Source organism: Chenopodium quinoa, unplaced genomic scaffold (assembly GCF_001683475.1).
Source record: "Chenopodium quinoa cultivar QQ74 unplaced genomic scaffold, ASM168347v1, whole genome shotgun sequence".
Taxonomy (NCBI): Eukaryota; Viridiplantae; Streptophyta; class Magnoliopsida; order Caryophyllales; family Amaranthaceae; genus Chenopodium; species Chenopodium quinoa.
This window is the reverse complement of record NW_018743593.1, coordinates 2,184,419-2,256,507: the sequence shown is the minus strand read 5'-3', so window position 1 is coordinate 2,256,507 and position 72,089 is coordinate 2,184,419. Positions and strand designations below refer to the sequence as shown.

General features: G+C 36.5%; 2 protein-coding genes across 2 annotated transcripts; one reads left to right on the top strand and one right to left on the bottom strand.

Annotated features, from left to right (window-relative positions):
• The first annotated feature begins 35,174 nt into the window (after positions 1–35,174).
• LOC110682782 lies at positions 35,175–39,257 on the top strand. The gene is made up of 3 exons (XM_021859118.1): positions 35,175–35,335; positions 35,627–35,903; positions 38,892–39,257. Exon 2 carries the CDS (start codon positions 35,629–35,631, stop codon positions 35,893–35,895), a length of 267 nt encoding a protein of 88 aa, XP_021714810.1. The 5' UTR covers positions 35,175–35,335; positions 35,627–35,628; the 3' UTR covers positions 35,896–35,903; positions 38,892–39,257.
• Positions 39,258–42,109: 2,852 nt separating this feature from the next.
• On the bottom strand, positions 42,110–63,584 carry LOC110682781 (protein phosphatase methylesterase 1-like). Its single transcript, XM_021859117.1, has 13 exons — positions 63,299–63,584; positions 62,509–62,593; positions 62,303–62,373; positions 61,585–61,699; positions 61,424–61,503; positions 56,954–57,038; positions 56,792–56,872; positions 52,742–52,836; positions 51,179–51,229; positions 44,790–44,870; positions 43,806–43,878; positions 43,650–43,727; positions 42,110–42,624 (listed from the first exon to the last, which is right to left on the bottom strand). Exons 1-13 carry the CDS (start codon positions 63,415–63,417, stop codon positions 42,595–42,597), a joined length of 1,044 nt encoding a protein of 347 aa, XP_021714809.1. The 5' UTR covers positions 63,418–63,584; the 3' UTR covers positions 42,110–42,594.
• Positions 63,585–72,089: the final 8,505 nt, after the last annotated feature.

Here is a 72,089-nt window from a genome sequence, read left to right as displayed (position 1 = left end):
CAATCTTGGAAAAATTGTCGTTGAAGAAGATGCACGACAATCCATTTTTGGAAATATTGTCAGTTTGGGATGACAATCCAATTTTTGGAAAAATTGTCGTTTAAGAAGAATCTGCGACAATCCATATTTGGAAATATTGTCGTTTAAGTGCTTGTTTTTGAACCGATGCCTTGGTGTTTGTAATGAGCCAATTCTTAGGCGCTTAAGCTAAGTGAGACGCTTTTTTGTCAAGTCAATCAATTACTACGATTGTAATCGAGCCGACTACTAACCATGTCAATTTGCTTATAGGGGCTAATTGGCGTACCAAGGAACGCGAAATTGTTGTATGAGGTCGAAATAACCATTCTGAGAGGCTTCTAGCTCTGTCGCTACTGAAATATCTCTAGCGTCAAGAATTGGCTCTGTCGCCAGACGCTGGGATCTATAGTCAGGCGCTGAACTCTATTGCCAGACGACAGATGTTATTGCCAGACGACAGCCTTGTCGTCTGGTGCTGGAGTCGGGTCTTTCCTATTCTGCTCTTGCTGCCGCTGGGATGCACCTGTATTTATCTTTGACTATAGGACTTTGCTAATCTCTTTATTTATTTTAGGGTTGACCTAAGGTTTAATGTCGCTTGACTCATTTACTTAACATGACTCAATGTATAAACTTGACTCGCTGTGATTGGCTCGAGGTTGACTCGACTCAAAGTGTTTGACACATGTGTTAGACTCAAATCAAGGTGATATCATGACATGACTCAACGTGTACATGACTCGTGTGTGTATTGTATTGTGATCGTGGGACTCGAATATGCAAAAAAGCAAAAATTTTCCGTCATTTTTGTGGAGGGTACCGACTTTCTCCCGAAAAAGAAAGACATGAAAAAGAATCGAAGTTTTTGAAGGCGCATGTTGAATGAGCTTAGTCAAATGTTGTCTCTCACAGTACAAGGATTGTAACATCTTAGACTATCCTAGTTGACTCGATAATGAAAGTATTTAGGTAACTTAGGCGCGGAGGCTAAGCACTTCATACTTCGATGCAATGATGATTATGATTGATGAGTGATTTTGATATGACAATACATGCTTCAACGTTGTGTTAAGATTTCATGACAAAGGGTTCCTAAGGGAAAGTATATTTGGTCATGTATCTGTGCAGTGTGTGAAAGTGACACTAAAGTTAGGCCGCAAGGGCTAAGTGTGTGGAAAGATATTATTTTTTAAAAGAGTCAAATGGTGGTGACTCTTAGGCTAGGTAAGCTAATGATGTAGGGATCAAGCCCCCAAGTCTAGCTCTAAGTGAATAGGGATGAGCACAGGGGATCTCTTGATATGATCAATTGTGAATGTAAATATGAATGCATGTTTATTACGGCCGCACCTCGATGTGAGGTTGCCTACGTATCCGTAAGGAATCAGGCCGAACGTAGCTCTAGCCGAACCTCACACAAGTGTGTATACCTCAAAAAGGTCTTTTTAAGGGTTGTAACGTGGTTAGGCTAAAGGTTATAGAAGAAGGGGATAAAGGCTCAAGACCCTCGATAAGCCCCCAAGGTGTGCAACCTTGCTTTTGAATCTTTACATTTTTATGCTTGAGGCTTTTAACTCTTTTTTAGCTTTTTCTTTTTCTTTAGCATTTATTTTATTTTTATAAGTGTGGGCAATCCCGATCATGCGGTCTATCACTCACTTGGCATTCATGTTTCTCAGGCACGGTACCGAGCACTCGATAAGAGACGCAATCTGAGACGTGTTCTTATCAAAGACATGTTCATGTCAAAGACATTGGAACACTTGCCCTTTTGTACACTTTTATATATTTATTTTTATTTTTTTTGCTTATTATTTTCTATTTTAATCTTTTGAAGTCACTCAAGCTTTGCATAAGTTACACACCATCCCATCCCAAGGTTAGGTAGATGTGGGTTGAAAAATGAAAGGTCTATCGTTAGACAAGGCACAAAGTGGTTTATGAAGAAAGGATTGTAAATTAGAAGGGTTAAAGGCAATATGATGTGGCTACAAGGGGTGCCTCAAATCATTGGTATACCTTGTGCTTAATTCGACAATGATTTTTTTTTAATGCAATGTAATGAAATGATCATATGCAAGAAAATAAATGCTCATTTTATTAAAGGAAAAGAAATAATGATCCTACAAAATTAATCTAAGGGAAAAGAAAGAAACTATGCAAGACTTATTGGAGAAAGGGTAAATAAAAAAATAAATAGAAAAAAAGAGGTCATGAAATCTCGTCGTTGAAGCTCGCCTCTGTCTTGTGTTGTTTTCTTCATCATCACCCAGTCTTCTCATTAGCTAGAGGCAATGGGATCTTATTTGCTTCTATGAGATCTTGAATGAGATTTTGAAACCTATAGCATTCATCAGTAGTATGACCGCGTCCTCGATGGTACTTGCAATAGGAGTTGGGATTCCATCTCGAAGATCGGTTTTCTGGCATTGGATCCTCGGTAGGGCCAATAGGTTTGATTAATCCTCGATCATAGAGACGGTCGAAAGCAGCATCGTAGGTCATTCCAATGGGTGTGAGTTCTCTCCTGGGTTTCTCTTTTATATCCTTGATTGTCCATGGCTAAGACACCATTATGGTCAAAGGTACTAACATTATTACTAGAGTGGGCGTTTTCGGAAGAAGAAGGATTGTCGTTCTTCTTTCCTTTCCATCCACCGTGGTTACTATTGTTAGTAGCTTTTTGCTTTGCGAGGTCATCTTTGATTTCAATTCCGATGTCATTAACGGCCTTGAAAGTATTCAGATTGTGTTGATATTTTAAATGCTTCGAATACTTCTCTTGGAGATTCTTGATAAACATCCTCACGGATTCTTTTTCAGTGGGCACCTCAATCATTTTAGCGAAAGTTTCCCTCCATTTATTAAAGAAAGAAGTAAAGCCTTCATTCTCTTTTTGTCTTAGCATCTCAAGTTGTCTATAATCGGTTTCAACTTGAATATTGCACTTGTACCTATCAATGAAAGTGTTTACTATCGATTCCTAGGTAGAGGTTTTCTCTTTGTCAAGGGAGAAGAACCATTGTTGGCAAACGGTTTCAAGATATAGAGAAAATATAGAGGGAAACACTTTCTTATCAATACCCTTAATACTCATTATTGTTTCAAAAGCTCTTAGATGAAAATAAGGGTTGTCACTTGCCTTGAATTTCGGGATGTCGTTGGCATTGAACTTCTGCAGAAGAAGATCTTTGTCCACCGAGACCCCTTGTGAGCTGATGCCTTGAAACTTGTAGTCACTAGACAACTTGCTCAAACTTTCTTGCATGAGGTCCATGTGTTGTTGCTTCATAGGGTCATTGATTTTGAGGGTTAAAACCTTCAATGCCTCAGTCACGGTAGTCAATTGATTCTTAAGTTCGTTGACTTCTTCTTGAGTTGCCATTATCTTTTTAGATTTCCTCTTTTGACGAATTGGTTTATCAAAAAGTAAGACTTGAACAAAGGTGTTGTCCTTGATTAATCGACCTTCTCTCCTTGACCAAGTACTGTGGAAAGGGAAATTAGGGATATTCATTGTTAATTATTTGACTCAACTCTATTCAACATGCATAGATGAAAGAAGGTAGGAAGAATGAAGTTTTTGATGTGAAGAAAAATGATGTAGATGGAGAGATATGAAGAAATTAGGAATAGAATGTACCCCCAACTCGAACGACGGAAAAAACCGACTCATGCATGAACCTAAGACATGGTCATGGTGATATATACTCAAAGTGTGTGCTAAGACTAATGAGTGTAATGAGTGTAAGTGACATATTAAGACTCTTGTGTAAGACCATGTAGTTAGACTATGTGACTAGACTCAAGCAAAGACTAAGTTAAAACCTCACGTGTATACATTAAACTGAACTGACTGTGGTATTTTAGTCATTACTTTTGATCTGTGACTTTAATTGGGATGAAACCAACGCCAAATTAAAGATAAAACTCAGGGCTACAGATCCATATGTTTCACGTCTCGTAGTTCTTCCTAGAACTCCGTATATGACCAAAACAAGTTAACGTTTGTGCAGTATACGGGAATAAAAATCCGGGTTGACTTAAAGGAACTATGACTCGATTTAAGGTATATTTATTAGATCAAATTAATTAATTAATTAATTAAGCAAAGTCTTTAGTCATTAATTAGTTTATTTAGGCTTAATCACATGTCAAACAAACGGTTAGGAAAAACACAGAGTATGCACAAGCAAAGAATGCACAAGTAGTCAAGTAGTCACAATATGAAGCATTAATGAGTTTGCAACCTAACCATGGCTCTAGTTCTCTAAAGTTCGGGATATGGGTTAGTCAAAGAGGGTCTATGGTTAATTTTCCGGATGCACCGCGCGGAAACCTAACTGTGAAGGGTTGGCGCGAGTGGATGGGACACCGCGAATTTTTTAAAAAAAATTTTGCTTCCATGGTTTGATGAATTCAACATTCTCGGATGTACCCTTTGTTGCTTAGAGCGTTCAATCAGGTAGATGGAGCATGAATTCCCAGAAGGTTATGTCCATATGTAGAACACATATGGGTTTAAGAAAAGTGAGAAAAACTCAATCAGGAAGTAGGATCGAGCAAACAATGCTAAAAACTGGTCGAAATTAGAACGCATATTTCTCGCTCGGTATTGGAAGAATTTAGCGCCAGCAAACAGAGGTGACCAGTTTTTAACTCATTACGAATGGTCTTTCCTATGAGATCTTTTTTATGCATATGACAATAATATTAATAAAAATTACGCACATGAAATACTTAGAACTTTTCGAGTCTCATCCACTCATTCTAAATCATTGCCGAAATAAATTTTAGGAATTAAAATAGAAATCCTCCCCAGCGGAGTCGCCAAAAACTGTAGGGAATATTTCAAGCATTATCCCTAGCTTGAACCCCACTGTGATCATACACTAAAGTACGGTGGCGTCTAAAGGGAAGGAAGATAGAGCAAAAGAGTCGCCAACAAGTTTTTAGGAACTTGTAAGCCGTTCACGAGGTGAAGGTTACACCCTTTAACGATCTAGGAGATAGCCAACTCCAATAGGTCTGGAACCATGACTGGTAGTTCGGGGATGAAGGTACAAATCCAACCTAAAAGAGATTGAACCTGCCCTAATAATAGGCCTCTACTTTATTCTGATCGTATTCATGTGCGCTTTCTGACTAACATGCAATCAATAGGTTTACCCTAAACCTGTTTATCTATGTTGGTTATATATTAATGCACAAATAAATCTATTATTGACGATCACTTGAGTTATAATCGAATTAACCCTAAACAAGATTATTAATTATCTTATTAAGCGTGATTACAAGTACAAATTCCCTTTAAGCATGCATAAAAGGTGTTATCAAGCAATAACAATAAAAATCAAGCAACATAATAAATAATCATCATAATAATAATTATAACAATTATAATCATAAAAAAATCATCATCATCATGTTAATAATAAAGCATAATAATAATAGCAAGATCCTAGGCATGATACTAACAAGATTAATTACAAACCCTAGCATGTCACTAAACAATAAAAATCAAATCTTTAACCCTAACATGATACTAACAATCATAAATATTGGGAAGAACATAAAAGGAATCATACTTGGTATTAAAGTTACCCTAGACATGATACTAGGAATTTATTGTTGTCACCCTAAACATCAAATTAAGGAAAACATCCTAACATGATACTAGGAGTCAAAATAACAATCTAAGCATGATTTCTATATCATAATATCAATTAAACCATTAAAGTACTTACTTGGATGCCTCGTACCTCTTTCTAATAACAAAATACACGCGTTAGTAACTTCAAGGAAAATAATAACTAAACAATTAAATTTAATTAAGTAATTGAAAGAGAGATTTGGGACCAAACCCTTAGAAATTAAACCTTTCACGTCTAGGGCGAAGGCAACTTCGAATATGGCTAGCTGTATCTAGGTCTTGCGAGTGCGGAATTTTGTATTTTGAGAAAAGGCTGGTTTAGAAAAGAGAGAGAGAAAGAGAAAGTAATCAAGAATTTCTTGTTGAGAGTTGGTGAAAATAGAGAGAATTGGTGAATGAAAACGGAGTTTTTAGAAGGCTATTTATAGAGAAAATCAGCCAAAAAGATAAAAAATCAAAACAGAGTTCTGACGCGTAAAACTAGGCTAGCGCCAGACGCTGACATTAGCGCCAGGTGCCAAGCTTAGCGTCAGGCGCTAATACTGGCGTTTAGCGCTAACTTAATTATTGACGCGTTTTCTTAAATCAGATAGAAATTGTCGTACAGGAGGATAAAATCGTTCCTCAAAAACATTCTTTTATTCTGATTAAAACTCTAAAAAGTCAAAAAAAAGTCAATTTATCAATGCTAATTGAATTAGGAATGAAAAGAACCCTCTAGAAGAATCTAGAAGACTTAAACCATTCCTAATTGCATTAGGAATGATAAATCCATATTAGGCCCTCCTCTAGATAATTGGGTCGCATATAAGGCTCAAACCAGGCCCAGTCCAGTAATTTGGCCATAACTTCCTCAATATTCATCAAAATTGGGCTTATAATATATCGTCGGAAAGGTCTTTTCAAACCCTACCCAACTACACTACTATTGGACCCATATCATGGACCAACCAAACTGGATTGGATGTTTTCTTAAAATAGGTTTTCAAAAACAGAGAGAAGAAAAAAGAAATTAAAAATATCCGCAACACTAGACTTTCCACACTTTCACTTCATTCGATTTACGATTCGACGTGAAAGATACTCATCACCGGGTTTGGTTTTGGGGAGACACAAATGGGTGTCTACAGCACTGCAACTTGGTATCACATACCTAAGTGAAAGTTAAAATATTTATAACATAATACCTAAGGTTGATGCTCCATTAATCTTGAGGAAGTCAAGGTATTTCTGGCAGTTGCGCTTCCAGTGCCATTTCTTCTTGCAGTAAAATCATTTGCTTTCACTTGTAGCCTTGGGTTTTGGAGTCACTTTTGGCTTTTTAAGAGCCTTAGCACCTGACTTGCCCTTTCTCTTAGCACTAGCCTTTTGCCCCTTCTTCTTGAACCTTTTTCCATTCTGAATCTTAAGAACTTCCTTCTTAGGTTCCTTAGGGATTTGTTTTTCATCACTAACCAGCATTGCATGCAGCTCATTCATAGTCTTTATAGCATCAGTTATGGTAAAGTTCATGATAAACTGGTTGAAACTTTCTAGGAGTGAGTGGAGAATGATGTTTGTTGCCATATCATCACTGTATGGGTGCCCTAATTTCTCCATAGTTTGAATAAGGCCGATCATTTTGAAAACATGATCATGAACTGTGGTACCCTTCTATATCTTATAGTCCAAAATTTCATGATGGAGCTCGTACCTTTCAACTCTTGCTTGTTTCTTAAACAAGGCTTTGAGTTCTTGCATGATTGTGTACGCATCTTGATCCTCAAAAAGCTTTTGATGATCAGGCTCCATGGAAGCAATCATTAAGCAAGTGATAGGTACAACTCTCTCATGAGTTTCCATGTGCTTCTTGATCTCTGCCACAGTTGGATTTTCTGGCAAAGGTCCTTATAATGGGGTGTCAATAACATCCTCTCTACCTTCAAATTTCAGAACAAGTCTCAGCATTCTTTCCTAGTTGGAAAAATTGTCCCTTGTTAATCTATCCTTCTCAAGGAATGGTCGAAGATTGTAAATGTTGTTGTCATTGTGATTACGGCTACCAAAATAAGACAAAGTTTAATAATTATGTTTAGTTAAAATTTAAAGTATCATAAACAAATTAATTAGGTAACTTTAAAAGCACGTTATTCAATATTAAATGATCCCAGTTGAATTTTAAGTGATTCCAAGACCTTTTATTCGTGCAATAGTTGACCGGACTTTAGCCCTACCATCAACCATTACAATTTCAAGGTGAGTAAACTCTTTATTGATTACAACTCTTGTAAATCTTGGTTGAATAATTAACCATCACATGTTTAATTATTTCCCTTTTGATTCAAGGTTCTAAACTTTTTAGGTAACCTAGTTGAGCATAACCAATTAAAATTGTAAAACTTGATTTACCACAAGTCTCCCAAGATATAAAATGACAACCAACTTTGGCATGACCTATCATTAATATCAAAGGTTTGTTGGGTTTTTAATTGGAAAAACAATCTCAATATTAATGGGACCTAGATTCATTATGTTTGTGATTATTTAGTGAACTCTAGAGCATCATGAAACAACATAAATAAAATCTAACATGCATAGTCTACTAATGCATAAAACAAAGCATGACATAGTATGACCCCTTAGTCCTAAGAAAACTAGAAATGAAAAAATGCTCCCACTTGAATCATCATGGATCTCCATCCACCTTGCTCCTTCAGGCCTTCACTTCATGGGTTTCTTTGGACTAATACTATTTAGGAAAATTTGCCAATAATAACATGACCTTTCAGCGGTCTTCCAATAATGAAACAACCTTTGGATTATCTCAAAATAACACGACCTTTGACACATATCTTCCAAAAATAGAACAAAAAACCGGTAGCTTGATTTACCGGTTTCATTTGACACGTGTCTTGTTGTAATTTGTTAAGAGTTTTTTTTTATTATAACATTTTTGTAATATGAATGATCTTAATTTTTTAAAAAAAAATGAAATTTTGAAAGGAAAAATAAAACACACCGCCCTTTTCACGAAAACTCCTCCCCTCTACCTCCACCTCCACCATGAATTCCCCGGTAACCACCACAACCTAGCCAGCCTTACCAGAAACAATCCCTTTCCCCACCACGGCTGCACCATCCTCGAAATTGCCTATCCTTTCACCCCCATACTTAAAACAAACCTATATATCCCCATCTATCACCTTCGAAACCGTCGTGAAATCACCACCCTCCCTCCCTCCCTCCCTCCCTGCCGCCACAAAACCGCCGCTCCACCTTTGAAACCCTAACCTGTGGGAAAAGAGAGAGCTTGCGATAAGGAGATAGGGTGCTAGCATCTTGAATGTAGTACGAGAATGGGACGAAATTGGGGACGGAGTAGGAAGTGGGTTGAAATTAGGGACAAAGATGGAAAAGGAGGACTGAAACGGGGCAAAAAGAAAGAGCGCCGGAAAAAGGGGTCGAGGAAGGCACCGACGGGTAGAAGTGACTGGATAGTGGAGGGGAAAGGGTGGTTGGGCCAAGTAAGCCTGGTATGGGTTTTTTTATGTTTTAAGGTTTTTTTTTTTAGTTTTAAGGTTCTTTTTTTTAAAAAAAATTGTAAAATAAAAGTTGACCAATGACACTGTGACACGTGTCACATGTAACCTATTAAATAGGTTACCAACTGGTCACGTTCTATTTACGGAAGATATGTGTCAAAGGTCGTGTTATTTTGAGATAATCCAAAAGTCGTTTCATTTTTGGAAGACTGCTGAAATGTCGTGTTATTTCTTGGCAAATTTTCCTACTATTTAAATAACTAATCAATTTACTTTAAATAAAAGTTACAAAAATACTTAACGGTACGTAAACCATATTTAGAATACATTAATACATCACGATGCGCAAATCGTATTTAGAATCTGTGGGCCACACTAGTCTATATATAGTAACATAACATCATATAATATAATAAGTGCCATATAATAAATCACTCAACATGGTTGTCTAAAATACAACATTGAATGTTCATAATTAAGTCAACACATTTCTTAAAATATCTTATATTTTAAATCATAGTTAGATAATATCATATATTATTCATGACCAATTATAAAATATCATATATTTTAATTTAGAAATGAGATAGAATAAAATCTTATTTTAATCTAGAAAGATAATCATATTTAATTTTCCATGATTATCCTAACAACTTTAGGAGATTTTATCCTAATTACTAGCCAATCAAATAATTTTAAAATCAATTATATCCTAATCTAATTATGGGATAATCACATTATTTAAATCAACTTTTATCCTTTTGGAATGTACTCAAAATATCCTAATCAATCTTATCCAAAATTTACCACTTAATTATAGATAATTACTAATTTAATAACTTTAAATATGGATAATATCAGATATAACAACTTTTGAAAGATTTGATTTTATCACAAACAAAAGATTTTATCCAAAATAAAACTGAAATTATCCTAAATTTGTAATTCTCTTAAAATATTTTTCAAAAATAGATTTTTTTTAAAACCGAGCCACCACCGCCGGCCACCGTGGTTGGCTAGCCAAAGCTAGCCACGGTGGTTGGATGCTTTTACACAACCCCTGTCGTAAGGCAGCAACGTGGCAGCTACTTGTGTTGCCACCAAAGCATGCAGCAGCAACAGCACAACACAACCATGACAACAGCTGTGCAACATTTGCACGTTGTTGTCCCGGCCTTGGACCACCTGCTGCCCTCCCCTTCCACTCCCTCTTGGACTGCCACCTGGTCGGCAGCCACCTTGGTTGCTCCACCCAGCCGCGGCTGCCGGCCATTTAATTTATTTTTTGGTTTTTAATTCAATTATAATAACATTTCTTAACATTAAATTAAATCATTCGCCTAATTAAAATTAAATCATCATTCAATTTTAAAATTAGGGTTCATCATAAATTAATACCAATTTAATTCTAACTTTTAAAATTAAATTGATGATCATACACAAAACACTTTTATGCATAAATCAATTCGATTAAAAGTATGAGACATAAAACAAATCGAATTAAATAAAAATCAAGCACAAATCATATTTTAGGGCTATCAAATTTCGAATAATTCAAAATTTAGGGTTAGGGTGTTCGAAAATTTTGAATATTCTACGGCTCAATTCGGTCCTCTTCATGGCTATTTTAAGCATAACTAAATCATATTCGAACAATTCCAAAAGTTTAATCACATTAAAATAATAATTGAACCATAATTAAATTAATTTCTCCCTCTTAATTGATTATAACATTCACATGAACTTCAAATAAATGTATCATTATAATCTAGCGCGTTCATGTATGAGGCTAACTGATACCATTGTAGGAGTTTATAGGTACTATAAAGCGGAAAATTATGAATCATATTCATAAAGCACCTAATCCCAAGATCACATGCATAACACACAAGACACATAATTATACCTTTGAAGCGTGAATTCCACAAAGCTATTTGACAGGCAAATCAGGATGAGAATAGAGCCCCAAGCGTTGCTCCTTTACTTAGTCTACAGGATTCAAACGAGCCATCCACCAATACTAGATTGGTCGAGTGAAGGGGAAGAACCGCGATCACCACCTTTAACGGACAAGACCGACCACCACGAACCACCTTGAGCGGCGTCGGGGAGGAGATAGAGTCGTGTGAGAGAGAGAGAATTTGAGAGGGGTTGGCTTCGTGTTTGCTGATTCGGGTTTGATCAAACTAATCACTGAATTCTTATCCATCAAACCCTAAGCACCTAGTCTATATATAATCACTGTTATAATTAAACTAGGTTACGAAGACCTAAACCCTCCTTATTCCTCCATATGACCGTCCATCATATGGGTTGAGGCCCGTCATAGGCCTCGTCCTCTCGTGCTCTATCTAGGTCCTTTGTGTGACCTGATAGGATCCGTCCAATTCGGCTTTGGCCTATTTTACTACCCCAAAGCTCGTTAGTCCCTCTAGTTATGATATAACGATGATCCAAATGTACGAACTTAATTATTTCCATCATTTGATCCATTTATATATCTAGTTTTTGCACATGAAGACATAATTCCTTCAGAAAAAACTTATTCAGGAAGTAAAATCCAAGATACAGTACTAGAAGCGAGATAAACACGAAGACAAAAAGTTGGCACAGAATTGCCAGATCATACAGCAGGACGGCAGGGTCCAACATCCGGCACTAGCATTGTCGCGATGCTACAGTGCTGCCGCGTGGCGTTGGACATTGACGCCTCATAATGGTTCTGACGCTTTGCGACAGTTTCTATTTTTGACATTTTTTTCGATTTTTCATAGCGTCTTTTCAATTTTAGTTGTGAAAAATATTTTAGGCCTTTCCTACATGTATGTCCTATGTTTGTGACGCATTACGATGGTCTTTCTACTGCATACTTATTTTTTCTTATGCCACAATGTTAATCAAAATTACGTACATGAATATCTAAAATTTTTCAAGTCTCATCCACTCATTCTAAATCAATTGCTAAAAAAATTACGTACATGAATATCTAGAATTTTTCAAGTCTCATCCGCTCATTCTAAATCAATTACTAAAAAAATTACATACATGAATATCTAGAAATCCTCCTCAGTGGAGTCGCCAAAAACTGTAAGGAATTTTTTAACTCTCGCCCTACAGTGGGTCATGTTTTTAGGCATGACGGCGCTCCAAGAAAATAAACTAAAGATAAAAGAGTCGTCAACAAGTTTTAGGAACTTTTACACTGTTCACATGTGAAGGTTACACCTCATTTACAATCACAAAGATTATTAACTCCATAGTGGTCTGGAACCATGATTGGATGTTTGGGCATGATGATACGAATCCAACCTTAAAGAGATTGAACCCTCCTTAAATAGGCCTCTACATAATTCGTATGATATTAATATCCGCTTTTCAATCAACAAACTTACATCAAATTTATCTTAAACCTGTTTAATCTATGTTGGTTGATTATTAATGCACAATCAATTCTATTATTGACGATCACATAAATTAAAATCATATTATCTTAAATCAAATTATTAATTTATTAGGCGTCATTTCAAGTATAAATTTCCTTTAAACCTGCAAAAAGGGGCGTGATAAAGCAATAACAATAAATCATGAATAATCAAGAAACATATGATTAATATAACAATCATCATCATAAGAACATCATCAAAACATCGTTAGCACATAGTAAGATCCTAGGCATGATACTTAAAAGATTAATAACAAAACCAAACATTTCACTAATAATAAAATCAGAGTGTTATCTTAAACATGATACTAGAAATCATAATAATATCCTAAACATGATACCAGGAATTAACATAATATTATAAACATGATTTATACTCCAAAATCAAATAAATAATAAAAAGGGTGTTTAATTACTCATTTTGATGCCAATACCTTCTTGCTATGAAAACAATACGCACGTTAGTAAATTTCAAGAAAGTCAAATCAATAGAGTAAATAAATCAAATATGAATCGAAATAAATATTTCGGACCCAACCTCTTAGAACTATCAACCTTTCGCGTTGAGATCGAAGGCAACATCAATGATGACTTAAAGTATTAGAATCTCATTAATGATGTACTGTGACTTATTTAGGAGAGTATCAAGGATGTGTTTAGGCTAATGTTAAGAACTTTGGAATTAAGAATTTCGGGTTTAGTGTAGCTAGGATGATGATGATGATGATGATGGTTATTGATGAAGGTTATGGATATTCTAGCTCATTTGAAAACTGGGAAAACGACCTCTATTTATATAGAAAAAAGAGAGTAAAAGCGATCAGAAAATATCAAAATTTGGAACAAAACAGAACTCTTTTTGACGTGGGACGACAAACTTATCGCGGCGTGCCAGGCCAGTGTCCATCGCAACGCGATGAAGCTGACGCGTCGTGTTTGTTTTGTTGTTCTGCAATGAACTCTGAAGATAATAATTAAAGCCGTATGGAGTTTGATTTCTAATGGATTTAGATTTATGAAATATATCTGGACGTCTTTCAATTTGAACGTGATAAGGACTATCAAATCATTTGAGAAGTTTTATTCGGCTTCGAACTCTTTTGATCTTTATCTTTTCGTAAAGGATAAATTAGAACCTTCTAGAGAACACTCGAAGTCCTTAAAGAATCCTAATTGGTTTAGTTTTAGAAATTTGGTATTTTATTTGGACGTTTTTCTCCGTTTTTTTTAATTGCACCATTTGGAGTTTTTCACTATCCACAATCCTCTTTTGACCTGTTTTTGTTATTTATCCGTTAGAAAAAAATATAATTAAATATCATATTTTATAATTTTATTTAAATAAATAACTAGTAATTGTCAATAAATAATAAACAATTAATAATCCATAAGTATATATTTCAATAACTATATGATTAATGACACACTAAAAAAAATTCGTGTTGATTCTTGGTGTGATAATGCATCATTTTTTTTTTTTTGCATTTTTTGTCATTCTGGTATGGAAAATATTTGTGTAAAATAGAAATGCACATACAGATGATTAGTATTTTTTTTTTTTACAACAGCAAAATTCTAACTATTAAAAACTACCAAGATCAACAAATTAAACCACTTAAATGAGCTAAACTAGCTCTTACAAACCAACATAAACAATAGCAAATACTTAAAAACATCTTGCATGAAGGAACTCAGTTGCTTGAAACCATAACCATGGTTCTTGGATCGTACTTCTTTATAGTCGTTATAAGAACTAGCACAATAGTTGAGATAAGGATGGAGTAACTTTTATTGTTGAAGAGCAAACCACTTATAGGGAAAATACTTGGTAAAAAGAGAGTGTCAAGGTCACATCAGGTGAGAAAATTCACAGCTTAATTGTAACTTAGTACCATAACCAGGTACTACTATTTGTCCCTTCTCAAGAAGAGGGACAACAAATGACACGCTATAAACCCCCAAACGTTGTATCTAGGGAGCCGCCTTCAGGGCAATGATTAGAGAAACTATTGCAAATTTTGAATGAGACTTATACAAAGTCAATTCTCCAAATAACTTTCAACTAATGAAATTGGAAGTGAACACGAACAAAGACCACAAAACCTCAACCAACTCTTTACCGAAAACTACAACCAAGAACCAAAAAAGGCATTAAAGTACCTTATAATCCTTTTGGTAGAGACTAACATAAACCGTAGCTCCCACAACAACACTCCTTTATCCTTTAGAAAACCCACTACCAAAATAAACCTCTAAACAAGGCATGACCATTATTCCACCTTAAAGTGAGAAAAGCACCACAGGTGTAACACCTCAATAATTCTCTCTCTAAACTTGTGAGTACCCTGAACAATATCCAAGAGAATTACTGACGTGCTACTGCCACATGTTCAAACATGCTATATCAGACATTAGAAGCGAAAAACTAATTTAATTATAAATAAGTTTCAAGTCCAATAAACAAAACCAAATTAAGTCTTACAACTTGGAACCATTAAGGCACTTATTCAAAACCCAAATTAGTATAAGTAGTATAAAATGAAACCGAGTAAAATAAATTCAAAAGTAAGTAGCAAAATAAGTTGCGAAAAGTAACCAACACTCCACTCAAAATTCACCACCTAGATGTGAATGATGCATGTGTAAGAACCTGTGGTTAATCTGCTCCCCAATATTACAAGTGTAAAAATTGGATCGTCACAAGGTCATTGAAAGGCGAAGGCCATGACCAAAGAAAGACACACAAAGCACACAAGAAGCCAAGCTAAGTACATATAAGCTGCGAAATATAATAAGAAATCCCTAGCATGCTACTAATATTCAATCATCGCACACAATTAAATCATAGACTCAACACACGACTCCACTGTCAATTGACTCAATTTTACTAAAACTTCACTAGTTAATAATAGCTAAATCATTTCATTTCATTCATCGGATTAAGTAATAGACAAGTTTGTCCATCCCATGCTCCATTTGGAACATCAATAAAAGAAAACCACATGCCTCCTTTCTGAAACATCAATAAAACATCCAATGGCCACAGGCGCGACTCTGTGACCATAGCTAGTTTGAGATCTCATCTAACTCCTAGTTTTTGAAAAGTATTTGAAACAAGAGACTCGTAGATCAGACGACCTCTAGAAAAGTGCATGGCTAATACCTCGTGTACCCCAACCCCTGATTGTTATTACTCCAGATGTGCACAAATCCAGAGTTTTATTGCTCATCCATGTTGCACTTTACGTAATTTACAAGTTAAGACTTAGTGATGAATTATATGCAAAACAATATCCTTGGACAAAGAAGGAGGAACCTTTTAGGTAACAACTTCCCATAAAGGTATAGCAATCCAATAAGCATCAAACCTCTCTACTTCCTGTGACACAGGAAATTTATAGGGACGACGAAGATCTCCAAAAGGAATGGTTTGAGTAAGGTCGTAATACCTTTTTACCCTGCATGGGTAATAAAAAGTCAACTTGTATAAGCTTGAAGACGGTAGAATGGTTGCTTGTCGACACCAACCATCTTGTCAATTTTCCGCTAAGGAATGATCCATTTTATAGAAATCACAAGAGGCGAATATTTTGCTCCACTCCTAGCGACCCATCTTTATGGAAAAGCGCTTCTTTCGCCTAACAAAGAAGTTTGGTGTATATTTTTTAATATTGTCAGGATGAGTAATTAATTCTAGCCTCTCCATTAGCCACATCTGCAAAAATTCAATGCAAATAATTAATATTACTATACAAAAATATATGTTTTTGATCTTTGTAATTAAAAATATTATTTTTCCTACCTGTAATAAAATTGGAGAGCCTCGAAAAAGTGCTTTTGGATTTTTCTTTGATTCATCCAAACTAAGCATGGTTTCTCCAACAATTAATGGCATTGGATTCCTCCTTGATTCAATTTGTTCCATGACAGACACTAAAATTGCTTGACCATCACGATTATTATCACTAGTGAGGAGATATTGGCTAAACATGCAAAAGAGAAAAGCTCTTCTCCTATAAACATGAAAAGACTCAGAATATGGTCTATCAAAGTAGTGACGTGCAAATTCTTTCAGATTTACTACAGTTCCATCTACAATATTTGTTAGATCCCTATCTTTCAGATTAAAGAAACGCTCAAAATATTTATAATAGTATTCGCTAATATTAGGAATTACTGCAAGATCCATGGAAGGAAAGCCTAGAATAGCACCAAATTCTTCCGGTAAAGGACTAATTTCATCATAGCCTAATCTAAAGAAATGGGTGTCTGGATCCCAATAATCTAAGGCGGTAAGAATAAAATCTATATATATGTCTACCCCCTTAGTACCGTAAATAACTCCCTAATGAAAGAAATCAAGCTCTTTTCTCTCCGTAGCAGTCAAAGAACGGCACCACTCACCAGTAAAATCACTAAAACACTTAGACATGATTGCTTAAAGAGAATTAAAGCTATAACTATTATTTTAAGTTGTTAGAAATATACAACATTCGGCAGATTTGGGGGCTATTTATGCACAAAACTAATATAGTTTATTTGCCAAAAGGATTCGGAGAAAAAAAGTTTGTCGCCAGACGACAAGGACAGCGTCTGGCGACGAGGCATGTCGCCTAGCGATAAGGCCATCGTTTGGCGACGACGTCGGCGTTTGGAAACAGAGAGTCGGTTGAATGACAGCTTATCCGCGCTATGCAAATCATATGTTTTTTTTTAAATTACGACTCGATTTTGTACATTAACTTTACGTTTTTTGACCTCTTTCAAACACCTTTTCGATTAATTTAAGATTAATTAATTTTAGGCTTATGTTAGTCAAAATTTTATTTTTCATTTTTTCTTTTTAGGGGAGAAAGTCGGATACCCTCCATTAATAATAATATGACGGAAATTTTTTTGTGCAAAAGTTAGTCACATTTTTTATCACACACCCACAGGCACATAAAATAAAAAATAAAAAGCAAAGATAAAACAAGCATAATAAAGTTTGTATATACAATATACTAATATGTCTATTTTACATAGTATTTTACCCCCGTTCCTTGGTCATAATTAGTAGTATTTTTGGCTCTTTGGAGCCACTTTTATTACTAATTGGTGTTTTCTAGTGTTTTCGTAGATTTGGTTGACTTTTTTAGGGATTTGCACTTTTGGAGCATTTTCCCGGGATATTATGGAGGAACTACGAGCATTGGAGAAGCACGACCAGTTTTTATAGCCCAGGGCCGGTTAGAGTCATCAAACCGGTGACTAAGGGCTCGGTATATGTGATACCGGGGCATTTGGACTGAGTATTCAAGACCCGAAGAGGAAACCCAGATTGGCCCGAAGAATTGGAGCCCAATCGTAGTCCAAATAGTGGCCCAAGAGCGTCGCCCGGCCAAAGAGGCTAGTGCCCGAAGGCGCGCCCGGCCGGGCGAGGGAAGCAAGGCTGGCGCCCGAACTTCCGCCCGGCCGGGCGTGAGGAAGTGTACCTGAGAAAAAAAGGTGCGCTCGATCGGGAGCGTGTTATTATTAGGAGACGATTAGCGTCGTTTAAGTTTGTTTTAATTTAGGATTCTTGCTTAGTATAAATACTTTTCCGTTAAGCGAGTTTAGCATCATCTTTTACTCTATCTTAATTCTTTCTTAGATTTCTCTCTCTACTTAGCTTTTAGATTATTTTCTCTCTCTTATACTTTGTTCTTAACTCTATTCTTAATTCCAGATTTCTTTGGTAACGATTTCTCTTCTCTCAATCTTAGTTATTTATTTTATTCCTTTGATCATATCTTGTTTTATTGATTTGATTAGTTTAGTTTTTATTATGTGTGAGTAGTTTTATTTCTAGGGTTTATGGGGATCCATAAATAATATGAAGGGGTAATTTATTGTTGTTAATTGTCAATGCTAGATTAATTTCCTATTGATTGATTTAATGCTCTGTGACTAGATTTGCGCAGATCTTTTATGCATGAGTTTGACAATATTGATTCGAGATTCGAGAGATGAGAATTAATATTTAGGTCTAGTTTCAATAGGCATGTTAATTTATAAATGGTTAAGTCGAGATTCGAGAGATGAGATTTAATACCGGTAGGTTAATTATGTGATTGTAATACGTAGCGAAAGCCCTTTATGATCTGATTAATGTATGCATTGATGATTGATTATTATGTTTTACCCTGGAATATTATTTATTGGTGAACCTATGCCCTAGGCCTTTTATTCATTGTTTTCTCCTTATTCTTAATCTTCGTAGTTTAGTTTCCTTCAATTATAATATTTTGGTTACTTTATAATCTAGATTATATTAATTAATTAGGAATAGAAAGACTTGTTTCTCTGTGGAATCGACCCTACTTCCCTATCTACATTCGTTAGAGGATTTAGGAATTACTTTTGATTAGGTGATACGAATTTAGCTTGTCATATGCCTAACATAAAATTCGTATAATACAAATTAGCAAAGTCCTACAAGTCAAATAAAATAAACACGGGAACAACTACGGTGCTGGAGGACGCAAATGAGGAGGCACTCCCAAGGTATTAAAGAATAATGTAGATCGTTGAGTATTCCCCTCACCGGCTCCAAGATCATCGACAGTCGGGATTGACAGAGTAGGGCCAACCCGTCTAGACTCACCTTGAAGCTGAATAGCCAACGGCTGAGGCTGCGGCGAATGCTGCGACGACGAGACAACCTCGTACATCCCACCACCCCCTAAAGGAGTCGATGACATGCCTCCTTGGCCTACCGGCCTAGCATATGCACCCTCAGATGAAGAGCTTGAACCCTCCGGTCTCTCAGGTAGAGCCGTCTCTGATCGGCCACCCTCACCTCTGGAAGAGGTACAACGACGCCTCGTGTCGGGTCTCTCTCTCCTAGCCTCAGCTCTCGCCCGAGTGTGCGGAGGAAGAATAGGCTGTCCCTACAAAAGTAAATCATGTTAAATGATAAATGAGTAAATAAAGCATGAGATAAAGATAAGAGAAATACCTCTACAGTGTCGTCAGGCGACAAGAAGCTCGATCCCTCAATCTCACCAGCTGGTAACGAAAGGCGTCCAAACCTCTTGCCATCCTCGTTACCACCTTGCAAGAGAACTGTTAAGAGACAAGTCAGTAACAATCAAAGACATATGTGCAACTAAAAAGGCAAATTAATGACTCACCCAAGTCTGGTGCCGTGGTATTCATTGCTCGATAAAGCGGTAATTCGGAGGAGCCAGAGGAATCATCTCCTCAACAAGGCCATACATCCCCTGATAGGTGATGGACACAGGTGGAGCGACGAACTTTGCTGCACATCCTACAAAATAAAATAAGAAATTAATACCTACTTGGGGGCTATACAAAAGACAAATGCACAAAATAAAGAATACCTCCTCTCCTCCCTCTGGCAAAACTGGTGGTGGAGCCAACAGCGGCAGCAGTGCCTATGTGTATCATAGCTCCGGACGAGCGTGCCTCCGCCAAGGCGTGCCCTCTGGCGCCCTACTCGCCAAAGTCCTCAACCTCGCCTTATCAAATATATGCCGAGGAGGGCGAGCTAGAACAACTAAGGCCTCTCAGGAGTGCTGAATAGCCACTCCCTTGCCTAGATACACTGCAACCTCATACGTCCCATGGAAATACCGACGCTGAGCGGAGTATTGCGCAGCAAGCACTGAAATGTAGTCGAAACTCCACGGTCGGCTCCTACCAAATGCATATTCATAAGATAAAATCCTTCTAAAGATATAAATAGGAAATTATTTAAGGAACATACTGAGAGGATCAACTGTCGAATGCGCCTAGTAGTAACATCCGCACTGTGACGGCCTCCCCAACTGGCAGCAACGGGGAGCTCGCAAGGTGAAGGTCTCGCCGGCGCAAGAGATGGAAAGTACTCGTAGAACCAGATCTACGAAAATAAAGATATGTAATTGAATGCCAATACAGATATAGAGCTAACTTTAAAAGAAATAAAGTGTACCTCTACGACTCTCCAAAAGCTAGAAAGCGCGATGTCTCCCTCGAAAGTGCTATGACGACTAGCAAGTCACAGTCCGACTAGGAAGTCCACGTAGGCCAAGCTGGCCCAATCATACGACCCAACAGTAGGAAGGTCGCGAAGAGCGGGCAAGTAGTAGAGTAGCACTTCAGGAGAAAAGGTCCCTGATAACAAGATAAGAGCAAAAATGCGCACCCGCTGCTCTGGAGTGGTCGCATTATCCTGAAAGGCCGCCGCAAGTGTGGACCAGCGAATGCATCTAGTGCTAAGCTGTGTCGGATCAGCCTCAGCATGAGCCCGAATGGTGATAGGGCCCAACAGCTCCAATACCTCTAGAGAAAAGACAGTGATCTCGCTGTTGAAAGGAAGCGGGACCGAAGTGAACTCCAATCCCGTAATGAGACTGAAGTTAGCAGGGGTAACAGTCATCTCACCCTAAGGAAAATGGAAGGTGTTGGTGGTGTCCCTAAAGAACTCCACCAGAGCTCGGACTACGTAGTGGCTCTATCCAAAAGAGTACATAGCCTGAGTGGCTCTCAGCAAAGGATTCAAGCCACATGACTCCCGCAGAAGGCGCAGACCGTTATGATTGCGGAAGTATGTATCGTACAAAGAGACAATGGTCGTGTTGCCGAAACCATGGCTACGGACTCGCCTGCTGTGAATCCCTCGTCGGACGCACTTTGAAATGTGGAACTCAGGCGCGAAATACAGAGTGCACTCGTCCCACTCTGGAAACTTCCCTAGAGAAGAAGAGGTCCTTACACCGGCGTTAACGGGATCGTCCTCCCTAGAACGAGAACGAGAACCCAAACCTCGTCGTGTAGCCATGCTATATTATACAAAATACCAGAAAATTAAGGTTCTATAGTATCTAAGGTTCGCCTAGCCGCATGATACTATGTTCGCAAAAAACAGAGTACGTAGTACTAAAACGAGCATAATTTCAATTCAAGCATGAATGGCAATTTTCAGCGATCAAACGATTTCTTGCAATACTATGACAAATATTGTGACAAATTTTGACAAGAATGGCTAGCAAAAACACAAAAAAACAAGTCACATTGTTCTCACGAACTCAAGAGGTTCAACAATTGTAATTTGCTCATTTCTTCAACAAATTAAGTAAAACAAGTCTCAAAATGCTTCAAACATGATATATAAACATAACCCAACAATTTCAAGGCATAAAATTCAACGAACAAACTGAATTAAGCACAATTGGGTTCAATTTTTTCGAATAACCGCGCATAAACATCTCCGAATTCAGCAAAAATCGAGTTGATTTTGAAAGAAACATACATGGATCGGGAAAATAGATTAGACAAGCTTTTATTTGCAACAAATTTGAGCGAATTTGGTGGACAAATGAGTAAGAACGATCGATTCAAAGTCTCGAGCGCAAACAAACAGCAACAGCAAGCAGCCACGACAAATGAAGAAGAAAGGGGTTTTATTTCAAAAACCCGACATCAGCGCCAGATGACGAGTTTGTTGCCAGGTGCTGACCTTCGTCGACTGGCGACGGAGCTAAAACCTGGTGACAGTGCGTTCCAGTGCGCGTTGGTGCGGCGATAGGATACGTGGCCCTCATAAATGACTATGTGGACCTTATGCAGCAGTTTCGGGTTCCTTGATACGCCACTTAGCCCCTATAAGAAATTTGACATGATTAAGTAATTGGCTCGATTACAATCACAGTAGGTGATCGACCTGATAAAAAATCGTCTCACTTAGCTTAAAGCGCCTAAACATTAGCTCATCGCAAAAGCACTGACATAATGGTTCATAAGCAGCAAAAGGCACTGATGTAATGGTTCACAAGCAGTAAAAGGCACCGACGTAATGGTTCACAAGTAGCAAAATGCTCCGACGTACTGGCACCGCGGAAATTTCATTGAATATTACAGCAGCAAAGTTCAAGCGAGCTTTAAGGATCGACAAGCGTTGGTCTTTGGTAATTTTCTTCCGAATATATCGCAAAACTAAAGATGGTTGCAAGCGGAATTATCTTCGATGGTGTTCCCTAACTTGTGGAGAGTTGTCACAAACAACTGAGGATGGCTTCAAGCGAAGTTATCTTCGACGGCATTCCCTAGGATGTGGAAGGTTGTCAAAAGTAGGGGATGACTTCAAGCGAATATTTCTTCGATCATATTCCCTAGGATGTGGAAGATGGTCATAAAACAGCGGAAATTGAAGGCAACTGCAAGCGTGGTAGTCTTCAGGCGGTATCCTCTAGCTTTAGGAAGATCGTCAAATCGGTTACTCCAAAGACGTGTGCTTGACGGTGCAAGATACGCGTTTCTTAACTCTTTTATCTGTTTTAACTAACGCTATTTTGCAAGTATCGGCGTTTCATGAATGATTTAGGATCACAGAACGTTCTGAATCATTCTCTATCCCTATCGCTACTTTGACTTTTATTTTCGAAACTTGCGTTTCTCCAAACTCAGTCAAAGTGGGGGCTTCTGTAGACACCCAAATGTGTCTCCCCAAAACCAAACCCAGTGATGAATACCTTTTACGTCATTTGATTATCGAACGAAGTGAAAGTGTGGAAAGTCTAGTGATGAGGATGTTTATTATTAAAATATTTCTCTTTCTGTTTTCAAAATTATTTCTTTTCTTACTCTATTTATGAAAAATAGCCAGTCCAATTTTGTTTGGTCCATGATAAGGGTCCAATAATAGTGTATTTGGATTGGGCTTGAAAAGAGCTTTCCAATGATATATTATAAGCCAAACTTTGATGAATTATGAGGAAGTTATGGATTAAATTAAATTAGGCCCAATGATTTTTATGTGGCCCAATGATCTAGAGGAGGGCCTATTTAATTGTTATTCCTAAAGTGATTAGGATTGATTTTAGTCTTCTGGGAATATCTAGAAGGTTCTTTTTAATTCTAATGAGGTTAGGATTGATAATTATATTTTTAAAAGATGTTTTATTTTGAATAAAATATATTAAATCTGATTTTAAATCTGCTTGGCCGCATAATTACTTGTAACCGGTTTCAAAGGTAATTCCGCGTGCAAAGCGCGTTGTACCTTTGAACTAGCGCGAGACGACAGAGTCGTCGCCTGGCGCTAACCTTCGTCGTCTGGCGACGAGCCTGTCATCTAGCGCTGACTCCTGTCTTTTGCGACAGGAGGTATTTTATTCCAAATATGATTTTCTTTGATCCCGTGCTATTTTTCATATAAATAGGGGTCGTATTTCCCTATTTTCAAATCATCTACATCTACGATCTCTCTCTCTCTCTAAAAGCTAGAAGCTTTCTCTCTCTCTCTCTCTATTCTTTTTCTAAACCTTCCCTCTTACAAAATTCCTCACTCATTAGTCCTAGAAACACCTAGCCAAGTTCAAAGTTGTTTTTGCCCTAGATGTGAAAAGTTTGATATTTTTGAGGGTTTTGTCCCGAATCCCTATTTCAATTATTTAATTTAATTGTTTTGTTTATTACTTTTCCTTGAAGTTACTAACGTGTGTATTTTGTTATTAGAAAGAGATACAAGGCATTGAAGTAAGTACTTTAATTGTTTTATTGATCTTTTGATATATATAGAAATCATGCTTAGATTATTTCATTGATTCCAAGTATCATGTTAGGATGTTACTATTGCTTCCTATTATCATGTTTAGGGTTAAATAAAATTTTTAATATCAAGTATGATTATTATGATGCTTCCTATTTTCTTTCCTAATATCACGTTAGTATTATGTTAGGGTTAAAGCTTTGATTTTTAATGTTTAGTGACATGCTAGGCTTTGTTATTAATCTTATTAGTATCATGCTTAGGATCTTGCTATTATTATTATGCTTTAAATTTTAACATGATTATTATAATGATTATCATGTTGCTTGATATGATATATTATTGTTATTGCTTGATCACGCCTTTTATGCATGTTCAAAGGGAATTTGTATTTGTAATCAAGCTTAATAAGATAATTAATAATCTTGTTTAGGCTAATATGATTTAATTCAAGTGATCGTCAATAATAGATTTATTTGTACATTAATATTCAACCAACATAGATTAAAAAAGGTTTAGGTTAAACCTATTGATTGCATGTTAGTCAAAAAGCGCACATGAATGCGAGAAGAATAAAGTAGAGGCCTATTTTTAGGGAAAGTTCAATCTCTTTCAGGTTGGATTTGTACCTTCATCCCCGAACTTCCAGTCATGATTCCAGACCTATTGGAGTTGTGATGTGTCCAATTTATATAGCATTTTACCCCCGTCCCTTAGTCAAAATTAGTAATTTTTTTGGCTCTTTAGAGCCACTTTTATTACTAATTGGTATTTTCTAGCGTTTTTGTAGTTTTGCTTGAGTTTTGTAGGAAATTTCACTTTTGGAGCGTTTTCCCGGGTTTTCATGGAGCAACTACGGACATTAGGAGAACACGACCATCTTTGAAGCCCATGACCGGTTAGAGCTAGTGATTAAGGGCTCGGTATATATGATACCGGGGCATTTGGTCTAAGTATTCAAGACCCAAAGAGGAAATCCGGATTGGGCCGAAGAATCAAGCCCAATCGAAGTCCAAGCCTCGAAGAAGTAACCGGGCCCGATCGGGCAAGCCTTCGCCCAATCGGGCGCGTGTTTTTGAGAGACTTGTTTTGCTGAATTCTTAGTTTCTAATTAGGATTGTTTTAGAGTCGTTTAAGTACGATTTTAGTACTTGATTTTTGTTTACCTCTTTACTTAGACTTTCTCTCTCTACTTAGATTATTTTCTCTCTCTAGAATTTTCTCAACTCTTGTTCTTGACTCAACTTGTAGTTCCATTGATTTTGGTAACGATTTCTTCTCTATTAATTTCAGCAATTTTATCCCTTTATTCTCTTATGGCTTATTTAATTGCTTTATATAGTTTAGATTTAATTATGTGTGAGTAGTTTTATTTCTAGGGTTTATGGGGATCCAATAAATAATATGAAGGGGTAATTTATGATTGTTAATCGTCAATGCTTAATTATTTTCCTATTGATTGATTTAATGCTATGCAATTAGATTAGGCCTGGTTTAATTGTATGAGTTCAGCAATATTGATTCGAGATTTGAGAGATGAGAATTGATGTTTAGGCTTAGTTTCAATAGGTGGACTAATTTATAAATGGTTAAGTCGAGATTCGAGAGATGTGATTTAATACCGGTAAATTAACTCTGTGATTGTAATATGTAGCGAAAGCCCTTTATGATCTGTTTAATTGATGCATTGATGATTTATTATTATGTTTTACCCTGTAATATTGTTTATTGGTGAACCTATGCCCTAGGCTTTTTTTTCATTCAATTCCTTCTTACTTTTATTCCTTCCTCCTCTTACTTTTAATAGCTTAGTTACCCTTTATAATAATAATTTGGTTACTTGATAATTTAGATTATTTTGATTAATTAGGAATAAATTAACTCGTTTCCCTGTGGTTCGACCCTTCTTCCCTATCTACATTAGTCAGTGGATTTAGGTATTATTTTTTATTAGGCGATTACGACTTGAGCCTGTCAAGTTAACGATCTCCTGGATCGTTAAGGGGTGTAACCTTCACCCTGTGAACGGTTTACAAGTTTCTAAAACTTGTTGGCGACTCTTTTACTCTAGCTTCCTTCCCTTTGGACGCCACCATGCTTAAATGTATGATCACAATGGGGCTCAAGTGTGGGATGGCTTGAAATATTCCCTACAGCATGAGAAAAATCCTTGAGTTCAAGGCAAAATGGCACACTTTAGCGATAGTGAAGCCTGGAAACACCTTGATAGTTGCTTTCTTGAGTTTTCCTCCAAACCTCATAATGTTCGACTTGGCCTACGTACGGATGACTTTGCTCCACATGGTCAGTTTGGGGGACAATATTCTTGTTGGCTTGTCATTTTGACCCCTTATAACTTGCCCCCGTCAATGTGTATGAAAAGATAATTCATGTTCCTTTTGTTGCTCGTTCTTGGTCCTAAAAACCCTAAGGGAAACTTGGATGTTTACATGCAACCGCTCATAGACGAGTTGAAACAATTGTGGGAAAAGGTTGGCTCAAATACTTACGATATTTCGAGAAAACAAAATTTTAATCTTCAAGTAGCCATCCTATGGACCGTTAGTGACTTCCCGACTTATGGTATGTTATCTTGTTGGACCACAGGTTGTAAGAAAGGCTTGTCCATGTTGCATGGAGCAAAGAAAAGCATTTTGGCCCAAACACAGTGGTAAGGTTTCTTGGTTTGATTGCCAACTCCAATTCCTTTCGACAAATCATCCTTTTTGAAATAATAAAACTGCATTTTGTAAAAACAAAGTCGAAAAAGGTTTACCACCTCACATCAAGTCAGGAGAGGAACTATGGTAATGTGTGAAAGACCTTTCGAAGGCAACAGATGGCCCCGAGGCACTATAATGTCTCAAAAAAGCCAAAAAGGGTGGTTCAAGCAAAGCACTCTCTAGGAGCATCCATATTGGAAACATTTGCTCATTCGTCACAACTTAGATGGCATGCACGTTGAAAAGAACTTCTTTGATCAGATGATTCACACTATAATGGATGTGAAAAAGCTATCTTGTGATATGCCATCAGCTCGGAATGACATTACCAAATATTGTAAACAGCCCCAGCTTCATCTAAAGAGGATGATATAGGAAAAGAATTCATGCAAAAGGCTTCGTTCGCTCTTGACAAGGATCAGAGAAAGGTTTTGTGTGAGTGGGTCAAACAGCTGCGGTTTTGTAGGGAATATTTCAAGCATCCCACACTTGAGCCCCACTGTGATCATACACTTAAGTACAGTGGCATCCAAAGGGAAGGAAACTAGAGCAAAAGAGTCGCCAACAAGTTTTAGGAACTTGTAAACAGTTCACAGGGTGAAGGTTACACCCATTCACGATCCATGAGATCGCTAACTCCATAGTGGTCTGGAACCATGACTGGATATTCGAGGATGAAGGTACAAATCCAACCTAAAAGAGATTGAACCTATCCTAAAAATAGGCCTCTACTTTATTCTTCTCATATTCATGTGCGCTTTCTAACTAACATACAATCAATATATTAATCCTAAACCTGTTTAATCTATGTTGGTTGAATATTAATGCACAAACAAATCTATTATTGGCGATCACTTGAATTATAATCATATTAGCCTAAACAAGATTATTAATTATCTTATTAAGCGTGATTACAAATATAAATTCCATTTAAACATGCAAGAGAGGGCGTGATCAAGCAATAACAATAATAATATCAAGCAACATAATAACAACAATAATCATCATCATAATCTCAATAAAGCAATAATATATTAGCAAGATAATAGGCATGATACTAACAAGATTAATAACAAATCCTAGCATGTCACTAAGCAATAAAGATTAAAGCTTTAACCCTAACATGATACTAACATGATATTAGTAATAGGAGGCATCCTAAACATGATACTATGAACATAAATGATATTAGAAATATTGGTTAATACCCTAAACATTATTCTAGGAACTGATATAAAATAATAAACATACCTTCTATGTTATAAGAATAGTAAATAATCAAATTACTTACTTTGATGCCTCATATCTAGGGATGGCAATGGATCTGGACCCGACCCGGATCCGTGGATCCAGATTCGTTTTTCACGGATCTAGGTCTTCAAATTTTGGACCCGACGGATCCGGGTCCTGCTGACACTAACGGATCTGGGTCTAGGTCTGGGTCCTAAACCCGGATCCAGATCCGTGGACCCATTTCTTTAATTTTCCTATTAAAAATAAATAAAATTGTTTGTTTCTTTATTAAAATTGTTGATAATGTTAGTAATGATAAACATTAACCCTTTCAAGAGATGAATTTTGGATGCTCATATTATATACATCATCGTTGTTTTTTCACTAGATCATACGTAACATCGTATTTTTTTTGTTGTTTATAATTTTAATTCAAAATATGAGTGTATAGGTTGGTTAATTTGGAGTTGAACTTAATAACTAACAACGTAAGTTTGAAATAAATTTTTTTACCCGAACATTACATTTATTGCAAAAAATTAGGCAAAATATATTGGACCCATTTTGGACCCGGACCCGGGTCTTCATTTTCTAGACCAGACAGATTCGGATCGGATCTGGATCCTATATACGAAAACGGATCTGGATCCGGGTCCATCCGGACCCGGTCTAGATCCGACCCGTTGCCATCCCTATCTCTTTCTAATAACAAAATACACACATTAGTAACTTCAATGAAAATATTAAATCAAACAATTAATTTATAATAATTGAAATATAGATTTAGGACCAAACCCTCAGAAATTATTGACCTTTCACGTCTAGGGCAAAGGCAACTTCGAGCTTGGCTAGGTGTGTCTAGAACTTGTGAATGACGTATTGTGTATTTTGAAAAGGGCTAGGCTTAGAAAAAGAATAGAGAGATAATTAGCTTTAGCTTAAAGAGAGAAGAGAGATGATTGGTGATTGTTAATGAATAAAAACGGGGAAATACGACCCCTATTTATAAGAAAATAGTCCAGAATTGATAGAAAAGAATCAAAATTTAAATCGGAATAAAACTAATCTATGTCGCCAGCGACAGAGCCCAGTGCGAAACGACAAGCATCACGCATGGCGACAGGCTCTGTCGTTTGGCGACAACTTTGTCGTTTGGCGCCAATTAAAAGATAAAACACGCTTTTGTACGAAATCCTCCTCTTAATATAATTAAACAATTAAACTTCGTTTTAATTAATTTTAAATTAGATTTTATCATAATAAAACACTTGTTTTATTTCAAATCAAAATCATTATTTTCTAAAAAGATAATTATCAATCCTAAGGCTATTAGAACTCAAAATAACCTTCTAGACTTCTAGAAAATTAGGATTAATCCTAATAATTTTAGGAATGTAAATTAATGGGCCCTCCACTAGATCATTGGGCCGTAAAACCACTTCAGGCCCAATTTAGTATCTTGGCCATAACTTCCTCATTATTCATCGGAATTGGTCTTATAATATATCATTGGAAAGCTCTTTACGAGCTCGACCCAATTACACTATTATTGGACCCTTGTCATGGACCAAGCTAAATTGGACTGACTATTTTCATAAATAGAGAAGTCTTCGAAAACATAAAGAAAGATTTTATTAAAACGAACGCATCACAAGACTTTTCACACTTTCACCTCATTCGATAATCAAGCGACGTGAAAAGTATTCATCACTGGGTTTGGTTTTTGGGAAGACACATTTGGGTGTCTACATGTTTCTTGATGGTTACGCCTCTAATTTGAGCAGATGCATTGATTTGCAAGCATGTAAGCTACACAAAATGAAGAGCCATGATTGTCACGTGTTCATGGAGAGGTTGTTTCCCACTGCTTTGAGAGAAGTTCTCCCTAGCCATATATGGAATGCAATTACAGAGATAAGCCATTTCTTTCGCGATTTGTGTTGCTACAAAATTACAGTTAGCGACATGGAGCGATTGTAAAAAAAATAAAAAATAAAAAAAAAAAAAAAAAAAAAAAAAAAAAACATAGCTGAGATCCTTTGCAAGCTTGAGAAAGTTTTCCCCCATGCATTCTTAAACTCCATGGAGCATTTACCAATTCATTTTCCATATAGGCTAAAATTGATTGAACTTGAATGAATACGGTTTCTAAAATATGTGAAGTGCTCATTTCATGTGATTTTAAGCCATAGGCTCCTAAAACTATGTGTGTATTGGCATGGTAGTAGAAAGAATGAGTTCATTTGATTAAAAACATAAAAAAAAAAGGCAAGGTAGAAGCCATATAGGCCAAAATTGGTTGAATTTGGATGAATATGGTTCCTAAAATGTGTTATGTGCTCATTTCATATGATTTCAAGCCATAGGCACCTAAAACTATGTATTATTGGCATTGTAGAAGAAAGAATGAGCTCATTTGATTATAAACATAGAAAATGGGCAAGATAGAAGCCATATAGACCAAAATTGGTTGAATTTGTATGAATATGATTCTTAAACTGTGTTAAGTGCACATTTATTTTTTATTTCAAGCCATAGGAACCTTAAAATATGTGTTATTAGCATTTAGTTTAAAAAATAATGTCATTTGATTATAAACATAGAAAATGGGCAAGGTAGAAGCTATAAAGGCCAAAATTGGTTGAATTTGGATTAATATGGTTCCTAAAATGTGTTACATGCTCATCTCTTGTGATTTCTATCCATATGCACCTAAAACTACGTATTATTGGCATGTTAGAAGAAACAATGAGTTCATTTGATTAAAAATATAGAAAATGGATAAGGTAGAAGCCATATAGGCCAAAATCGATTGAACTTGGATGAATATGGTTCCTAAATGTGTTAAGTGCTCATTTCATGTTATTTTAAGCCATAGACACATAAAACTATGTTTTATTGGCATGTTAGAAGAAAGAATGAGTTCATTTGATTAAAAACATAGAAAATGGGAAAGGTAGAAAACATTGTTGATAAATTTGCTTGAATGTTCAAGAAAAAGAACCGTTACCTTATGTTGTTGGTTGTTTTTTTTGACAATTTTTTTTAATATCATGTATATTTTGAAGTAGACCTACCAAAAGAAGATCGAAGAAGCAAAGAGTCAAGGGATTCGGAAGAGTCCAAATGAGTCGTTGTACTGGGAGACGGTGGGTGGGCGCAATAAGAAGGGTCGTCGCGTGAAGGGTCTTGGCCAAAGTGTAGAGTTGTACTATGGCAACCGGATGGGTCGCGTATCCAGTTCTTCACAAAAATACACGCCTTCTATCATTTCTCAGAAGCAAGATAAAATGGAGCATAGGGTGCAAGCTCTCCAAACTCAAATGGAAGTCAATATGCAAAGCCAAATTAAATCTAAAGTGGCCGAAATAGAGAGGAGATACAAGGAGAGTATGGATGAAATGATGAGTCATTTCACCAACAACGACTCATGTTCTACCATTCGTCCTCAGCATCGAGACCCTAGGGACGACCCGGGTAGTGGCGGAGCAGGCCAGGGTACCCCGACGATTGTTTAGCTTAGCTTCACTCTAGTATAGCTTCACTCTAGCATAGCTTAGTATGGACTTTAAATTAGATCAGATTATCTTTTGTACTAGGACATAATTTACATATATATGTAAATAAATATAATTTCTTAGGTCGTTAATTAATTTATTCTAAACAGAAACTTCTGAAGGTATTCAGGTTTTACATTATTTTATTCAAAACAAAAATACAAATCTAAAATTGTATTTTTTGAATTATATTTCCGACGGTTTTACAGGTGATTCCGACGGAATAAATCCGTCGCAAACTGCATATTACAACGATGGAAAAAATCCTGTCGGAAAATAGCGACGGAAATGCCCCTTACAATTGTCAGACATAATAATTCCGTCGGAAGGATGCTATTTCCGACGGAAAAATTCCATCACAAAATGCTTTTTCCGATGGAATTTTTTCCTCGGATTATCCCATTTTCGACGGTCACAAAATCAATTTTCCGACGGATTTTCCATCGGAATATTGCGACGGAACTTCAGTTTAGGTCAAACTAAATTCTGACAAAATCATTTCTGTCAAAATTTGTCCAATTTCCTACAAAAGGTATTCCAACAATTGTTTTCGACGGAATTTGTATTTTTCTGACGAATTTTTTCCGTCGCAATCAAGATGTTTTCTTGTAGTGTCAGTAAAACCTGTGCGTTGCACGGTACTTTAACTAGTTTACTCTAAAGTCTAAACCCTTAGAGCATCTTGTAGGCGTCGTTCAAAGTGCGCCTACGTTAAAGTATGTGTGAATATGATTGGCACTCATAGGAAGTGGGGATTGACATATACGATTAGGGACAAGGAAAGTAGGGAGCCGCCAACAAGTTTTTTAGGAACTTGTAAACCGTTCACGGATCATAAAAGGCAACCACGGTTAAGGGACAACGATAGGCAACAACGATTGACCCATGAAGGTTACACCCCATTCATAATACATGAGATTACTAACTCCATATGGTTCGGAACCACGAAAGGAGGATCGGGAATGATGGTACGAAGTGAGTCATGGAGTCACATTCGCCCGTATTGGCCTCTACTCGATTCTTATAGCGAAAAATGATTCCTGCGATCTCAAAGGCATACAAACAGAGATTCAATTTGCTCCATACTATTATTAAACTAAATTGGTTGAATATTAATGCAACATATAATTCTAAAATATTGTGATCACTTGATTTAATAACAAGATTAAAAAGGAATCTAAACCGGCTGTCCAAATTATCTTATTAGGCGTGATTTTCAATTACTTATTCCCTTTAAACATGCAATATAGTGATCAATAATAACAATAGAATAAACATTAATATTGGAAGCAATTTAACAATAATAGCGTTAGTCAAATCAAATATAAAATAACCCTAATCATGATACTAGCAATATTAAAATAAAATAAGAGCAATTAAATTAATTAATTACTCACATTCCGCACGTTCCTTTAAATTGCTACATCATGAATAAACTGTTAGTAACTTCAATAAAAAAAATATAAAGTAAATGAAAATTAAATTAAATAAAAGTAGAGTTGATTTGGTCCAAACCCTCAATTATTTGTACCTTTCATGCCTTGGTTTAAGGACGGAACCTCGGGTTAAGTATAGACTCCTTGGAGTGCTTAGGGGAATTATTATGGAAGAATAAGGAGGCTAGAAATTAGGTTAAAGAGGGAGAAGAGAATGATTTTTGGTGTAAGGTGAGAGAGAATGATTATTGGTGCACCGAACTGCAGAAATGAGGGTCTTATTTATGGGGAAATTAAGTAGAGGGAACACGCGGAACCCTAAAAAGATAAAAACCCTAAAAATTAACACCGCGACACGCAGAAAACATCGTGACACGGTGGCAGGCACCGTCAGACAGGGGAAGGCACCGAAGGGGAAAAATCCCGTGACGCGGTAGACAACTGGAGTGACACGGGAAATATTTGACCTACGGGAAGTGAAAACGCGTGAAGGGTTTACGCGGAAAAGACACGAGAAAATTTCGTGTCACAAGGTGTGCATCGTGACACGAGAAGACATACCGTGACACGGTGGATTTTTTTGCGTCCAAATTCATAAGCGCGTGGGAATGAAACGCGGAAAAGACATGAGAAAGCACCGTGACACGGTGAAAACTCCCATGTCACGGTACCATACCCCGTGCCACGTCATCATCACCCGTGACGCGGGAAATTTACGCGTTAAAAGAGTGCGGAAATAAGCACGGGAATTCCCAAGTCACGGCACCAGGCACCGTGACACGTTGAGAATTCCCGTGTCACGGCACTAGGCCCCGTGCCACGTCACTTTTCCCCGTGACGCAGTGGAAAGTGACGATTCCAGTTTTTTTACACGTTTTTCAAATTGCGATAACTTTTGATCTGTAACTTGGAATAATGCATATAATATATCATTGGAAATATTATCAAGTATACTTTCCAACCCAATTTGAATCAGGTCAAAATGATATTTAGATTTTAAGATATGGCCGTTTTAGTGGAAGGGTGTCGGTTTTGGGCCGAGTTTAGTGTTTTGCTCATATCTTTTTCGTTATGGCTCGGAATTGGGCTTATGATATATGGTTGGAAAGCTTATTTCAAGGCCTATTCATCCAAATAATAACTGGATCAAAATTATATAGCCATAAAATCAGTTTCTCTCGGTTTTGCGATGTGGACACGAAAAGTGGAAAATTGGTTATGGTTTAGGGAAATGAGCTAGAAATTGGATTGGTTTATGAAATATATTGGATAGAACATGGATTTAAGCACTCCAAAGATTAAATACTCAACCCGACCAATAATGGCAGTGAAAGGTATTCATCAACGGGTTTGATTTTGGAGAGACATTTTTAGGTATCTACACATCTCTAATGGTAAGTTATTCCACGTCAATTTTTAAGCTACAACACTTTATAGCAACAAAGTGTTTCAATAGTAAGCTACAACATCTTGTAGTTTGAAATAATATAAAATTTTAAAAAATAAATAAATAATTGTACACATGTTATAATATGAGTGACGTTTATTTGTCTATTTTTTAATCAAGCATGTAGCATGTTTGAGCTACATTAGTTTGGATGTTGTTCAATTTTTTGTTCTCCTTGATAAGCATGTAGCTTGAAACTTCATTTTACTCGCTCTGTTTTTAAATACTTGCTCCATTTGTCCATGCGCGGAGTTTTAGGAGAAATTGAAAAAAGTAATAAAATATAGAGGTAGTGGGGTAGGTGGCCTGGAAGAATAAAAAATTCTAAAAAGCAAAAGTAATGGGGAGAATTAGAGGTGAAAGGATATGAAAATAATAAAATATGATTATGGTGGGTCCGCTAGGTGAGAGAAAAATTAATTTAATATTGTAAAAGGTTTCCAAATAAGGAAATTGAGCAAGTATGTAAAAACGGCCGAATAAAGAAAATGAAAAACGGAGGAGTATATTGCAAGTAAATCCTTACAATTGAATCATTGCACATACTTTTATAAGGTCTTCCGTGCCCCATGATTGGACAATCGTATAAAGACTCGGCCCATTTATTTATTAGCTGGATCTAACCCCTTAAGGCCTTAATAACTGTAGCGGGTCATGGGTCATGGCTTTTAAAAGGTATCCAAGGCGTCCAACCCATTGAATTGCTCTCTATCAGATATCCATTGAAGCGCAGTTGACGTTTTCCGTTGAATCTAGTTCTTGTATCCCCATTGAAGCACCTTCTGAGGTAAGTTGTTTGTATCTGTTATCATCATATCAAGTGTCCCTAAAATTATGAGATAATTGAATCAAATATCCCTAAAATTATGAAATAATTTGGTTGCTAATGTATTGCACAACCCTTAATGTTAGGATTCAACTATGAAATTAGAGCTCTTTTCCCTCCTGCCCTACCTCAGGGACGGGCCTGGATGTATTGATTTGTTTTTCAATCACTTTCTTGAATTTTTGTAAATATTTGGGATTGTCAAATTCACGGTGAATTGAATTTTGAATTGGTGCGTTGTGATTGTTGCAGAAATGGGTTTTATCATGGAATTTGCAGAGAACTTGATTTTGAGGTTGATGGAAGATCCGAGCGAAAGGGATAGAAAATTCAGGGATCACCTGTATACGCTTCAAGATCGGTGCAAGAAAACCAAGGAAATGTGGAGTATGCCATTGAGGCCATATGGGTTTTGGACCTTTGAGCGTCATAACTCTCAGCTTGCTTGGGATGCTCAGATTACCAATGTAACCGGTCGTAGGGATCCCTATGACGAGGTCCTCGAGGGGACTACTAAATAAATATTCAGGTTTTCGGCTCTTCGCCAACTCTTTTACAGTGATTGATGTTTCTGCTTTGGTATTTAACATTTGAGGGTGTTTGCATCTTCTTTTGTTGTTCTAAACTGTGACATTAGGGTATTATGTATTCGTGTGATATTGGAACTTTTTTTTGCATCATCTTTTGTTGTTTGTGGTATATAGACCGAGTATTAGGTTGGTCTGGCACTGTACTGAATGATATCTACTCTCTTCTTACCATTATGGAAAGGACTGTTGGTTTTACTTGAGCAGTTTTGCCTGACATGCTTGATTAAAGTGATTAGAGGATAAATAAATAAATAAATAAAAACCCTGGAAATGCTTGGTGAAATGAAAAGACATGCTTGTGTCAATGTTCGAACTTAGAAGTAACAATATTGGATGTATATTGCCATTTACATTCTAAATGTGTTGTGGACTAGTGAGAATTTTGATTTTTAAATGCTTTGAAGGAGTAGTGAGTTATATCATGTAGCGTGGTTTGAGTTTAGAAGCAGATTATTGATGTCCTGATCTTTGATCATCTTATGGTTATACATTTGAACTTTGTTTGAGGAAGTATTAGGCTTTGCTTGGGACTATAATTAGAGTGTGACATCATTTTTATCTCTTTGATTGCTGCTCTCTCTTATCCCTTTCCCTTAGTTTGTCCAAGTTTGTTCAAGGCCATCATCTGAATCTCATTCATTTTGCAGTAATTAATTTTCACAACCTCATAGATGTTACCCCTAAGGTTCCTTTGGATTGTGATGATTACAAACCAACAAATGTAAGCTATCATTTAAAACAACAATATATATTTTGGTTGTGTAAATTTGTTTTGTTGGTTGAGTTGTGAATTTAGTATGTGAGATTAGCTTAAAGATTCTCAAAGGTGATGAGATGCTATTTTTTTTTCAAGCAAAGGTGATGAGGTGCTTGAAGACAGGGTAGGTTGCTTGTATATGTCTATAGAGCCTTTTTCTTGTAAAATGCTTCGCTATTATGTAATATTAGTTAAATCGAGTATGTTTACGTTTATGTCTAATGGAACTATCTCCATGTCATACCAAGAAGAGCGTGTCAAAGATTTTTTCTTTGAAGAATCTTTGTTAATCTTGTGTTGCAGCCTTGCACAAATTTAGGATTTTTTTGGAGTAAAATCAGTTGAATGTGATTTTGAATGGATGGAATACTGGTTATATTGGTCATATTAGTACTGGGCTGCCCAGTTCATGAAGATGAGGACTTTATCAATAACAAAGATAGAATTGTTGTTGTTGTTTTTTTTTTTTTTTTTTTTAAATCTTTTTGTGCTATTTTCTAAAGTATTAGAAAATTGAAACAAATAGTTTAGGATCCGTTTGTTATCACTAAAGACACTAAAGTATTTAATTGTTTTTTGTTTCAGAAAGTCATATGGTGCACGGTATCTCACAAAAAGAATAAAATTTATCAAACATATTGGAGTTATCATGATTTTGAAATCTGGCAACCACTTGTTCTAGTTTCTTCTTCATCTTTTTTATTTATTTATTTATTATTTTTTTTTATAATCAGTTAACAAAAACAAAAACAAAAGGGTTCTAAGTAATTTTAAGTAGTTTCTACCACGTTTACCTTCATCTTGGCAATTACTCTTCACATTGCAATTGATCCTATGTGTGCTTATTTAAATAGAGATTTATTAAGGTTCAAATTATGTTGGGGGGTTGAAGCAAAAAGGGGTGACAATTATTTCTGGGCCATTGGAAGATTTGCAACAAGGATAATTTTTACCAAAAGAACTCATAATTGCTAGATGACTTGTCATATGTTTGAGGTTTAAATGTTGTGCATTATCTTCAGAAAGGTTTAGTTGCTAACAATGCAAGACATTAACGAAGATTCTAGTATTTTGATGGCAAGAAGAATGTTTAAAACTCCAACAAACGGGATGTAATCTTGTAGAGATTTTGTAACTTGTTTGTAATTGCTATTGCACTTTTATGATTTTAATTAATTATTTTCATTCTTGTTTGTCTAGAATCTAGATTCTCTAGAAGCATGTTATGGTATATTTCTATCTACTTCTGCCGAGGCAAGTGATGAAGCCGTGCTGCCAGCTTGCTCTTCTTCTTCTTCTTTTTTTTTTTTTTTTTTTTTTTTTTTTTTTTTTGGTTATTTCAATCTACTTTGTAGTATATTCATTTCGGGGCATTTGGATTTTGGAGGGGTGGGGCTTGGGTATGGGGATGAGAATTTTTAAATTTATTGGGGAGGTGGTACTATATGTAAAGAGTACCATTATGACATGCATTCTTAGTGTTTAAAAATGTGCTTATTGCTAGTATATGACATATTCTGGGTAAAATGATTTAACACAAACAAACAAAGTAAGAAACTTTGCATTTACCCAATTACAGGAAACCTGAAAGGGCATATAAATCCTCTTAACCGAGTTGGTAGAGCACACTGTCCACTGTTATGACCTAATATTAATTTTAGTGAACTGGCACCATCTCCTTGTAGAAAGTTGTAGGGTGGTGGGCCTAGGCCTTTAGCTTAGCAATAGCAGAGCTTAGTTTCCCTTCCTTTTTGGTCTTAATTCTTCTTTTTATGTGTTTGTAGTCTATGTGATGGTTTGGCTGGTGCCATTTGTATCTACATTAACTAGGGGTAAATGAGTTGGATAAAATATGCATCAAGCATCTGATTATATGGGCCGTGTTCTCTTGTTGTGCTAGTTCAGTTTCGAGTTCGCTAAAAGTGAAAGTTTTTCCATTGTTTATTATCTTCTACTCTTCCTTTGAGTTGGGTTGTAACTTCAATCATGTGCTTGTGACTTTATGTAATTTGTCTTCAATGAAATATCATTCTTTTGATTTTATTCCTCTACTATGTATGCAAACATTAACATTAGTTGGTCAGATCCATCAACAGTTTAACATCATGTTTTCAATTTTTTTTGCTCTTTTTCCTACCACCTGATGTACATTGCATGTTATTGGTTGCAGTGAAGTGTATGCATGCTGAGGTTCATCTGCTCAAAGTATCTATAACTTCCGGGAGTATGTAGTTGCAAGGCATATGGATTGTGTTTGTCAATTGTATTTTTTTTGTGGTTATCTGGTTTGTGGTAATCTGGATAGATTACCAAGAGACAAAGTAATCATCTTTCCAACTCTATATTGCCTTATTTTTTTTTTATGTTTTGTGTATTTGACTGCTCAATAAAGCAACACATTATCATGTTAAAACCTCTTTTGATTTATCCTGATTTGCACATGCTGCCCTCCATGCACCAGCATATTAGAAAACACATTCATTCTTCAGTTTGCGGTGCGTTACTACCAGTAATGAAATCCACTTTGGATTTGGAATGCAGAATCGCAACCTTTGAACTCTTTGAAAGTTTGAATCTGACAGTATGACTTTTTTAGTATGGCTATTGTCTTTTTTAGTTCACTAGACCTTTGAACAAATCATTTTCCCCCTTTACTATTGTTGTCTCTTCCTGTTGAATTTGTTTGATTTTTAATTATATTCAAAGAAAATTTGTCAATTACTACCCAAAAGAGGACGTTTTGCTACTTATTACTCCTAATAATGAAGTTGCTAACTACTACAAAAACTGATTATTTATTCCTGTTTGGTAGTTAACTTATTGGGGGTATATTAGCTTATTTGACCAATTTTAGTTGATTGAGTAGTCAAACAAGTTAATACAAGTGTTTGGTAGTAAGTTTATTGAAAGAGCCTATTCCACTAAATAAGCTCTTTTTGGAAAAAGCTCATTTTAGGAGCCTTTTCAATTAGCTTATTTATTAATTATTGTGAAATGACACTTATAATCTCATTTAATTTATAATCCCATCTAAACTACCTACTCCACAATTAGCTTATTGGTCATTTCACATACTCAATCATCTTTAAGCTATCAGCTATTTACCAAACACTTTTATATAATCAGTTAATACAATAAGTTAGTCAAATCAGTTAATAAAATCAGCTAGTTAAAATCAGCTAAATCAATCAGCTTTCAGCTTTCTCCAAATCAGGGTCATTATGATTACTACCTAATGGTATTTTTTAGGTGATTCTAGGGTATTTTGATGTAATTTGACAGGAAAATACTAGTGTTTGGGAATTATGAATTCATTTGAAATGAAAGAATTCAATTCTGGATTTTGAAATCTGGAAATTCAATTCCAAATATCATGTTATTTTAAATTTCCAATTTCCAACTCCTCTTCAATGTTTGAGATATAGAATCAAAATGATGTCTTTAGTATCAAATGAATTAAATTGCTGAAGTTAGGTGTTGTTCTTCATTACCAAATTTAATCTCTCTTTCCTCAAATTGCTCTACGTCGCATCATCCATGTCAACGTATATATTGTATCAGTAAGGTAATAATGAATTATCAATTTTTAGAAGATGATGTGCTGCGAGAAAAATACACTTAATTGAGTGTATATGTTTAACTTTAATGGAGGATAGAAGAAAGAGAATATCATTCAAGATGGGAGAATTAGGAGAGAGATAGGAGAGCCATAGAAAAGAAAAGGAGAAACCAATTAAGCTTAATCATCCATGATTAGTGAATTAAAGCTCCCAAGACTCCAATAATGATAACTTGACTCCATTAACGGCAACCAGAAATATTCAAATATAATTATAGATTAGTATTAAATACGGTAAAGTTTAGTCAAATTAAGAAATCAATTCACACCAGATAAGATAATAAAAATTCTTATCATACCAAATTAGATTTTATTAGAATAAGACGAGATCTCGTGAAGAGAATAAGTCCTTACTTTGAATTCACAAATCATACTTTGAGCTGTCAAAAGTTGATCAGATCCGAAAAATCGACCCGAACCCGATTATTGACCGATCCGTTTGAACCCGAAAAAATGGTGACCCGAACCCGATATGACCCGACCTGAAACCAACCTTAGACCCGAGTTAACCCGAGCATTTGAGACTTGAACCCGAACATGAATCGACCTAGAGATGACTCAACCTGAAGATAACCCCTAAATTATTGACTTGAACGGAACCCAACCTGAACCGAAATTGACCCAATCCCGTTATAGCACGTTAAAACCCGAATGTAACCCGACCGGTTACTAACCTGACCCAAATTGAACCCAACTTGTTAAACTGACCCGAATTTAACCTAACGTGTTACTAACCCACCAAAATTTACCCTACCTATTATTAACTCTACTCAAAATGCAACCCGATCTGTTTACTAACCCGACCTGAAATCAATACGACTTATTATTGACCCGACCCAAATTCAACCCGAATTGTTCCTGACCCATTTCGAACTCAACTTAATCTGTTATTGACTTGATCTGATTTTAAATCACCTTAAATTCAATTTAGACCACCATATTAGTATTAATCACAGTATAAATATATAGTTACATTGTCACCTGTGTAGTTGTGTGACTGTGAAAACGAGTTACTATGATAAGTTCAATAATTAGTATTCAAAACATACAACTCCTTACATAGACTAATTATAGCTATTTGCTCAATTCTAATTGTTAGAATATATTAACCCTATATTTGTGATCCGAACTCGAATATGACCCGACTTGGAAATAACCCGACCTGATAGTAACCCACAAATTATTGACACTTGAACCGAACCCAACTTGGACCTGAAAATGACTTGACTTAAAATGATTCGACCTGATTATAACCCGCAAATTTTTTACTTGACGAACCGAACACAACTCAAACCCGAGTATGACTCGACCTGATTACAACCTGCAAATTATTGACTTGAACCGAACCCGACTCGAACCCGAGAATGACCCTAACTCATTTTAACCTGTGAAAACCCGAATTGAACCCGATTTATTATTCACCCGACCCGAATGTAACCAATCTGTTATTGACCCGACCCAAACCCGATAAGATGTATGACCCAATGTGACCCGATTCAAGCATGACCCAACCTGAACCCAACCCGCATAGGTTATGACATTAATCCGAATTGACCCGATCCACACTTATCTGACTCAAACCTGACCTGTTTACCCGAATTGACAACTCTATACTTAGATTAGTTTTTGTAATTTATAGCTACGATAAAACAATAATGTGAAATCTTTTTTTTTTTTTTTTTGGATAAATCATGTAGAGAAATCTGTTTAAATCATATCTGCTTTTACTAATTTTAAAATTGTATGTTGGCAATATTGATAAATGAAAGTGTCAATTAAAAAAAAAGGAAGTAGAATATTAGAAGATGGTTATCAGTTTCTCACTTTGACAAATGTAGGTATTTACAGACCTGGGGTATCACTTTGACCTACTATCTTTGAAAAAGTTCTATTTCCTCTTGATGTCAATGTTGGGAGTTGGGACACAATATCCATATTTTTACCTAACAACAAACACTTATAATGCAAGTATCTATAGCAAGTGAAACTAGTAGATACCTAACCCGGCTACCGCCCTAAACACGCGCATTGAAAAACATGTCTACCAAGGCAAATGTGCATCCTCACAACAAGCTAATGATTTAGATAGTTAATTCTAAGAAAGGTCCCCATACTGGCATACTGCATGGTGATACTGCGGCCAGGGCATTTAGCTTGTACCATTTACTACATTTTGCAGGTGAGTCTTTCAGTTCAAATGCCACCCTCCAAGTATACGTCTGTTTTCCTCCATTACTATCTGTTGTTTAACTGGCTATTTTGATGGCTTACGAAGACCAGGTATCTGCACGAGAGCCAATTCAGGATCAAATTAAAAGAAAATCATCTGTTCATGAAGAAGATATACACAGTACACCCCAGTGATGTAAATAGAAGATGCAAAATGCTACTCCGTATTATTGTATCAGCACTCAAACTGAAAAAGAGATTGCTGATTAATTACATAGTTAAATTGACGCTATTACCTCATTAGCCTTTGTTCCTACCGACTCCCTCTACCCCTTAAATATTTCCCTATATTCCTTTTTGGGTAGTCCTTGCAAAATTGTTCCATTTCCATTAGTTAGCATAGTCTCCAAAATTCCACTCTACTTTTTTATTACCTCACACACCAAAAACACAAATCTACCTACTCACTCAATACAATTTTTTATAAAGTGAAAGTTGAGGATGGGGCAATCTTTAAGGAATGGAAGTAGTATATTATTCACTCGTATCTCCAACGTGCCCATAGAATTGTTTTATGGCTAACTTTTGGTGTTATATGGTTAAAACTTTAATAAAATACAAGTACTACCTATCGAGTAAGGGTGGGTTGTTTCAAGTGAGAGGGGGTAGTTTTGGGGTGAGATGGATTGTTTTGAGTGGATGGCGATGGTTTTGAGGTGGTGTTTGTTGGGTGGTGGTTGGTTACATTGGTGAGTGGGATAAGTTTGAGGTGAGTTTGGGTGGTTTTTGATGGGTAGAGAATGGGGATGACTACTAGCAGTGGTGGTGGCGGTGGTATAGATGGGATGATTGAAAAAATTAGGAGGGAAAATTAGTTATTTAAGCTAGAGGTTTACCATAAAACAATAAGAGGATCACAACAAGGCCAAAGAAGATCCACTGTATAGATGACTAGATGTAAAATAAATAGAAACCACCATGTAGAATTTCCCCAAAAAAATAAAAAAAAAAAAGGTTTTCATATTGAGAAGGGGTTAGAGAATAGATGGTTGAAGGATAAATGGATCTATTTAAATAATTGGTCTTCCATAAAAATTCCCAAAAATTTTTAACGGAATCATATATGTTTTAAATACCGACCTCAATGCCATGGGGGCCTATCCGGTTTCTAGAGATAAAATTGAGGATGAGTGTTGCAAACTCATCCGGAACATCCTCCTGCAATAACAGTTAACTTGTTACAAAAAATTCTCACATGATGGTCAAATTACATAAACACCATAACATGTATTAAACCTGTATGGCATGCCCTGTGTGTCTGACTACCACCATCTGAAACTTGCCTTGCATTTGACCAATAGTGAGAGTTCTATAACAGCAGATCAGATTACATTTTCAGTATGTTTATCAGTATAAAGTTCAGAAAATGGAGGAACCAAGTCAGCATACATCACAGTTCATACAGTTGACCAAATTTATAAAATAGAAAAACCTGCTTTCAAATTTATTCTCAAGATTCAAGAAGGTATAATGAAGTATGCAATTCCTTTGACTCAACAAAGGAAAAAGTACCCCACTACAATCTACAAATAATAAGTGGTTCATAAATCAAATTATGCCAAAAGATATAAATTCTTGAAAGTCAGATATTTGCTCAAGATTTACTGGCTCTAATAATCACTCACTCCATCTCATTGTATGTGCTACATTTCCCAATATAACATAAATATCCCTATATATAATTACACATACCCACACATCTAACACACCAAACTACACAATTCCTCCCTCTCTTACTAATTAACAATAAGATATTTCATAATAAAGGTCCGTTTGTACACTCCATATGTCTGTGCCTAAAATATTAATGCCAAACCCATTTGTGGCAGTTAATAGGGAAGGAGTATATATAAATATGACACTGCCTAATTTTAAAAAAAGAACACTTGGCCTGTTAGCCTCAAATTTAATTTTGTCTAGTTGACATGGTAAAGGGGGTAAGATCAACACAGGATTACACCTAGAATAGAAGAGAGACTTGACCCTTGATTTACAACAAAAGAAACATTTATAATAAACCATTAAAATACATTTCATTATAATCCAAAAGCTAACGGATCACATAATTATATTGCCATTTAACAAAGGGCACCTTCACAAGAACCTAAAAACTGAGAATTGTGGTGCAGCAAAATGAAAGTTGACATGAATATAAGATATGATCACCCAATTAAAATTTGTGACTCTGAAATCGTTCAACATATTAAAGTTCGGCTAAACCTGTCAAGTCTATCAGTTCCTGCCAACAACAGGAGCTTTGGAACAGGAGATGACAAAAACTTTTCTGAAAGGCCTTCATACCTGCAATAGGAAAAGGACAAATAAATTCACTCTTTACTTACGAAATATAATATTCTAACACAAACTATCCTGACATTTCATCAATAATCTCAGACTAATATCTAAAACTTAGGGGAACGGAATTGCTCTCTTCTTATAAATCAAATGTGAAGTGAAAAGCAAGAAACCTAAAAACATGTCAGCCATTAATTACTGGCTTAAACTAGGTCTAGAAAACCTTGATTTGACACTACGATATGACAAAAAGAAGTCGATCAATGATTTGCATTACAAAATCCAATCAATTTAATGACTTAAAAGAATCCTTAGTTTAGTGGCACAAGAAATAGACCTTAAACCAAGTTAATTAAGAGCTAGCTACAAGCAATTTGGTATTGCAATACATTAAAGAAAAGTCAAAACTTGACTTATCACATCAAACAATTAGACACTGACCAAGTAACCAGCACACAAAGTCATAAACATAATTCCTCAGTTCTTGATAAAACATACATCCTCAGTCCTTGATAAACATACACCCTCAGTTATTTATCAACTTGACCTGTATTCTTTTTAAGAAAGTTTCTTTTTATTTCACCTGTTTCCTTTTTAGGCAAATTTAACCTAATAGTTTTACTTATTTACCCTCACCTTTTCAACATAAATTAACATCTTACCCTTCCTCAATTTCTCCACGGCAGCCACCTTCTCCACCACAGCACCACCTGTACCTCTCCTCTTCACAGGCACAAGCTTCCACCCTCCACTCCTCACTCTCCACCTTATGGGTTACTTCGTCAATGTTACAAGGATTACTCAGTCAATGTTTAGGAGTTACTGGATCAGTACTACAGGGGTTACTCGGTAAGTGTCATAGGGGTTACTTTGTTCTTTTACAAGAAGCCACATAGTGTGGGCAGCCGCACACAAAACGTGTAAGAAAACTTTAAATTTCATGTGCAGCATTTGACAAATCATAATATATTTGGTGTTTTGGCTCGATTTTTTTTGGGAAATGACAAGGCATTTATGTGCGCTTTATATAAAGGTAGGCAATCAAATACAGGGTGAGTGTTGTATTTTAACTAAATGGATTGAAATGACCAGCAGGATTGATTGAATGTTGAATGTACCCCATAAGTGTCAAGGGGTAACAAATTCATTATCTTGTACACGAGCATGGGCTTGGTCAACACAAAGATATTATCATCTTTTGCTCAAAATTTTGTTCTTGGGCATAGGGATACAGGTGATAGATATTATGGAGACCATTCAAGAGATGCAATCTTTAAGCTCACTCTCAAATAAAGGAGATAGTCTCCATGATCTCTTTATTGCCTCTAAAGGTTACATCAAAATGGGACAAATATAGTGAAAAATGCAACATCAGTTAAGTTATCCAAGCAGCAGCTCAATTTCCTTCACCTCCTCAGAATGATACTACACCCACCAGCATTCCCATTAGGTATTTTCATCTGCAGAAAATAAGCTCCTTTCTTTATAACTTTTACTCCTTTCTGATTCCAATGTTGTTCAATAGGAAAGTCTTTCAGCTTCTTTAAAAACCTCCTGTGTTTTTGTTTCTGTATGTCCGATAACATAATTTCAAAAAATCAAAAAACAAGACATCACAAAATATAAAGTAAAAATTGTTGGGGTGGGTGATGTGATATTTGTAAATTTTACTTCTGGGTGAAAAGGTAGCAGTCTTCTTATATTCTTATGTTTTTGCCCAGTTGAAGAGCACAGATAGGTCATAATTACCTTATAGCATCAATAGCTAGCTATAAAAATAATCGCTTTGTAATTAGTGACAAATATTGGGATGGGAAAGGTATAGTGGCCACAGTTGGCTGTGTTTGGCAAATGCATTTTAGAATCTCCAGCCAAGCATAGCCTTTACAAAAGGCTGAAGGCTTATAGCATACAATGAAACTTTACTTAGCCAAAATTTTTATAGCTAGAATGCACCATTGTAGACATTCAATGGATTTGGAAAGTTCTTGTATCTCTATTGCATGTTCTCCATCTTTCTTCTTTTAATTACTGTATAACTTCCTCATTGCTTTTCTCATTATAATAAATAGTTTTTAATCAAACCAGAAACAAGAATATGAATAAACATAATCCAACATGATCACATCCAGAGGTTTATTTACCATTACAAACACCGCAAATATTGATATAGTGGGGAATTATTTTTAATTGCAAATATTGATCATATACGATTGCATATTTGCATATAGCAGATACAGGAATTATTGTTATATGTCAATAGTTTTACCCTTTTTTTTTTTTTTTTGGCATATTTGCATCTAGCAAATCCAAAGTTCTATAATGAAGGAATTATTGTTATATGTCAGGCAGTTCTCTAATTTCCTAAACTAAGCTTTTTTTATTTTATTTTATTTTATTTTTTATTTATTATTATTATAAGTTACTTCCTCCAATATTTTATGATTGCAACATTTATCCTTAACACATGATTTAAGAAGGAAATAGTGAAGCTAAATAGATAACTGAAATAACTATAAAATCAGTTAGGAAAGAGTTGGGTTAATATGGTTTTAAACTTTTAAATGAATTTAATTAAGTTGCCTTTTTACCTTTTCTATCATCCTACAGGATTTTTTTTTTTTTTTTTTTTTTTTTTTTTTTTTTTTTGTTTCCTCAATTAGCCAGCTGAATAGGGCCATGACAATGCAAAATTAAATCCCATGCTAATGGGTAGGGTTTAGGTAGGGTCTAGTAATACCCGGACTCGGACCCGTAATTTTTTTCCCATATCCATACCCTACCAGGACCCTTAGGGTCTAAAATTTTTAGACCTTCGGACCCTATGGGTTTGTCATCTTTTTTTAATTGTCTTTTTTTAGTGTACGATTGCATATTTGCATATAGCACTAAAATAAAAAAAATAATTAAAAAATAAAAAAAAAAAAAACCATGAAAACGTTATTAATTTGACAAATCTTACAACAACAATGTAAAAAAAAAAAAAAAAAAACCTAATACGGAGTTCAAATTATTTTAAAACTGACAATTTAGATGGTTTTCTTAAACCGACGATAGAGTACTGAAGCTGAGGAGTGAGGTTTCTTTGTTGGACCGGTGAAAGTGAAATAGAGATATGCAGCAAAGTCAGCTATACATACGCTCCTTACTTACGGTTTACTTTTAGGCTTTACTTTTCAAGTATTACTTTATTTATTTATTTATTTTTTTTATTTAATAAATTGGACGAGTCTAAGTACGGGTCTGGGTTGTACACGCAACCATCCTAGAATTTACGTTTCCAACTAGATGTGCAACAGGTATCTTTTCTAAATTTTTACAATGAAAAAAGAAAGGAAATTCTATTTGGTAACACCGTAGTTTTAAATATTCTCAGTGGTGAATAAAAAAAAAATCTTGTTATCCTTGGTAACTTGAATTTTTTATATTAAGTCTACTATAGCATTAATGATAAATTTTAACTATAGTGTTTTTTTTTTTTTAACATTTAAATGATTCTAGAAATAATTTTTTTACAAAAAATTCACCCCCTTTACTAGGCCACCAGCTAGCCACCACTCCAGCTGCCCAATCCACGCCGGCTCCCAACCGACACCCAGCTTCCGTCCTCACCAACATCCCCAACCTCCATCCTCGCCAACATCCCTGTCGTGCCACGCCATTCCGCCATCCCCCTGCGAATTTTTTAAGCAGTCGAACCCTAATCTACACAATTGAATGTTTGGAGGTTTCGGATGGGCAAGGTGGAGGTGGTTTTGGAGGAACAAATTGGGGAGATTTAATTTCGAGGGATGTTGGGGAGGGGGATTCGGGCAAGGGGGTGGTGAATCTGGAAGAAGGAGAAGTGCAATGGCGGGGGAAAGGTTGTTAGCTGGTGGTTGCGGAGGATGCTGCTGGTTGGTTGATTGCGGTGGTGATGTATTGCTTGCGGGGGTGATTGATTGCGGTGTGGCGAGTTGCGGAGGGTGATTGATAGCGGTGGTTGCGGAGGGTGGCTCTGTTGTTTCAAGGGGAAGGGAGAGGGGGAGGCCGGCGTGCCGACAAGGAAGTGGTCGGGCGCCGGCGTGGGTGGGGGCGGGAGAGTGTAAAGTGGTGGCTGGCTAGTGAGCCGAGAGAAGGGGGTGACTTTTTTTAAAAAAAAAAAAATACTGTGATTTCTTTTTTTTTTTAACGTGAAAAAATAAAAATAAAAAATAAAGTAAACTAACTATAGTTAAATATTTAAATACAATTTATCATTAATGTTATGGTTAACTTAATATAAAAAATTCAGATTTACCAAGGATAATAAGAATTTTTACAATTCACTACTGAAAAAATTAAAAACTATGGTGTTACCAAAATGAATTTCCCAAAAAGAATTTATAATTGAAAATAGGTCTAAGTTATCCAGTTTTAGGATTAGTAGAGAAAGCAATCGTAAAAGGATTCGCCAAGAGTTTTCAAATTTCATGGAGACAAACATTACCAAATCTAAACCATTTTTCACTTACAAAAAACCACTAACTGGTTGGAGTAAAGTATATAGAGATTAACTAGCTAACTTACCACCTGATTAAATGAAAGGCAGGTGAATTACCAATCTTATGAAGTACCTACTTGCTCAGTTGAAAATGTGAATGAAGAATGAGTTCACAAAGAAGGAAGAGATGTCCTCAGTTGAAAGCAAAGACCACCATCAATATTAAATACTTGCTCCATTCCCCTAATATTGCAACAGGGTGGACACGGAATTTGAGAGAAAGAGGGATCCATATGATGAGGAGAGAGCTAGAGAGAAAGCAGTGCATAAATGATAATGTTGCAATATTTGTGACCTAAAATAGTAATTGTTGCAATATAAGGGGAATGGAGGAAGTATTTCTTAATCACAAAATTGAATAACTCTTACAAACCCCAGTAAATCTATCTCAAAATGAGGCTAGAAGAAACTCTATGCCAAAGCTGATTATTACATGAAAGGGAGGCCTCACGAAGAGATAGGAATTCTGCTGTAATCAAACACAATACCAAATCCCCATAGAGTAAAGCACCCTAACAGCTTCTTCTGACCACAGGAAAGGCCAAAACCCCCTAAATCTCATATGCAACAACTCATTGAAAAGGAGAAATCCTGTAAAGCCCATGACTCCCAACACAAGACAAACAACTTTCGACAAAGTTGATAAGCCACTAGACAATGAGGAAAGACATACATGCAAGATTCACAGTTAACACAGCAAAGCCAACAAGATTGCCAATCTTGGACTCTATCTTTGGACCATACCATTAAAACCTACCCAAAGCTAGCATCGATATGAAAGCTTAAACCTTAAGATTGTTTTGAAGGAAATAATTTTTCAACAAATTGATTTTCTCATTTCCTATCGACTGGTTCATAAAAAGTGAAGAAAACAATCTTCCCGAAGGTGGAAAATAGATTTCAGTAGTAGAAGATATATTCCTTTTGAAAGAAAGGAATGCCACATTTTCTTCCGTACGACCCCTACTTCTAATATCCCTTTCCTCTCCTCTTATCAATTTTCTCCCTTTCACTTCCATTTTCCTCTACCGTAATAGTTTTTCCTAGTAAGGAATCAATCAAAAAAAAAAATTACAATAGTGTTTTCCATTGAAAATTGTTTTCTATGGAATATTTTTTTTTTTTTTCTAGAATATAATTTCCATCATACAAATGAAGCCCAAGAGGTATCTTAAGTCTTTCAAGGAAATTGGCTGAAGCAAAAAAAATGGTTATGGGGATGGCAAGATTAAGCAGCCATGAGAAGGCTCACAAAAAATTAAAAGTCCCGAAGAATCAATTAGTTTAGCAGAATGCCTCACTGATATGTTCCCTATATGAACAAAAATATATACTTCCTCCATCCCAAAGAAATTGTCCTCACTAATAAAACGTGTGCCTAACACAGCTGCCAAATCAGTCTTAATTAACTTCAAGCAGTAATTTTTCATTCCTGCACTGGGCCATTAATTTCACTTATTCAAAGTACAGATATGTGTCAGAAGTTTACAGTCACTTGGGGACCCGGAAAATGAGGTATTTGGAGAACAACGATTACGCAAATCAAATTCTCGCCATCCCATAGAGATAGCTATATTATCATTGGAGGTTATTGAATTGAAACGTCATAGAATAAGCATAATGCACTGTGCTGCAGACATGGAAGTTAGCACACTTCTCCACAAAAATAAGACAAAGCACAGAGCACATGAACTATGAAATGATAGTAATCCATATAATCTTATTATCTAATATGGACAAGCCTACTCTCATCCATACATGCATATTAAAAACGAACATAATAATTGCATACCAGCCTCTCCAATACTGTTCTGTTTCTTCCAGACAAGCTCGGTGCACATAACTGCATACAAATATCAGACCAGTTAGTAGACCTGGAGTAAAATATAGCAAATAATCAATTAATAAGAGCTATAGAAATATTATAACATGTAGTGTATACACTCTCTCTGCTCTTTCTCTTTCCTTGACCTATCCTATATTTCTGGATTGCAGGACTCCATTAAATCATGGAAATTCAAGATCCATGTCGTTCATATAAAGGACAAAGCCTTCAATCACAAAATTATTCAGTTCAGCAGTGAATTTCCATAAAAAGTTTTGTAAGACAATTATCTAACATATCTCAATATAATAGTCTTTAAAATAGAAAGTTATAGAGAGAAAAAGGTAACAAATTGGAAAATACTTCATATTGTAGAGAGAAGAGGTAAGTCTACTTTGTCAATTATAACATGCCGGGTCTATTTCTGCTCCCCAAAATCCCCCACCTTTTCTCGGATCTATAGCAGGGTTGGGTCGACACTAATGCAACAGGGCTAAGTGGCGAGTTTAGGAATCATAGAACTCTAAGGGTTGCAGTCATGGTAAGTATACAACAAAGCCTTTGTCCCAAAACGACTTAGGGTAGGCTACCATGAATTGGTCATGATAAACATATTAACTTAAATGAAAGAAGCTTCAGTACTCAAATCATCACTTATCTTACTTCAATAAGGGGCAATTAAGGAAACAACTTTCATTCAGCATGCATCTGTCAATATTTTAACTGGATTCATCGTACAGCATTATGCATGAAAACAAACACTTTCTTCGAGAAAAAGTCACCAACCAAGAAACAGATACACATACACAACACTAAAGTAGACTTTCACAATTTATTTTGTATTTTTGTATTTATCCATTAACCCCAACTCTTTCTTTTCCTTTCAATTTACAATCAAGAAATTAAAACTACAGAAAGTAGAAGTTAAACTATATCAAGAAAACAATATGGAAATTTCCGGTCGTCTCAGCCCCCATTTAGAAGTTAAGAAAGTCATCACATCACTATTCCACAGTTGATCATGCGAGACCCAAGCAACTTCTCTTTCTTCCCACCGAATCTTTCAAAGAATCTTTATAACCCCGGTAACTTCAAAGGCCAGAGCCAAGCCTCTACACAAACCTCAAAGAGACATCTCCAAAAGTAACGAATAATATCACAGTGATGAAGAAAACATGTGAAAAGGATTCACTATTAGCCCAATAAGCAAGCAAACGTCAAGTGAGATAACCATCCTCAGCCCCTTTGCTTTTAAAGCGTTCAACCCATTCCTAATAACAGCTACATACAAATACTAGGACTATACAAAAGATTTAAGATATTCTCTTTTATTTAACCCTCCAACAACCACATAACAGCCACATACCTATGCCGTAAAAATTATTAATTACAGCATCTTTAATAATGTGTATATCTATCTTTCCCTGATCCAAGGACATGCAATCATATTTTCGATTGAAAGAAAAGAAAACAATAGGAAGAAAACTATTAATTATTTGGAAAAGGGTTAGTGTTCTCTATCATACTTACCATTGCTTTGACTCGTCATACTTTAATGTGGCAGGAATTGACACACGGGCAGAATCAATATTTCTTAAAGATCCACCTCTAACGCTCCATTCAATCTGTAAAACATAGAACAAAACAGAAGATAAACACTTAGAATCAGGATCAGACATAAATGGTAACAAAATTCAATCATGACAATGCTATGGATAACATCTGAAATCATGGATACCATATGTTTCTTTTAAATGATTTCATTTAGCAGCACAAGCATCCCAAGTTCCAAACTTTGGACCTTTCCTCCTCTAGGTCAGGATCTTCAGTAATCATAAGCAAAATATATCCCCATTACTGATATACACTACCTTATTTCAGCTATCCATTGTCTTTAACATACCCGCATCCTACACTCATAGAGGTGGGCAAAAAATCCAATCTGATATTCTGATTGACCCGATCCATGATCCAACCGATTTGATCCAAAATTTCGAATATTCGATCCGGTTATTTATGTTTTAGATATTATGATCAGATATCCAGAAAATTTTGGATAGGATTCGGATCAGCTTTTGAAATTTTCGAATATTTGAAAAATCCAGTTTTTAATTTTTTATTGATAGATAATTTTTCCTTAAATTAAAATATTAAACCACCACCGATTTAAAATCTCAGATATCTGGAGAAAAAACAGATATCCGAATCAATATTTTAATGTTCGGATACGGCGGATCAAATATCCGGATTGTTTCATCAAATTTCTCTCGGTCCGAAATATTAGGATATACGATTTTTCATATAGGACTAAATATCTGGTTTGGCCACTGTCACTCAATAAACTCGCCAAAATACCTAGCACTTCAATTTTCATCAAGGCACCAAAATAATTGTTACTCAAGTGCGCCAAAATATTGGAAGTAGAGTATGGTGCCTGAATGCATGTATCTTACCAATTTTGAAGGATAACATACATGACATGGGTGTAAAATGGAAAAGAAAGATAAAATAAAAGTAATTTTTGCGTAGAACTACCCTAAAGATAGGCTATTTTGTGAACAACTACCCTTTTTTAAAAATTTTATATAGAACTACTCGTAAGATCGCAAAAGTTTGTCAAACACTATCCATAAACGATTTTCGTCTAATTAGCCATTTGTTGGGCCCACTTTTACTATATCCCATCCAATTAACTCCTCTCTTCAATTATCTCTCCTCCTTCATTTACTTTACCTCCAATTTCAGTCCTCTTCTTTTACCTCCTACCTTTAATTTCACCATCTTAATCTGACCTAAACAAATCTCCAAATTCAATTCACCCCCTTTTCTGAAAATTGACAGAGCCTAAAACCCTTTTCTTTGCTATCTCTCTCTTTCCTACTCATAATCTTGTTGTTTGGGTAATTTGATATTTAAGGGTGAAACTACATCAATGGATAAAAGTAAGGATAAATTACTGAACATGTGGAAAACCTAGTTTTTATTGCTCAAATTAGAGCCCAATATTTTTTAATTGATGAAACAAAACCCCTAATTTAATTCAAGCCTTAAACCCTAGAAATTAAAATCCCTAAGCTGAATTGAAGCCCAAAACCCTAGATTGAATCCCTAATTATGTTAACAGTAGTAAATTAAAAACCCTAAACTAATTAAACAAACCAAGAATTAAAATAGAGCTTAAAATATTACATGATTTAGTGAGAAACTGTATTGAATTGCTCAAATTTGGTTCTCTTAGAATTTTGGATGAGTTTGGAGGGAAAGTATATGAGGGATTTAATTGAGTGGAAAATCGTAATAGTAGGCCCCACAAACGGTTCAATTGGACGAAAATCGTTTATGGGTAGTTCTAAACAAATTTTAAAAAACGAGCAGTTGTTCACAAAATAGCCTATCTTTAAAGTAATTTTGTGAACAACTACCCTTTTTTAAAAATTTTATATAGAACTACTCGTAAGATCGCAAAAGTTTGTCAAACACTATCCATAAACGATTTTCGTCTAATTAGCCATTTGTTGGGCCCACTTTTACTATATCCCATCCAATTAACTCCTCTCTTCAATTATCTCTCCTCCTTCATTTACTTTACCTCCAATTTCAGTCCTCTTCTTTTACCTCCTACCTTTAATTTCACCATCTTAATCTGACCTAAACAAATCTCCAAATTCAATTCACCCCCTTTTCTGAAAATTGACAGAGCCTAAAACCCTTTTCTTTGCTATCTCTCTCTTTCCTACTCATAATCTTGTTGTTTGGGTAATTTGATATTTAAGGGTGAAACTACATCAATGGATAAAAGTAAGGATAAATTACTGAACATGTGGAAAACCTAGTTTTTATTGCTCAAATTAGAGCCCAATATTTTTTAATTGATGAAACAAAACCCCTAATTTAATTCAAGCCTTAAACCCTAGAAATTAAAATCCCTAAGCTGAATTGAAGCCCAAAACCCTAGATTGAATCCCTAATTATGTTAACAGTAGTAAATTAAAAACCCTAAACTAATTAAACAAACCAAGAATTAAAATAGAGCTTAAAATATTACATGATTTAGTGAGAAACTGTATTGAATTGCTCAAATTTGGTTCTCTTAGAATTTTGGATGAGTTTGGAGGGAAAGTATATGAGGGATTTAATTGAGTGGAAAATCGTAATAGTAGGCCCCACAAACGGTTCAATTGGACGAAAATCGTTTATGGGTAGTTCTAAACAAATTTTAAAAAACGAGCAGTTGTTCACAAAATAGCCTATCTTTAAAGTAATTATACACAAAAATTCCAGGAAATTATGTTGAAGATCACAATTATAACATAAACTATTAGACAAGTTAAACTGGAATGAAAAGAAAAAAAACACTTTTGAAAACAGGAATGTATATCATCAATGCTGTATCACCAAACCTGTTTCCATTATTTGGTGTCCCATATCCATAATTTTGAGCCTTAACATGTTTGACACTTGGATATCCAACATTAGCATTGTATTACCCTTCACCAAGTAGCATAGAGTATTATGATACTTTTTTTTGTATTTTTTTTATTTTGGAATTCTGCAATTATTCATGACCAGCCTGCTTTTCTATGGAGTACATTGTCAGGTGTACAATGAGAAGATTGCTTTTCTATGGTTCATGGTTCAACAGGTAGACCTATTATTATCAAGATTAATCAGGCTCATCATCTTGTATTGGATTGGTATAAGCAATAATATGTTTAGAATCTTCAGAACATCAGATAGTTGGATTGGCAAAAAGATAAACCATCCATGACTTCAGGTTGTCTAGCAAGCTCAAAAAAGGTAGGGTGAAATTTTTTCTTTGTATGAACTTAACCTTATCTCCATTAATTTCTAACCCTTCTAAATCATCAATAATTAAACATTTTTTTATAAAATCACCAAATGTCACCATTCTACTCTCCATTATACTTTCCTGTGTTTCTTTTAAATGCAACACACCATGGCACACACTTGGTAAACAGATAAATTATTGAAAATAATTTATACATGTGGCACCTAATCCTTCTCTAATCTTGGTGTTCATATTATTTTGTTAAAGTTGCTCGTTTATTTACACTAATCAATTCCTAATAAGCGTGTCAAAAAGATGAGTTGCCTTTAAAAGAAAACAGAGGAAGTACAAGAGAGGTACAGCCTTATGGACAAAGACCATCAAGCTACAAAGAAATTATTAAAGCTAGAGACAGATACAAAAATGCGTTCAAGCTAATGAGTCATAGATGATCACATTAACACCAGTTACCATGCTTTGTTTCTGCAAAGGACTTCAGCCATATCTCTTTTTCTATTCTTCTCTACCTAATTTTTGTACCACACATTAATCACCTTATTCTTCAGTGTAAGGTACAATAAGAATGCTAACAGAAAAGGAATTGAATAAGGAAAAAGAAGGTTCATTTCACGTTCACTAATAATAGTTAAATTCAGTGGATCATGAAAGTTTAATATTATTATCTGATATCAAAAAAATATTATTATCTGATATCAGGAAATAATTTAAGGCAGAACGGGGGCATCTTAAATTATAAATTGTAGATCCTCTGACAAGGGAAATCTACTTACAGCTTTTTCCACGGTTGCAAAATGCTTTGATCTGCTTGATAGAATTTTTCGCATGTGGACCAATGAAGCCAAGGCTGTTCCCTGAAATTTTCATGATTTTAGGCTGGATAAAATACATATCCAGGAACAATACCAAAAGTATAAAGTGTATATATGTCAAACCTCAACAACATCCACAACTATAAGTCCAGCCAAGCTACTTAATGTCTTCTTTGCAGCAACATGCACAGCAACAGAACCTCCCATGCTGTCATAACATCAATAATCATATTATGACTATATCAAACAAGTGTGTATGTACCGGGAAAAGCTAGTAACAAGCATATTTTATATATATATACTAAGGTACATAGTAATAAATAAAAAAGTCAAATATTTTTTGTTTTGAAATATTAAGGTACATATTTTATATATATATACCTCCTTTTTTTTTTCAGGTGAATCGCTTTTGTAATTGCGGACTCCTAGGCAACTTTTTGGAGTAGAGAGAGAAAAAAATAAAGAGGGCCCATGTGATAGGAGAGAGATATCAATCAATCAAAGTCTTATTCTCATAAGTGGGGTCGGCTATATGAACCAAATTTGATTATTTAGTGTAGTCATCCACAAAAATCTTCCTTCTTCATCCCTTACGATCCAATGCTTCATCCTCATGTAAATCCATATACTCCATATCCTTCCTAACTCCTTCCAACTAAGCCATTTTCGGTCTCCCTCTCCCTCGTTTAACCTCCCCATGGTCCCACTCTTCCACTCTTTGAACCAGTGCACCTTCCAGTGGCGATTCCAGCTGAACCCATACTGGACTTCTGAAAATTCTACAAAGTCTGGAAAATAAAAAGGATATAATACCAATTAATGCGCTGATATTACTGATTAAGGTTGTGTTGGATCAGTGGTTGAAGGCACGCGTGAAAGCCTTGCTTCTTACACAATTGACGCAGGATCAAACCTTCTCCCTGACATTTTTTTTTTATAAAATATCTTGTTGCATTTGCTACCTGGCTGTTGAGTTGGCCAGTAAACCAAATTCATTTCAAGGGAATTTTATTGTTATTGTTATTGTTATTGTTATTGTTATTGTTATTGTTATTGTTATTGTTATTGTTATTATTATAGTTATTATTATTATTATTATTATTATTATTATTATTATTACTACTACTTTGTAAATTGTAATTTCGCTTTGTTTACTTAGTCATTTATGATTCATTGGATTATATATAATATTAGTTGCAAATTTGCATGAATGACAAGCTGTTGTCCCGAATTATAGTTGTAACTTTTAATTTGGTCACTAATTGTTTTGTTCTATTTTATTTGACCTGCTTCATTTTTATCAATGTATAAATCTAATATAATCATTAGTATATTTAATTTAATTCGAAATAAGTAAAAATTATAACTAATAGATATTGTGATAAGACTTATTTTAACGAGGTTTTCAAAAAAAAAAAAAAAAGACTTATTAAGACGATTTAAACAAAAACCTACGTGGCTATGCTTTAACTTACATATAAATCACAAAAGGTGATCAAAGGTGAATGTGATTAGTGAAAAAGTTAAATTATGTGAAATAAGAAACAACAAAGGAAGTACATTATTTTACGCTCGAGAACTCCGAACCCATAACAAAGAATTCCTAGAATCGCCACTGGCACCTTCGAGTATACGTCTTACATGCCCAAACCAACACAGATTTTCCTTTAGTTTGTCAGCAATGTCTGCCACACCTACTTTCTTGCGAATAACCTCATTTCTGATTCTAAGAGTGTTCCCGCACATCCACCTTATTATTCGCATTTTCGTAACCTCCATCTTTTTAATGTGCTCCTTCTTAGAAGCCTAACATTCTGTACCATAGAGCAACACTGGTCTTATGGCAGTCCTCTAGAATTTTTCCTTCAAAAGTAAGGGAATGTTTTGGTCGCATAACACTCCCGTGGCCGCTCTCCACTTAAGCTACCCCGACTTAATCCTATGGGCCACGTCTTGATCAATGTGACCATTTTTCTGGATGATCAACCCAAGATACTTAAAACATCACTCATGGTCAACTCCTTTCCATCTAAAGTCACCACTTCAACGTTTGTCCCATTCTGGGTACCAAAGCGACATACTAAATATTCATTCTTACTCTTATTTAACTTAAACCCTATAGAGAGAGAGAATTTATTAACTAAAAGGAAAAGTGATGCATCTAAATTAAAACTTTCATTTACAAAAAGTGATGCATTTAAAAAAAACGGAGGAAGTACTTATATACATGCCTTAAAAGTATAAGGTTATATCCTAAAAGTACACGGTACATGCCCGGAAATTATTTTTTTCTAATAAAATATTTCTATCCGTGAATATTAGATTTTTTAAAAAAATCTTGAGGTTCATGTCATATAGCTATAAGGTACATACCCACAAGATACAAGGTACATGTCTTAACATAATAGGGTACAACACATTAAGCAAATAATAACAATCATAATTTTTGTAGCCACAATGATGGAGTGCTAAGGAACACTTACAACTTTAACATTATTTACGACAAGAGCTAACATGTTTTTAGGCACGAAAATATCCTACAAAAAGGTGCCCATCTCTATAAGGCTATTAAGTCAACTTTCTAATATCTAGCACCTCCTTGTATCCCTTTTTAGTGGACATGTTTTGACTTTTAGCAACCATCTTTATGAAAATACACGATAACATTAGAATACTCTTGAGATATATATTTTAAATATATTAGGTTTTTTAAACTATTATACTGGTCAAAAATTTTACATTGCCAATTCCGAAATGGGTTTTCCGTAGTAGTCCCAAGCCTGGATAAAGGAGGGTTACGATAGGCCATCGGCAACTTTGTCACGTCGCTTGACATGAGCCATATGATTGAGAGCATTACTCGGATGGGTGACCTCCTCAGAACTCTTTATGTTGGTTCATGTAGCCGACCCCACTTAAGAAAAAGAAGAAGATTAAAATGCACGAGCACCTCTACGTGCTCTATATGAGGGCCTTGAATGACAAGGGAAATTCTCTATCAAATTTCTTTTTATGGATCGTGAATCAAAATCCAAAAACATTTAGCTCCTCCATTAAATCCACATAAGCTTGATGCTTTAAAATTGATATAAAGCTTACTCCGTGGGATTGAGAAAGAAAGGTGGGATCTATAAGAATAAGTGAGGTACTTGCAAATTTGTACTATAGGAGTCATGAGTTAGAAACTTCATTTTATACTTTGAGTTTTAGAATTAGGATCCTATAATCTTGGTATGAAAATCTAGTGAGGAAAGATGGACATTCTATTTTAAGAGGAAAAACTCACAATAAAGAGGTTAAAGTAGGAGAATGGTTCATGGAGAGTCAATGAAATCATTAAGGAAGAAATTTGAGGAAGAGAGTGACAAATAGGCTCATGTAAGTCTCATGAGGGGGAGGGGGCAGTAGCAAAGCCAATTAAGGAAAAGAGGGGGCATCTCCTTGAATGAATACATTTCCTTGGTTTTGTTCTTCATTTTGGTAGTTAAAAAGTGCTACTCACGCCTCGTCTTGCAAAGAGTAAGGGTTATAAAACAAGAGTTGGTTTCTCCATGCAAGCTAATATTTCTTTTCATCTCAGGTAAATCTCTTCTCTATTATGATCCTGACTTATGAACCTTATGTCTATGTTTATCTACTTGATTGTTGATTAATTCTTCAAGCCAAACAATTAAATAAAGTAACAGGAAACCTATTGGTATGTCTTGCGCAGCAATTTTTCCTTAATTTATATAGACAAATATATGTGAACTAAGCTAACAAAAGGAACATACTAGTACTTAAGGTGAAGAAAATGAATATAAACCAGAAAATGAAGATTAAAGAAGAGAGGTATTTCTTTAGTTGATTTTCAGTGAGTGGTGAAACAGGTAATCAAGACATTTGAAAGGCCATGAACTCTGCTAAACAAAAAACTTAATTAAATTCTCAGGATATTTACATTACTATCATCACCATATTCTTTCCTCCTACCACCCTCAATTAACCTCCCCCCGCACTAGAACCACATCTAGCATACATCACCGAAATTGGAGGTCTGGATGAGGCCACAACAATACTCCACACATGTTTCAGAGCCATAGTAAGTTGATCAACTTGTAGTAAGTACTTTATATATGTACTATGTGATTTGTAAGAACCAGGGACGATACTCCATAAACGCTAATGGCTAATGACCCCGTCCTGATAAAGGGCAAAGAAGAATTTAATGCTTAAATCGCTAATTTGACCACCTAGCCTGTTGGCAGCTCTTTATAACAGGCATTTTCAAGGATGTTAGAGTAGGACAGCATTTTTGATTGGAAACAGTAGAATGTAATGTCCTCTTTGCAATTAATGGAGTTATCTCTCATCCCTCCCCTTTGCTCATAAAAAGTCCATCCCTTAGATGAATTCTGACTAAAATATATTCCCTACCCTATTGGAAATAAACATTTGTAGCATGAGCCAAAATTCAATGTCTTAACAAAATGCAATTAGAACCAAGCATTCTCCAGTAGAAATGAATCTTGATACATAGGGCAGAGAAGTCAACCACACAATTATAATTTGCATATAAATAGATAAGAAGCAAGTTTGCAATCAGGAACAAACCTGTGGCCAATGAGTACGATTGCTGGAGGTGAATCTCCATACATGGTGCTCAGAACAGCCAACACATCCGCGCATAACGTCTACAGATGACAATATACAACTTATTTCAAGGAAGTTCTGCTATCAGAAGAAATATATCTCATATGCAACAAGTTTATCACCTCAATTGATAAGTCCAAATCATTATCTGTAACTGATTTTCCATGCCCTCTCAAGTCCATTGCCACAACCTGAGCTTTTTCCTTAATCTTACTCGCTGACAATGCAAAGGAAAGCCTGATCAAATGAATATCATAAATTAGATAGGCCAACCTAAACAAAAGCACCTGTTACAGTATGCCACTTAGCAATATCAAAAAGGAAACTTTGAAATGCTGGAGAAAGGCATATTTTAAGTGATATAAAACATTACTCCCAATTGCAATTTCTCCCTCTCTCCACATGCTTGATTTTCATCTTTAATCAGACAGTGAGAAATCAATCAATCAAAGCCTTAATCCCATAGGTGGGGTCGGCTATATGAACCAAATTTGATTGATTGATTTCCAAATTCCACTAAAAATAACTATGTAACTAAATTATACTTAATAACTATCCAAAGTTTAACTTAATTTATTTAGAAAATGGCTTGATATTTTTGGGACGGACTAAAATTAAAAAAAAAATGTCCCCTATTATCTAATAAGAATGAAGTATTAAACTCCAAATGAAAATTACATTCATATGTTTCGTTAAAACCAAAGAATTGGAACTTTAAGTCTGTGAAAATATAAGAAAAATAATAGAAGCATAAAACAGAAGCAACACATCACAAATTAAAGAAGCAAAATTTCATGATAAGCATCTTTGCAATAAGAAAATTTCTGAAATTCTAGGTACCCAGAATATCCGCCTCCATGCAAACAAAATATAACTGGCCCTTCTGAACCAGCCTTATATACATGAAAGACCTGTTATCAAACAAAATATAAACACATAAGTAGCAAAATCTAAATAAAAAATGACTAACAGGAAATGAAGTGATTTTATTCAACTTAATATTTCCAAAACTAAAAAAAAAAATTAAAAAAAAAATTATTTCATACATTTTCGGTGTCTGGTATGCAAATATCATCCTCATGGTCAAAATAGCTTGTCCAATCCAACGGCGAGTATTTAGGGAAACTACTCCTGCATTAAGAAATAGTATAGATATGTATATCCATTATTTCAGCAGATTGGTGCAGATTATTTGTGTGGCCGAATAAGTAATAACACAATCGAATCAGTAATGCAAAACAGTTATCCGAACATCGACAACAGAATTTGTTAGCACTTTCTATGCAGACGCCGTTAAGAGCCCAACTTTTGCTCTTAATAATAAACACGACTACAAAGTACAACGGTTTGACAATGTATAAATGTATAATAGTATTGAAAACCATGCCATTACAATAACTTTGCACTCAATTCTATCAAAAAATTACCAACACTCGATTTTTTCGCCTAAAACTATCAATGCCTCAAAAATTAATAGTAACCTAAATCATCTAAAGATTTTAAACTAAGCCAATAACATCACCACTGACATTCAAGAATAATCAATACATCCATGCTACAAATAAATTCTTTTTAATATTAACAAATCAAAATAGTACTGAACACTCAAACAAAATGTGCAGGTTTATGAAATCAAAATAATTTCGAAAATTAAGTAGTACTAGTCAATATTTCCAACAAATTTATGCGAAAAACATTAAGAAATTTGATTAAAGCAACTTCGCATTGAACAATCAAATTAAAACAAAATTCATACAGTATTAAAAGTGTTGAAAATGCTTAATCTAATTTCAGCATGAATACTAGGAATAAAATTAGGGAGAAAGAGAGAATTACTGGAGCGGATGACGAGGAGGAATGTTAGAGAAAGCAGAATTTGAAGAAGGTGAAGAAGATTGTTGAGATTGTTCTTCCGATTCCTCCGATAACGGTGTCAGATTGCCGGAGGTCTCCATTTTTGTGAATTCTTATGATCACTGATCACTCTCTATCTCTCTTTCTTGTTTCGTTTGGTATTGTTCTTGAGATGGCACAATTTTTAATGAAAAGGATTCTCTACTACTCCTAGACTACTCCGTGTACTTGTACTACGGAGCATTGGACAGGTGGCAATCGAGTTATTTAGATCGGATTAATTAGGTAGATGAATTTTGTTTCAATCAGTTTGATTTTAATGTGTGGTTAGTGCGTCCGGGAGCACCATGCCGAAAAAACATATGCAAAAAAAAAAACATTGTGTAAGTTTGATATTTATAAAGAACGCGAGTATAATATGTTCTTTAAGTTTGATTATTATGTTCTTTGAGTTTATGTTCTTTACAGTATACAATATGTTTTTTAATGTATTTACAAAAAAAAAGAATTTAAAAAAATAAATAAATAAAATCACCCGAGTAACCTGGATAAAGAACATGTTCTTTTTGTAAAGATTTTATGTTCTTCGGGTACTAGAGGTGATCAAAGTTAGACCGGCCCGGCCCGATTTTGGACGGGATTTGGGAATAATTTTTTTAGTTCCTATTCACTACATCCCCCTTTGGCTAGTAATACCTACTCCCCCCCCCCTGAAATTACTGAAAAACCCTTCCCCCACTAACCACACCCCACTAACTGCAGTTACCATCCACTTCCCACGGTAACTGCAAGTAAATGCAACTTCCCACCCAAAAAAATCATATATATACGAATTAAAAAAAAAAATTCAAAAAGCTGATCAAATTCTACACTCTTCTTCATTTTCTCTCTCCATTTTCTCTCTCATCAAACGTATGAACAAGCAAAATTCATACTAATTTCTGCACTTTCTTACAATTGATCAACAATGAGTACTCTACAAGAAGAACATGCATTACAAAAATCTACTGAAAAATCAGAATCGTAAGTATTTGAGCAATTTTTTGCAATTAAACCCTAATTTTTTGAAATTTTGTTCAATTGCAAGTTTATTTGTTTAATTTTTTGGTAGAACACAAAAGGAAGATCCAATAGAGGACAAAGAAGATCCTGAAGCTTTGTAAGTGAACAATATTAAGAATTAAACACTTAATTTTTTAAGATTTTGTTCAAAAAAAAGTAAGAAAAGTACTAATTTGTATAATGTGTTTTGCAGAAAACAAAAGCAGGACGAGCAACCAGAAAACAAAGATCCTCTGGTTGATCCTAAACTTTTGCAAGACATAATATCGTCCAGTGGTCCTCCTGAAAAAGAAATGTCTTCAATTCCAAGGTATAATGATCAATTATGAATTACTAAATGTTCATATACCTGTTTGAAGTTGTACATTTGAATGTTGATTTTTAATTACATAAATATACATGTTTGTACTTGCACATTTATACATATATAAATGTTCATTTTACTGCAAAACTATGAACATGTACATATTCATTTATGAAAACATATATACAATTGTACATTTTATTGTAAACTTATGAACAAATATATTAATATGATACTTTTTTCCTATTAAAATGCAAATCACTGTAATTAAGAAAAATGAACATTTATATTTTATAAAATGATCAATTACAATTTGTGTTGTAAAACTAAATAAATATGCATGCAAACTGATATATTGATGGTAACTTTTGATATTGTAGTGTTGAACCATGTAAAGTGAAACACGTGATGAAATTTAGATATGGAAATTCTGAACCTAAAATTGAACAAGAGATTATGCAGCCAATTATTTCCAATGAAATAAAAGAAGACCATAGTTGTTTTGGGGTTTTTTGTACGTACCCGAGTGGAGGGCGTGTACGTCCCGCGGGAGACAGATCCGCAATGCAACACTCGAACGGCCCGGTCACCTGCAAAACAACGAACCCCGGGGGGCCGGAGGTCCGCCTCCGACGATCAAGTCAGTGATCGAAATAATGTATTTCAGAGAGAGAAAGTAGAGAGAAGAGAGAGTAATTGTGGGGGGCATTGCCCTTGGAGAGAGAATTGGATCCCCTAAAACTGATGTAATGATCAGTATTTATAGAGCATTGGGATATGTGCCTCTTAGGTTATTTAACCTAAGTAGATTGGCTTCCCACCGTTTTACGGTTTCTAGGGTTGTGGGCTTAAAGCCCATTTTCACCCTTCTATCATTGAGTGACACGTGTCATGCTCTAATTGGCTCATTGAGCGCTGAGCTTGCGGACACGTGTCGAGGTGGCATTGGTGCACATATAGGGGGTATTTTTTACCCCCAAACATTAGCCCCTCGGAAGGGGTAATTTCTTTTTCAAGAGGAATTACTCCTTTCGAAATCAAGGCTTTATTTTCCGCTTGTTCAAAAGCTCTATGGGCGGCATATGTCTAGTTCAATAAAAGAGAGATTTGATTAACTTGGAAAATCTGATACCTTAAATGGTATGATATTTTCCAAGTTAATCAATCATAATAATGATTGCCGCCTGAACTAGACAGATGACGACTTTTATTTCTTTTAGCCCCACTATGGTGGTCATATGACCTTTGGGATACTTAGAATATTTTTGAGACGCTTGACATCCCATAAGGCAGGAGGCGAATGGCTGCCTGGGGGCAGGAGGCAAATGGCTGCCTGACTCTTCATAGGGAAGGAGGCAAATGCCGCCTGGGGGCAGGAGGCAAATGGCCGCCTGAATCTTCATAGGGCAGGAGGCAAATGGCCGCCTGACTATTCACAAGGCAGGAGGCAAATGGCCGCCTGGGGGGCAGGAGGCAAATGGCCGCCTGACTATTCACAGGGCAGGAGGCAAATGGCCGCTTGGGGGGCAGGAGGCAAATGGCTTCCTGACTATTCACAGGACAGGAGGCAAATGGCCGCCTGACTATTCACAGGGCAGGAGGCAAATGGCCGCCTGACTATTCACAGGGCAGGAGGCAAATGGCCGCCTGACTCTTCATAGGGCAAGAGGCAAATGGCCGCCTGACTATTCACAGGGCAGGAGGCAAATGGCCGCCTGACTATTCACAGGGCAGGAGGCAAATGGCCGCCTGGGGGGCAGGAGGCAAATGACTTCCTGACTATTCACAGGGCAGGAGGCAAATGGCTTCCTGGCTGTTCATAGGGAAGGAGGCAAATGCCGCCTGGGGGCAGGAGGCAAATGGCCGCCTGACTCTTCATAGGGCAGGAGGCAAATGGCCGCCTGGGGGCAGGAGGCAAATGGCCACCTGACTATTCACAAGGCAGGAGGCAAATGGGTGCCTGGGGTGTTTGTAATCCAATTATACTTTCAATGTCTTTCTACCCCATTGGGAGGACTTGTATAATTTTAGAAGGTAATCTAGGTTAGAACTTTGGTCGATCACCGGCTGATGTCTTTTGGACATTCGGTGTTCCGAACACTTAGTCGTTCTTTAGATTGTTCTAGTCAGACGGCTATGAGTTGATCAATTTGGTCGTTCAATCTTTGCCGTCTGCATAGGTACGTAGAGCAAGCAAGTAGGCTGCTCTCTGCGACGATTGCACCCGGAGGGGTGTCGTCGGACGCCATTATCCATGTTGGGACAGACGATTTTATGAAAAAATCAACCATCCGGCCATTGGCCTCTAGTCTAGGTTGAGACCGGCTGTATAGCCACTAAGCGGTTTTGTGCCTAGTTTAGTTATCTGGCTATTGGTCGCATGTCACTTGGACGTTGAATTTGTTACTAAGTTTCAAACTTAGTTTATTATCTGGCCATTGGCCTCACGTCACTTGGACGATAATTTAGCTACTAAGTTTCAAACTTAGTTTATTATTGGAGTTTGGACGATCCGTCAAATTATATTGAAATTCAATCAATGAATCAATAATAACAATTATAATAATAACAATAATAATGAAGACTATCATTACTATCTTAATGCATTAATATTATTGGAGGGAATAAAATTGTATCATATGGTTACCTCCAATATTCAAACGCTTGGTGCGGCTTTGAATTGCTTTGAAAGCTTAAGAATCGGAGCCGGAGATATCGCAAGCTCCTTATTGCAGTACCATGCGGCATTTGTCATTTCATGCCGCTTGCTTTGAACTTAATTTGCCGCCTGTGCTAGCTTATACATGTTTGAACACAAGTTCTCGAAGGTTAGTAGGCTTTGAGATGTCAAGCAACTGAGCTTGAAGAATGATTTTGATCACTGATTACACAGGCGGTTATTTTGCATAATAATGATGAAAAAAGCAGCCCCTGCTCACATAAGAGAACGCATCCAAATTGGCTTTAGAGCCGTTTGAGTGCAGCCGGCTTTAATTGAGACAAGAAGCAGCCCACAGCCGAGATGGATAAATGAGCAAAGCAGCCTCTACATTCGGTAGGTGCGGCTGCTCTCTCAAGGGGAGCTTCTTTGCATCAGATTGGAGGTCGAGCGGCTCCATGATTACCGACTGAGTGAGCTCAACCAATGAGATATGGAGTTGAAGTTCGCTGCTAGAACAATTAGAGATTGCTTGCTCACTACTTAGACGGCATGTCGTCATATGTATAGCAACAGTCACTTGACCAAGCTTGCACATTAATAACCACAGCCGTATAAATAAGAGTAATATGTAATGTCAGCTGGCTCTTTCTCTTTTTATGATGAAGAAAGCTTCCACGCAGCCGGACATAATTGATTGGTCAAGCTCAACGAGCCAATGTGTCACGGTCCGCGAGTTTGGACCCCGAAACGTGCGGCGCGCTCTAGCCTTTTGGCGGCAAGAACGCTAGCCTTGAGCGGAAGAGGGGCTTGTGAGCACAAAGCAACACAAGCGGGCAATAGAATCTCAGGAGCACTCACGTCTATCTGGGCGACGGAGTGCGGGTGGTCGGGGCTTGTGACGGCCGATACTTCAAAGCGGGCACAAGCGGGTCCGAACCACGAGTCCTTAGCGCATCAAGTTGGGTTGGAGGGGAGCTAATATGCAAGTAAGACACAATATCTATAAAGGTCTAACAACAAACAAGCATAAAAGCAAGGCAACACTTGGTAGAAGGCTTTAAGATTTCATTAATCATTCGCCCTCTAAAGAGCTTTAAATGACATACAAGGAGAATCCCTAGTGAACACTGATCTGACAGTAACACAATAATGGGACCTCAAGCTAAGAAAACATAACCTAAACTCTAGGAAAGCACTTAAATGGAATCTAATACATCAAAAGGAGTTGGATTCTAACATCCTCCCCCACTTAAGCTGTCGACGACCTCGTCGACTTACAAAAGTTACAATCAAAATTAGAAAACCCTAAACTATCTCAATTTTCGGATGCGCCGTTGGTGCGGCTATCTTCTGGAATCTTATCTGACTCTTGAGCTGGATCTTCTTTGTTGACGAGGAGCTTGTCTCTGGAGTCGCTCGGCTCGAACATCTTGTTGAGGGCTTCATCTCTAAATTTCCTCCTGGGAGTGGAATCTGTTGAATTAAGGGGGACAGCTGCTTCCACCATCATCTGTTGGGGAGCTGCTTCCTTGAGACTGTGCTGGAGAGCTTCAAGTTGTGGCTGGTGCCTCTTGGGTGACCATTTTCTTTGTAATCCCTTGCATGCGCCCTGCGTTGTTTGCTCAACCACTGTTTTTCCTCCCTCTTGGGAGGTTCTTCTTTGGTGTCTCTTTGGTGTCTCTGGGCTCGTCGCTCTTTGCTTCGAACCTTGTGACTGATTCTGGTTTTGGCGGGTGTGTATCTGGGATGTTGCCAACTCCATGGGTTTCATCTCCCGCTTCTCTGGGTTTCTGGTGCGAGCTTGTTTCTTCGATGTTGCCTTCTTCTCAGGCTCCATCACTCGCATTGCTGAAAGATATCAGACTTCTGGTTCTTCTTGAGGTGCTATCATTCTCATAGCACTCAGGCGTCGTATGGAACCCATCCTATATGTGGGCTCCTCATCGCTGCTAGTCTCTTTTGTGGCCTCCTGAACGGACATGGATGACAATCTCTTTTGGATCTTGTCAAGTTCTTCTTTATGCTCGCAATCCCACCATTTGTGTGGACCTCGACAAAGTATGCAGTTTATTGCCCTTGTGTTTGCCGAGGATACGCCGGCCCTCGAGTTTCCTGAGTTGTGGGAGGGGGTAGATGTTTGTCTCTGGGCATCACCTCCTCCACTTCTTCTATGATATGTATTAATGGTGTTGGACGATACTCGTGAGCCGTTCTATGTACCCTTTGGAGAGCTTGGAGACGAACTGTTAGAGCGTGTTGACGTCCCACTTGAATCCTTCTCGAATTGACGACCCTTCCCGACTGAGTAGTCCATCAATCTCTCAGCAGCACACATAGCAGCAGCGAGGGTATCAATATTCTGCCTCAAAATCTCTCGCTGCGCCCATTCCTTTAGCCCGTTGACAAAGTTGAACACACGATCTTTCTCATTCATGTCTGTGATGTCCAACATTATCGCCGAGTATTCCTTAACATAGTTGCGAAGAGAACCCTTCTGGCGGCACTCTTGCAACTTCATCCGTGCAACAAACGCTGTGTTGACGGGGTAGAATTGTTCTTTGAGTTCCTCTTTGAACTCCGCCCATGTATCAATCTTGATCCTTCCTGCTTCGATGTCTGCGTGCTTGGTGCGCCACCACAGCTTAGCATCTTCGGACAAGTACATGATGGCAGTATCCACCTTCTGATCGTCACTTAGTTGACATATTCGGAAGTACTGCTCCATGTCGAAGAGAAAGTTATCAACTTCTTTCGCATCTCTAGCGCCACTGTAGTCGCGAGGTTTGGGCGGCTTTATCTTCGCCGCACCAACACCCAGTGCGTCTCTGCCCACAGCGCGCGTTAAGGTAGCACATTTCTCAAGTGCTTCGTCGGCTTTTCCTTGAACAAATTGCAATTGTTCGCGGAGGGCATCTCTGTCAGCCATCAATTTCACAATTTGCTCGGCTTGCTCGTGTACAATGACTTGGAGCTCGGCCCATTTGTCCGCCTTCTCCTCGAGCCAAGCGAGCCTTTCTTCTACGAATTCCATCTTCGTGTAGCCCTCCTTGGTGCCTACACGGGTTGCTTGCGACGAGGTTTGAGCCTCGGCTCTGATACCAACTGTCACGGTCCGCGAGTTTGGACCCCGAAACGTGCGGCGCGCTCTAGCCTTTTGGCGGCAAGAACGCTAGCCTTGAGCGGAAGAGGGGCTTGTGAGCACAAAGCAACACAAGCGGGCAATAGAATCTCATGAGCACTCACGTCTATCTGGGCGACGGAGTGCGGGTGGTCGGGGCTTGTGACGGCCGATACTTCAAAGCGGGCACAAGCGGGTCCGAACCACGAGTCCTTAGCGCATCAAGTTGGGTTGGAGGGGAGCTAATATGCAAGTAAGACACAATATCTATAAAAGTCTAACAACAAACAAGCATAAAAGCAAGGCAACACTTGGTAGAAGGCTTTAAGATTTCATTAATCATTCGCCCTCTAAAGAGCTTTAAATGACATACAAGGAGAATCCCTAGTGAACACTGATCTGACAGTAACACAATAATGGGACCTCAAGCTAAGAAAACATAACCTAAACTCTAGGAAAGCACTTAAATGGAATCTAATACATCAAAAGGAGTTGGATTCTAACACAATGCCATAGCCGGGCTAGGTTGATTACAATCTAATGGCACAGCCGCTTATATACCTCGCGTAATAAGTAGTGTCAGCCGCTTGATCCAAGCAGCCAGTACAGTTGGGCAGACTTTAACAGCCCCTAGCAGCCAATACATCCGGCCTTGGTTAATGAACAAAGCAGAATAGCTTAATTGATGAGCAATAATGCCACTGCAGCCGGACATTAATGCCATTTAACGACAGTCGGCTTCAATGATGTCTGACTTTGTTTAGCTTGGTTGCCGCTTAATTGAGGAACCGCACTTAATTGTGGCAGGCAGCAGCCCCACTGCCGGCTTGGTTGCCGCTTGACCAAGCTCAAAATTGATCTCTCTTGTTAACTTTGACAACATTGAGTACTTTCTGCATGCCATATGCTAACTTATTCGACTCGACATTAGAGTCGCTTGTATAGAGCTGGGCTTCAATACCTTCTGACCCTTGTATATATATACTAAAGTAATATTCTACTCACATGTATAATATATACTTAAGTAGTAGTGCCGCATGCTTTCTTTTTCCACCAAAATGTATGTACATACAAAATGTTAGTGCTGCATGCTTTTTTTTTTTTTTTTTAAATCATAATAATGATTTGCAATTTTGCATGGTAGTCCAACTAGCTTCACGCACAAAAGCTAGCTAAGGGGTGATACAGCCGCACTTAATTGACGAGCAAGGATGCCCTTTCAGCCGGATTTTGTGACGAGCATTTGAAAAGAACCAAGCATCCCACAGCCGGGCATATTTGACGACCAATTGAGCCTTGGCAAGTGGGATAAATTGGCGAGGAGAGCTGCACCTACAGTCGGCTTTTGTGACGAGCAAAGCTGTCACTACAGCCGGGGTAAATTGGTGGGACAAGCTGCTCACACACAGCCGGATTTGAGGTTGTTGAAAGCAACCCCCACAGTCGGGTTTAATTGAGGCACAAGGCACCCCTGCAGACGGGCTTAAGTATGAACCAAGCAGCCCCGCAGCCGGCTTATTTTCCGAGAAATGATGCTCCATGCCGCCTGCATTGCAACTGTGTGGAGCTGACTATGTGTTAGAATCCAACTCCTTTTGATGTATTAGATTCCATTTAAGTGCTTTCC

What these genes read in the sequence shown, in the direction of transcription:
- LOC110682782 (XM_021859118.1), top strand. Translation starts at nt 35,629, where the DNA reads ATGGGTTTTATCATGGAATTTGCAGAGAACTTGATTTTGAGGTTGATG.
- LOC110682781 (XM_021859117.1), bottom strand. Translation starts at nt 63,417, where the DNA reads ATGGAGACCTCCGGCAATCTGACACCGTTATCGGAGGAATCGGAAGAA. An exon ending in TATGACGAGTCAAAGCAATG is followed by an intron (nt 51,230 to 52,741) that starts GTAAGTATGATA and finishes ATTTGTATGCAG; the next exon opens with TTATGTGCACCGAGCTTGTC. An exon ending in GGAACTGATAGACTTGACAG is followed by an intron (nt 43,879 to 44,789) that starts GTTTAGCCGAAC and finishes CTGCTGTTATAG; the next exon opens with AACTCTCACTATTGGTCAAA.